General features: G+C 37.0%; 4 protein-coding genes across 4 annotated transcripts in view; 2 read left to right on the top strand and 2 right to left on the bottom strand.

Annotated features, from left to right (window-relative positions):
* Nucleotides 1-10,151, bottom strand: part of LOC144975957 (WASH complex subunit 4-like) — a 104,756-nt gene extending 94,605 nt beyond the window's left edge. Inside the window, 9 exon segments of the mRNA XM_078920194.1 lie at nucleotides 1,457-1,574; nucleotides 2,490-2,610; nucleotides 4,181-4,284; nucleotides 5,759-5,801; nucleotides 7,003-7,082; nucleotides 7,357-7,424; nucleotides 8,485-8,650; nucleotides 9,245-9,384; nucleotides 9,883-10,151. Of these exon segments, the coding sequence (XP_078776320.1) occupies nucleotides 1,457-1,574; nucleotides 2,490-2,610; nucleotides 4,181-4,284; nucleotides 5,759-5,801; nucleotides 7,003-7,082; nucleotides 7,357-7,424; nucleotides 8,485-8,650; nucleotides 9,245-9,384; nucleotides 9,883-9,961 (919 nt within the window). The 5' untranslated portion in view covers nucleotides 9,962-10,151.
* Nucleotides 10,152-22,921: 12,770 nt separating this feature from the next.
* LOC144975955 (small ribosomal subunit protein uS12) lies at nucleotides 22,922-28,080 on the bottom strand. The gene is made up of 4 exons (XM_078920191.1): nucleotides 27,947-28,080; nucleotides 25,475-25,634; nucleotides 24,113-24,233; nucleotides 22,922-23,101 (listed from the first exon to the last, which is right to left on the bottom strand). The coding sequence occupies exons 1-4, from the start codon at nucleotides 27,948-27,950 to the stop codon at nucleotides 22,955-22,957; spliced, it is 432 nt and encodes a 143-aa protein (XP_078776317.1). The 5' UTR covers nucleotides 27,951-28,080; the 3' UTR covers nucleotides 22,922-22,954.
* An 8,170-nt stretch (nucleotides 28,081-36,250) lies between these two features.
* Nucleotides 36,251-53,439, top strand: LOC144975954 (V-type proton ATPase subunit S1-like). The gene is made up of 9 exons (XM_078920190.1): nucleotides 36,251-36,479; nucleotides 39,720-39,846; nucleotides 40,975-41,052; nucleotides 46,675-46,897; nucleotides 47,782-47,876; nucleotides 48,276-48,517; nucleotides 50,031-50,093; nucleotides 50,892-51,141; nucleotides 52,187-53,439. Exons 1-9 carry the CDS (start codon nucleotides 36,388-36,390, stop codon nucleotides 52,394-52,396), a joined length of 1,380 nt encoding a protein of 459 aa, XP_078776316.1. The 5' UTR covers nucleotides 36,251-36,387; the 3' UTR covers nucleotides 52,397-53,439.
* An 8,993-nt stretch (nucleotides 53,440-62,432) lies between these two features.
* LOC144975953 (uncharacterized) overlaps nucleotides 62,433-72,089 on the top strand; it is a 16,959-nt gene continuing 7,302 nt past the window's right edge. The window contains exons 1-2 of the mRNA XM_078920189.1: nucleotides 62,433-62,559; nucleotides 67,917-72,089. The exon at nucleotides 67,917-72,089 is cut by the window's right edge and continues 7,302 nt beyond it. Coding sequence (XP_078776315.1) covers nucleotides 68,028-72,089 — 4,062 coding nt within the window. The 5' untranslated portion in view covers nucleotides 62,433-62,559; nucleotides 67,917-68,027. The remainder of the gene's footprint in view (nucleotides 62,560-67,916) is intronic.

Below are 72,089 nucleotides of genomic sequence, written 5' to 3'. Positions count from 1 at the left end.
TATTATATTATTATTATTATTATATATTATTATTATTTATTTATTTATTATTATTATTATTTATTATTATTATATATTATTATTATTATTCAACCATCCTTGGACCAAATTAAAAATCTCAATCAGAGATAAAGTCAATGGACGGAAAAGTAAATCAAGGCAAGCGACTCAAATATTAAGGGGAAATAACTCTATCTTCAATTTTCCTTTCTGTCTTTCTTGAAATTTTGAAAATTTCCACAAGATATTGTGTGTAAAAAAAATAAATTTTTAAATAGAAATTGACAGCGGAATCTAAAAATAGTATTTGAATATATTTAATGATGTCTTTTAAAAATTATTTTACCAAAATAGTTTGACATTCATTTTTTCTAACTTACAACAATGGTGTCATTACCCGGTGATATCATTATAATTACTACATTATACAACCGATCTTATTGGTTCATACCAAATGATGATTGGTTACGTCATGTGTCTACATGAGAGGGCAGCCATTTACGACGATCGCCCTGAACCATCTGACTCAACCAATAAGATCCAACTTGTGTTAAACAGAGGGGGTGTTAGAAAGGCGCCTAAGCGCCCATTAAGGATGGGGAGTGAAGTTCTTATGGATTGGTTTTCTATTTATGCAGTGGCTGTCATTTTATCTAGGAATAAAGTCAAATCTTTAGATCCGGAATAAAAATCTGGACTACAGCATCCAGATTTTTATTTTAGTATTTGGAAAACAAATCCAAAAAACATTGATTTCAAAATCTCGATTACTTCCCCGAAAATTGTTACATAATGACTCATGTATCTTAATCATTTTTTTTTTTTAATCCATCAACAACAAGATTTATGTATTAATATTTGAAACTACATTCACAATAAGTGCATGTTTATTAGAAACAACTGATAAATGGTGTAGGGCAATATGATTAAATCAAAAAGATCACAGATTATGCTAACATAGGCAAAGGCTGGTAATCACCTTTAAAGGCAAATAAATAATATGGTAAGTGCACACCAGCTAATAGCCTATATTTCTCAACAAAATTGAGTAGAGTTGGGTAATTTCACCACAACCCTCCAAATTCCTCGAAAAAAAAAAAAAGCAAAATAAATGATATATCCATTAAATCCCCAGTCCTAAAGTTTTTGTTCAGATTCTTGATAAAGTCATTCTCAGATATTAACCTGACAAAGTCAAAATATGGCTGCTTGAAGCTCAGGAAAGTCTTTTTTTTTTTGTTCTTTTGTTTTTAACCAAAAAAAAAACAATCAAGAAATTAAATCTTAGTGCAATTCATTGGACAGTTAATGTGGACATTTCAAGTTTCCTCATATACAAAAATAATTAGAGATAAAATAAAATAAAGAATTACGAATGTGAGAGGATGGAAATACATAAACTCTATTATGTTCACCTTAAACTACCATTATAATATATTATACATTTTATTGGTACCTATTCTACTTTCCAGCTCTGTCATCCAATCCCTGATGTTGATTGCAAATTCCTCAGCAAACACGCCATTTTTAGATACATTCACCTTGTCATCATCAAAAGGCTGCTCCACACAATTCTATAACAAAAAAGATGGAGAGAATATTTATTCTGTATTTATTATTTTTGCCATCATCATCGTCACCATCATCATCATCATAATTAAAAAAAATTTTTTTAAATAAATTTCCTTTATTCATCCCATAAGGGAAAATTTTCTCTTGGGTCTATTCCAAGGGGAGACTGGAATAACCCAGGCGTCAGCCGCAGTGCAGCGCCGCAAACAGACCTAGGGCGAGGTGACTTGATCAAGGCCACACAAAGCAGCGGCGGGTGATCGAACTCGGTACCTTCCGGGTATGACGCAAAGACCACAAAGCTGAGCCACCCTGCCCCTAACATTCTTATTATCTTTCTTCCAGATTGATCTTTATTTCGATGGATTCCCCTAGATATCTGAGTTCTTCTTATTGTTATTGAAGAATGAAAACCACCTCTAACGTTTTGTCGCAGATGAGGATTATCAAAGATTCATGGTGTCTAAACTGTTCTTTGATCGCAATTTATGTTCTGTTCTCGAAAAATGGATGTTATCTGTGGACTGAAACTGCACAAATGGGGCCTACAACAAGGAAGGAGTAGGAGGAGGAGCAGGAAGAGGAGGAGGAGAAGGGAGAAGAAGAAAAAGGAGAAGAAGAAGAAGAAGAAGAAGAAGAAGAAGAGAAGAAGAAGAAGAAGAAGAAGAAGAAGAAGAAGAAGAAGAAGAAGAAGAAGAAGAAGAAGAAGAAGAAGAAGAAGAAGAAGAAGAAGAAGAAGAAGAAGAAGGAGAAGAAGAAGAACAGGAAAAGAAGAAGAAGAAGAAGAAGAAGAAGAAGAAGAAGAAGAAGAAGAAGAAGAAGAAGAAGAAGAAGAAGAATGAAAAAATGACTGCTGCTCAATTTTACTAGACAAGAACTATTTGAAACTTTACTGATAAATTACAAGATGAGCTAACCTGAAATATCATCCCATCAAGAAGTCTCCCCTCAATCATCATCATCAGCTTCTCAAACGGTCTTACTTTGTCTTGAGGGACACCAAATTTGCCTGGATCATGGTGAACTGACTTAACCATCCTAAAAGTTTGAGAAAAAAAAATAGATGTCACCAATCGTCTCTTTCGGGTATTATGTAAGGGTAAGTCAAAGATCGAGAGATGACGACGAGTGAAACAATTAAAAAATGTGAAATTTCACTTAAAGACACTTTTATTTTAATAAGGCTTATAACGTATATAAGTTATCTATATTCCTCCATGGAATACCTATGTCATGGGATCTAAATGTGTTGTTGCAAAAAGACAAATATTATTTTTGTTTTATTACTAATTTAAAACTAAACAGGGAAGTGAATGACTAGCTGACAACTTCCCTAATCATGAAAACCAGTGAATTTAGACGAAATTCCAAAGAATGTAATGTTTCCTTTATAATTTACCCCTCATCTAAGGAAAAGGTCCCAAGATCCCATTCTCTGTCTGGAACAACATGAACAATGTAAATGGAACCGAAATTACTTTCGACATGTATTCTAAAGAGAAATTATTTTGTGGTCTGTGATATCACCTTTCATCTTCGAGGTATTAAAAGGATCTCATACATTTGCAGTCAAATTCAAAAGGGATGATGTGATGCACTGACTCAAGTCTGAGCTTGCCTTCACAATTATCAGATAAAATCAAGTGTCTACAAGCTCAAAAACTCACAAATACACAAACATTACAACACTGTGGTTTTCATTGGCCCATTGGCTTAATCGGATGAATAGTGTATTAGCTGTATTTATTGCACATGTTCTACAACAAAAAAATATAATAAAATTAATAGATTATTGTGATGCATATGTCACACAACAAGACCCAAAAAAAAAAAGAAAAAAAAAGCTGACTTACTTTAGCACTTTAAAAATAAAACAATTTTTAAACGCCACACAGGCAAACCCCTTGCCCAAGCCACCAAAGAAAGAAACAAACAAACAAAACAAAAACCCAAAGTAAATGGCAATTCTAAAGAAAAGAAAAAGAATGAACCAGACCATTGTTCGTAAAACAACTCTTTTGAAGTCTACACAGTCCAATCCATAGACTGAAACCTAGAGAGAAATTAGCTTGACCTTGACAGAAGTTTCTATAGTGACATTTGTGGGACACATAAAATCTTCAACTTCCTGGCAAATCGGGAAACCAGGCCAATCAGGACAATTTTGGATCAATGGTAATTTCCACGTTAAAAGAGAGGTTCCACTGTAATGCCTAATAGGTGAATTCTACTTCTTTAATGGAATTGAAATTTCCTACAATGAAGGATGAAAGTGGTTTTATGGTATGACACTTGGCTTCTGACCTGGTTGGTCCTAGTTCCTGTCCTGCTGTGGGCAACACGAAACATGAGGTTGAGTCTTTGGAGAAGACTCTTTACTCACAACCTTTCACCATACTCATGTGTAAGATGAGTACCAACTCTGAAGGACCACTGTCACCCATCCGGTCATTGACAATGCCTGACATCGCTAGGCTTTTGTGACAAGAGGAGACACCACACGGCTGATCCACTGACGACACAATTTATTGTGGTCTTTCTTCTCAATTCTCAATCCGCTTATATCCTTTTGGACCACATAATACAAGTTTAAAAAAACTCTTTTTACCTTTTATACAAAGTCCAATGCTCTTTGAGTGTTGGGTGACTTTCTATGATTTGATCTAATGTGATAAGAACAGTTAGAAGATCTCCTAGATGTTCAAAGACAATCTGAGGAATGATTAATATGAATTCTTTAAATATCTTCTATGGTTGTCTTTCACTCTTTTTTTTTTTAGATTTAAAGGTGACATGGGATTAAAATGCAATTTAGTTATACATAAGCACCATGAAAACAAAACAGTGAAACAGCATTTTTTATTCAGACTGGTTATTCAGAGACCTTTTATCTCCCATCTATCTGAATTTTACACACAGTATTACATTTTAATTGTTTTCACTGATGGCTGAAGAGGTGTTTTGAGCTTGAAACGTTACATGCTAAGTATTTTGTTATATTTTCTTTTTTTTTATCAGCTGTTATACTCTTTCTGATGACCTCACATCTTAGCCCGACATGGAGGGAAACAACGCCATCACTCTTTTTATACCATACTTTTGTACCATAGGCTTACAGCCTATTCTTGCAGCTTAGTATTCTCCAGCAACTGACTAAGACCAACTTTTGAGAAAATCAAACATCAAATAAGAATGTATACCTTTGGTTCATTATTGTCGATTCAGTTTTAAGTTAGCGTTACCAAATTATTGTCTCAGAATCTTCTGAGATTTCTCACCTACAAATCTATGACTGGAGGTTCAACATGTTCACAGTGTTATCATTTTTTCAAAAAATTTAGAGTCAGTAGTCTTTGCATTTGGACAGTAACAATACTCGAGGAAATCACAAATACAGGGAATACCATTATGCTATATGACCCATCACCTCAAAACGATATAATAAAATGCCATGCTAATCTAAATGTTGAATATTGAACTTAAAGCAAAATGTGGGACTTGGATAAAATTTTTGAAAAATTTATTTCAGCATTTATACAGCGCACTTCATCAAATTAATTATGCTCAAATATGGAACCATTTCTCCATTTCATACAGTACCCATCACCTGTTAGGCATCCTTTTGGTACTAATACTGTTTTAATACCAGCCACTGAGTGTAGCCAGATACTAATCGTCCACACTGGAGTTAAGTGATGTATTGGGGGGAATGGACACAATTTCTTAAAAAGTGAAAAAAGTATCTTTTTTTTTTCATAAATTCAATTTCCAGCATCTTTTTAACCATTTGAGGTCATAAGTCAGAAATTATCTCCTTCATCTGGTTGTGTGACTTTTCAGTCTTGTGGTATGACACTAGCCTTTGTAACTGTAGGTCATTGGTTTAAATCTCGCTTTGAGCAGTGTAAAATTGAGTCCTTGGAAACGTCTTTTTTGCTCACATTCTCACATCGTACTCAAGCGTAATATGAGTACCTGGCTGTTAACAGTGTTGTCTCCATAAAAAAAAAGAAAAGAAATTACAGATGTCCTATCTAGTCATCCATGTTAAGTGTTGCTGTTGGAGGAGACCCTTGTAAAGCAGCTTAAAGCATGCAATGGATATTGCGTAAAAAATGCTCAAGTTTTTTTCACTCTGACATAACACCAGACTGACATGATGGGTCACAAATAATGAAAAACTCACTTGAAAATGGACGTCTGTAATGTCAATCATTTTAGGGCCTGGTCTGAGGAAATAAACAAACAAAATTATTCATAGAATCTATTTTCTTTTTGAATTAAGAATAAAAATGTAATAAACCAGACATTTCTAAAAAAAATATATATATATATTCCACAGGGCAAATTTTTCTTCAGGGTTTATCTCGAGAAAAGACTGAGATTTACCAGGTACAGTTCACTCCAGATAATCACAACACCTTGGGATCAGCGAAAATGTTGCGATTAACCGAAGTTGCAATTAACCGAAGCTGAGAGTCCAGTCTACTATTGCAACATTTTACATATTAGTGGTAAACACAAACCAGTTGTTGTGAACATTGTTCTTAGTCCACCACAGACTGGGCAATATGATTGAATTTTAAAAAACACATAACAGCCCTGTATAGATTTGTCAAGCAAAAGCAGCTTTGATGCAAGTCGACGTCTTATTCAGATTGGATTCACTTTCACTCTTTTGTTCTTAACATTTGTAAGAGTCAAATAGTTCAGCCATGATGAGAGACAATAGAGCTCACCAAACTCATTGATCACAATGCACAATTCTCAATCCAAAAACAAAGGATATCGCTCAGTCTCTCTTTACAACTGTCATTGTCTACCTGTTGTAAAGACTATGCCCAGCTCCCTCGCCTCCTATCTAATGGCCACAGATTACATCACAAACCCATACTGCAAAGCCCCTCTTTTGTCTCCCTAATAAAGCGGTGACACAATACTGTAGCATTAAATCCCGTTCACACTCGATTTTTTTAACTTATCATGATTTCTTCCATGATGAAATTTAATCATGATATTTTGTTAAGATTGATTTCTTGAATTTACAACTTTTGAGGGCGAAAAGTTGTTGCGATTAACCGAAGTTTGTTGCAATTAACCAGTGACTTTTATATAAAATTAATTCTGTTTCTTGGGAAATGTTGCGATTAACCGAAAGTTGCAATTAACCGAGTTGCGATTATCCGGAGTGGACTGTATAAGCTAACGATATGTGTTTAGGCAAAATACTCATCAATTCTGCCCACCAGATCAATCAAACAGAACAAACAAAAAAACAATGTGTAATCTTTAATCTTTAAAATCTAATTGAGAGCATTTATTGAGAACTAATCCCTCAACTGGCCCTCTAAAAACAATAACAAAGAGCTGAGTGATGCCAACTTCAATTACTTGATAAATTTTAAAAATACACAAATCGATAACACTAACCTATTGGTGAACAAACATGACAGCTGTTTCACAACGAGCTTCACAACTTCATAGGACCTTGAGACAAAGCAGGAAAGCTCCTAAACAAAAAACAAAAATGATAAGAGAGAAAAATGAGAGAAAATTAAATCTACAGCTTTACTGACACTCATCAAAAAACAACAAATCAATAATAATAATGATGATGATGATGATGATGATGATGTTTTATGATGATAAATAATGATAATAAAAATAAAAATAATAATAATAATAATAATAATAATAATAATAATAATAATAATAATAATAATAATAATAATAATAATAATAATAATAATAATAGTTCCATAAAGCAGAGTTTTTCAGCCTCACCTGAAGTAGTGGAAACATTCGTCCTATTTGAATTTGAGTCTCTCCTTCTTCAAGACCTTCCTCTGGCTCTATGACAATTCAAGGCATTGAAAACAGTAATAAAGTCAAACATAATTTAAAATAATATAATATATATACCATAAAAATGTCAAATATAATGATGGTATTAAAATGAAGGCTCTCAAAGTTAAGGCATCCATTATTATTTAACTTAATGTTGCTGCATACTGAAATGAGTAGAATGATTTAACAGTTTGTGCATTTTGAAGTATAGTAAAAAAAAAAAACTAACATATATAAAATAAGATAACAATGCATTTATGTCTTTAAGTAACATTATACTGTTTCTCTTGGGTTCTTTTTTTTTTTTTTTTTTGGGGGGGGGGGGGGGGTTGGGGTTTGTTTTTGTTTTTTTGTTTTTTGGGGGGGGGGGGGTAAAAAAAGAATTATAAAGAGCTATGATAAGCAAATAACTTAAATCATTTACAGGGAAATCCTGATAAAGCCAACACTGCCGGACCAGAAAGATTGGTTGACTTGAGGAAAGTTTGGCTTTATCCATTTTCATTGAAACACACTAGTTAAGAACAGAAAATTTAGTACCAAAACAAGTTGACTTCAAGAGTGTTGACTTAATACGGATTTCACTGAACCTGACAATGAAAATGTTATACTCTTATGTGAACTACTGAAAATGGTATTATGTCGGAGTAATTTTGATTTTTTAAAATGTATTTTGAGGTCAAAAATCTTAAATTTGGATTGATTTTTTAAAATCTTATAAAAGAGGATAGACATGATTTCTTAAAGTGACAAAAACTAAAATCTCAGAATTCTGGTCAATATTATCTTATATCGATATTTGGAACCTGATCCACCCTAACATAATACCGTTTTGAGACAATTTTATAGACATTACAGACCATACAAACACTGAGCATGTCAAACAGAAGATAGTTTTTCGTTTCTGAATTAAAAAAAAAAAATTATATAATATTGGAAGGCGAAAAAGGATAGGGAGGCAGAGATGAAGAAGGAGGAAGTGGTCGTGAAGAATTAGCAAAACAAGATGAAGAAACAGAAGAAATCAACCTGTTTCGAAATCAGAGCATATTTTGAATCTCCTACCTCCTTCACCATATAACAGCAATGCATTATAAAACTTTGTGTCTGCCTCGTATTTCAAGGCATTCATTTCACTACAGAGAGCTGCCAGCACCGTGATGACCTTGTTCAGAATCTTGTTGTCTGTGCGGATCAGTTTCAACAGCGATGTTTGCTCATATGGACGAATCTGAAAAAAAATGTTATACAAAATATAAATAAATACAAAATTGACTTCATTCATCCTGACGGGATGAAAGAGTGGAATAATCCAGATGTCAAGCAAAAACTGTAACGCTGAACCAGAAAGAGTCGGTGTTAGGATTGAGTGAGTTAATTCCTCTCAATCAGGTATATTAATTCATTCATATAAAATTTCATAATTTATATATAAGAATCAATTTTTAGGTTATTCACCTTGACATGATACCAGATTTGATGAAGGCAACAGGTGACAAATGAGGAGAGATCAATCTTTCATTAATCTTAATGTAAAAGGCTTGAAGTGTGGTGATTTGTTTTGTTATAGCTAGATTTTAGAAATATTGCTTGAATTAATCTAACACTTTGGATAGGCTCGTGAATCGGAAAGTACTTTCCATCCAAAAAAAAATACAAGCTGGCACTGGTGTCAAATAAAAATCTGAAAACTGTGTATGAAACAGAAAATCAAAGAGAAAAAATTATCAAAAATTGGTATTGCACCAACTCAAAACTTCAGTGGCAAAATGTTTCACCCAACATTGGCCAATAGCCAAATACTGGCAAAAAATAAAAATAATACCTGCATGGCAATAGGGTCAAGGGTCATGTCCCAAGCATCTCCAATGCTGTCATCCAAAGCATCCTCTATTTCTTTCAGTTGAGTGGCGTACTCCTCAAGAAAGTTGCCATACTTCTTTAGTTGGAGTTCTCCGACAATTTCTTTAGGGAAAATTATAACATTTTGACTTTACGAATTTAAATAAAAAGAATTAACCGATTATGAAAGATGAATTTGCCGAGTGGCAGTGTTGAGTATGACTCTCTCTCTCTCTCTCTCTCTCTCTCTCTCTCTCTCTCTCTCTCTCTCTCTCTCTCTCTCTCTCTCTCTCTCTCTCTCTCTCTCTCTCTCTTTCCTTCACCTATAATGTGTCACTCGTGTTCTCTTTCCAACCAGATGACTTAGACTTAGATCATTTCATTAAACAAGTTTTGAAACAGGTGTTTTGTTTTGTTTTTGTGTTTGTTTTTGAGTTTTAGTTTTGTTTTGTTTTGTTTTGACATAACGAAAAAAAATACTTAGAGCCAAACTACTGTAAATTGTAAATGTCAAAAGCGCGGGCTCACTTCTGGTCTTATATCCCAATAAAATATTTTAATTAAATAAACAGTTTTTATTATATAATACGTAGTATCATTTTTTAAAATAAAGTTACGCACTGACAGATCCATCATCAAACTTGTCGAACTCCCAGTCAGTGGGCGTTGCCCCCGAGCCTGTGCCGGATTGTTGTGACATTTTTGGCAAGTTACGTCCCAACTTATGCAGAGAAAATTAGCTTCTGGAGGTAAACTAGCTCTGTGACATTATAAAAGCATCACGAAAGTGTATAAGATTATCGAGTGATTCCTGAAAATGTTTAATTTCTTGTCTGTTTTCATGCCAAGATCCTAGAGTTCGTAGTCAGTGTCACAGGATTTGTTTTCCAACATTGGAAGTTACAGGAAGTGGTCTATTTGAATTTTCTAGCACAGGAGAGCTGCTACTGAGAGACCAAGAAGATCAAAATGTTCTCTGTATGTTTGTTTGTTTTTTTTTGGGTTTTTTTTTTTTTTTTTTTTTTTTGTTTTTTGTTTTTTGTTGTTTTTTTTTGTTTTTTTTTTGTTTTTGTTTTTGTTTTTTTTTTGGTTTTTTTTTTTTTTTTTTTTTTAACCTTTCATGATCAATGATTTCATCAATTAAGTCCGCATCGTGATGATTTGTGGGCCCCGATAGCTCAGTTGGTGGAGCAGACGCTTCACACGCAATGGGACCGTGATCGATCCCGGGTGTAGTCGAGATTGAGCAGCGATTGAGAAGTTGGGTGGTTAGATATGGCGGAAAGTACTTTGCGATAGACTGGCGTCCTAACCAAATGATAGCAAGTAATTGCTATTGTCCGGTCCAGCTACAGAATCCCGAATAAACTCCGGCTCCATGGGCCTATGGACTCTGAAGGACTTTTTTTAAAAACTATAGTGATGAATTCATGATTGAATGCCAGATCATTTGATCGGTTGGAGAGAGAAAGAGAGAGAGAGAGAAAGAGAGAGAGAGAGAGAGAGAGAGAGAGAGAGAGAGAGAGAGAGAGAGAGAGAGTTCAATCTCGAAGATGAAATGTATTTTAAAACGGATTATCAGTATCGGCGTGTGACTGAGGCTGTAAGTGTAAGCCACATCCCAGAGCCCAATGGGCCATTTACACGTGGCTACAGGCCCTTAACGGGCAAATCGCATGCTCAACGGGCCGATCATGTGCAAGCCCTGTGTCGCTTCGGGCCGATCCCATTGAGAGATACGCCACAAACAATTCGAACTGCTTCAAAATCCCACAGACAAGAACCCAAAACTACAGAAATTCTTTCTTCATTAGAACTATCTCGGAGTGGAATGGGCTGGATGAACCGGTCATCATGGCACCACACCTAAACGATTTCAAGGCCCGACTGACACGGGCCCGCACCCAGTGAGGACGCCGCTGAAATACAACCAGACCATTGGTTTCTTCAACGCCAACCATACAGATACAGATCCGGGTAATCAAGCACTGCTTGATTTCTTGCGGACAAATCCCTTTCACCTGCTATCGTCGAGGTCGGATGATTGAAACTTTCGGTATTTGTGGCTCACTTGGGAGACATTCCTTAACATAAAAATGTTTTTTAATGCGACTAAATCAAAAAAAAAAGTAATTGCAGATTCGTAATCAGCGACCTCAAATTAGTCTACGCGTACATATATTTTATATGTTAATGCCCCCCCCCCCCCCCCCCCCCCCCCACGCTTTGCTCTTGCCGCCAACGGCATATCTCCGTGCTAAGCCTCTGCGTCTAAATGGCCCGTAACATTATCAATACAACCACTACTACTACTACACATCATCACCTCTTCAACAGCAGCAGCATGCCACTAACACTACCACATTATTGCACACGACCATGTATACCTTTCCAATATAATAATGCCTCAAGACCGAAGGCGTTACCCTACTTGACGTCATCACCCAAGCATGTGACAAATTTAAGAGAGGATTCTCATGACATCGAAACAAGCCACCACCAACTTATTTCCAGTCTGCAATATCTACTTCAGCTCCAGAGGCCCCATACGATCCCGATTGGCTTTGCCCAGTCTTAACAAACTTCGCATGAACTTGATTTCTCTTGATATGTCGACATTTTATATCTGTTAATCTGTTCTGCACTGTGAAGTGCGGGATTCCCATAGTAAAGGGACACGGGCCCGTTTTCATGAACGAGGACTAGATTTAGTTATTTACTAGTCTAGTAAATGACTAGCTAGTCTTAAGCACAAGCGAAACAAGTGAATAAAAAACATCGAATTATATGAACGCTTTCTAATTTCTAGTCTCGGACTAACTAGTCTCTTACCTAGAAGTAAGCGTTGTAAGGACGGTGACAAATTCGGCTATTTTGTGCGGGTAACATCAAGCTCTCTAGTACTAGTACAGAACGGCAGGTAAGATAACCCGCCTTTATACTTACAACGCACAATATTTACAAAGAAGAAATTAGCAACACATGCGCGGTATAAATAATATTTCGTTCTTTGTATGACATTGACTGTCGACTGTTAATTGACTGCAATGATGTCCATCTTCGACACTGTCAATTTCTATACAGTGCACTCTCCCGATAACGACCTCTCCGAATAACGACATTCTCCCGATAACGACATTGGCCCCCTGTCCCGATTTTTTAACTATATGTTATTAGTAATAAAACTCCCTAGATAATGACATACTTTTTAGACCACTCTCCGGATAACGACATTGAGTTAGCAATAATCGGCTGTGATTTTGCTAGATACAAAAATAAAAATAGCTAAAATGTTGTTTCCGGTAAGTTTCATTTCATTCTCTGAGCCAGAGGCACCTCATAGCCATAGCCAATGAGATCACTTTGTTATCGGCCAATGAAATGTCCTACCAGAGGCACCTCATAGCCAATGAGATCACTTTGTTATCGACCAATGAGGATGGTGCATCTATTTTCGACTTGTTGCATCAGATGGAAGATAAAGTCGGCCCTATGATTTACAGCAACAAGCGACAGACCGGGATTATGGATTTCTTCTCTAAATCGAAATCCGACAGTTAGTTAAAAAAAAACAATAAAAAACAAAAAAAAACAAACAAACAAACAAAAAGAATACCAAAAAAAAACAAACAAACAAACAAAAACAAACAACAAAAAAACATTTTTAATGTGGCCATGTGTTCAGTTGTATTATTAAATATTAGTTCCCAAGCCCGGATAAACAACAGAGGGAAAATGACATACAAAAAACAACAACAAAAACAAACAACAAAACTACACACACACACACACACACAAACACACACTTCGTGTATTTTACATGTTTGGAAAGTCCGATCACTGATCACCCACTATGGTTGGTACTTTAATGTACATTCTAAGGGTCTAACCACACCCCTTTTTCCGCCATCTTGAAATTTCCGAATAACGACATGTTCCCGATAACGACATGCACCTCTGGTCCCGAGCCATGTCGTTATCGGGAGAGTGCACTGTATTTAGGCTAGTGGAAGTTTCATTGAGACTCGATGTAGCACGGAGATTGAAGTCAGTTACAATGCCTATAGAGTAACGTGGCTCCACTTAACGTTCTAATTCCAATCAATTAAAGAAAAATGTTTATGGTTGTTCTTTGAAGCAAACTCTTCAATTTCGGAGTCTCGTTCACTCTCTCAACTCGCGAGCCGATAGATTCAGATTTTTTTAGTTTTTACTCACAAAAATGTGTACTTTTGACGATCTGCAATTTATCTCATAGTTTTTTGAAGCCAGTGTCAATGGCATTAGGACACTTTTTGCCTCTTCCATTCGTAACCGACGTATTTTATTTCTGAATCGAAGCACACTCAATCTAAAAATAGCTGCTACTGCTATCTTGTTAACGCTATGACAACTCCTAGTAACTAGTCTCAGACTAAGTCTTGCCTCAGAAAATGACTAAAACTTGGCCATACTTAGTCCGAAAGTCTCATTGAGTTGGAGGTGTGGGTCCAGGAGAAGGAAGAGTCTTGTCTGGACACCGGTTTGGATCATTCTTGGTCTGGCTACTCATCTTCAGCTGTTCCAGCATGATTGGATCTAGGCTGGTATCACCTTCAGGGTCATGGCAGCGCACAAGCTCCTGTACGACGGCAACGTGATGATCCTTGTCAGGAAAGAGATTGAAGAGGTTCTAAGCAAAGACACCACGCGCCTGAAACGATATTTTGATAGATGGTACTGTGACGAACGATTTTCTTTCACTGCGTGATTTCTTTATCATTCGTCAGTGTCTCATTCAAAACCACTTCAAACTTAGTGGACAATATATATCGAGGGGTGCCTGCGCAAAGGCCGTAACGTCAAAAATTTCAATTTTTCGTTTTTTACATAAATCAACTTGGTTTGGAGTAAGGTTTATTTTTCCCAAAAAAAATATGCAAAAATATTAATTAATTAATTTTTATTAATTAAAACCCGAACACCGTAACGTTTTTAGACAAATAATGTGACTGCCCAAAAGCCGTAGCTTGAAATACGGCTATACGATTCTTTAAACAGTGCCTATCAGCCACTGCCCAAAAGCCTTAACAGTAACTACCGTTTTACCGCCTGACGAAAAGGTGGAAATGCAAAGGTAAAGTTGACTGCCCAAAAACCGTATCTAGCAATAAGGCGTTTGGGCAGGCATAGAATTATGCCACCGTGGTTACAATGGCGAGCTCAATGGCCTTGACTGACTTTACGGTCTTAGAGCAGTGAAAAATATGGGGTTGGAAATGAGAGTTGGATCAACTGAAAGACCGTAATGTGACATTGTATGAGATTCTACAATGACTGTGATGCAATATTGTGTTACAATCATGTAAAATTCGACTTTTAACTTCAAGATTGATGGTGAAAGACAATTGGGTAACACTTAATCCAAGTCTTGAAATTCCCTACCTGCCAGTATCAATTACAGGATAAGACATCACAACTTAAGGGATGGGTCAAGCTCTGGATTATGAGACGGTTTTTTTTCCTTTGGCCACCAATGAACTTGATAAGTCTAACTATTACTTGATTGAATCTGCGTTTTGATGATTAAGGAAAGCAATCCTGATCATTGCTTTGAAATGTAATTTTCACCTCGTATGCATAGATCTCATCATAGGGAAAGAGAGAGAGAGAGAGAGATAGAGAGAGAGAGGGAGAGAGAGGAGGCAGAGAGAGAGAGAGAGTGAGAGTTAGGAGAAAAAAAAGAGAGAGAGAGAGAAAGAGTGAAAGAGTGAGAGAGGAGAACGCGAGAGTGAGAGATAAAGAGTTAGTGAGAGAGAAGAGAGAGAGAGAGAGAGAGAGAGAGAGAGAGAGAGAGAGAGAGAGAGAGAGAGGAGGAGGAATGGAGAGAGATTTGGTTAGCGAGGGGAGAGAGAGAGAGAGAGAGAGAGAGAGAGAGAGAGAGAGAGAGAGAGAGAGAGAGAGAGAGAGAGAGTAGTGGTAGCGTATGGCTGCAACTCCAAATTCATTTCATCAACCCATCTTGGGAAGCCTTCCTCCGCCCTAAGAACTTTTTCATAGCCACCTACAGTTCTCGTTACTGGACAGTGGAGGACGCTGTGATTGCTGGTCTCTGGAGCTGCCCGGCACTTTCACAGGCATCACTGTTGCCACTTTTCCATCTGCACATATTTGATGCAGTTCTGCCATGTCCTGTTAAGGCGATTTGAGGAAACCCAGTATTTCCTGGCATTTTGGAATGCAGACATTCTTTTGGTGGGATCTTTTATGATGTATCCTCTTTTTGGTGTTTCCCTGTTCCACATTTCTCTCCAGTTCTCTTTCACTCTGAAGTCTACCATTTTTGTTAAGTGGAAAGGTCTTCTTGATTTGAGTAGTTGTTGTTGAAAGTGCTCCCTTTATTATTATTTTTATAGGAGTGTTATCCGTGGCTTCATCAATTCTTGCATCTATACTTTGATTAGCGTCTTGTCTAAGACTTGGCGATGCAATGCCTCTCAGTGTTGGGAGCCACTGAGTTGGAGTTGACTTGAGACATCCTGTTATAATTCTCATTGATTCTCTTCATTGGATGTCAATGCGGCTTACATGTGGGCTCCTCATCCAAAAAGCATTCTCACACATAGTAGCACAGTGCCAAAGCAGACATTCTCAGTACCTGTGGTGAGGCTCCCCAGGTCGTAGTTGTGAGTTTTCTCAGCAGGCTGTTTCTTCTTGCGATTCTCTTTGCAGTTCCCTCAATGTTTTCGGTAATCAGCTGTCTGTCAAATGTGAGGTATTTAGGATTGGGATTTGAAGGTAGTATTGAGTTACCAACTATGATTTTCAATTCTTTTGTTGCTTCTCGATTATTCAAGTGGAAGATTGTGGATACTGATTTGGTGGTGTTCATTTTTAGGTACCACCTATCCAAGTATTGTTTCAGGCGGGAGGTGTCTTTGAGTAAAACTTCTTCAATCTCTTTACAGTTTTTCGATTGATAGGCTAAGGTCCAGTCGTCAAGGCATCCAAGTTTGAGTGCTTGGAAGTTTGGCATGTCAGAGATATAAATATTGAAGAAAGTTGTGTTAAAACTGAACCTTGTGGTGCCCTGTTTTTAATTTTTGATATTTTGCTTTTGTTTCCCCAATATGACATGACATTGTCTTGTCCAGTCATGGTAGACAGCAGTTTCAGCGTCTTTCAACAGGGAATCATTTTTGAAAGTTTTAACATCGTCCGCCTATCCAAACAGATTCGTGAGCTGCAGTTAAGTCTATTAGGACTGCACCAGTTTGCTGGGCTTTTTTCTCTCTCAAAGCCTGCTTCAATGTATGAGGTCAGTGCAAGGACCTGTTCACGTCTGATTCTTTGTAGTCTAAAGCCCGCTTGTTCTGGTGGTATGCAGGGATTTACAAATGGGTTGATTCACTCTAGTACAATTCTTTCCAGGAGCTTGTATAAGCAAGAAAGTAAAGATATTGGTCTGTAGCTGGATGGTTCAGTCATTGGTTTGTCTGGATTTAATATGGCTATTACTTTGGCATGTTTCCAAATTTGTGGATATGTGCCCTTGTCAATGATGTCTGTCATAGTATTTGCCAGCCAGTTTATTGTTTCTGGTTCAAAGTTAGTAATCATGTCTTGGTATAACTCATTAATGCCAGCAGTTTTGCCATTTTTCAGAGAGAGATAGATAGAGAGAGAGAGAGAGGGAGAGAGAGAGAGAGACGAGAAAGAGAGGGAGAGAGTGAGGGAGGAAACAGAGAGAGGGAGTTCGTGAGAGAGGAGAAAGAGAGAGAGTTTGTGATAAGGAGAAGAGAGAGAGAGAGAGGAGAGAGAGAGAAGAGAGGAGAGAGAAAAGAGAGAGAGAGTGAGGAGGAAAAGATAGAGGAGTAGGAGAGAGGAAAGAGAGAGTGGATAAGGAGAGAGTGGAGGAGAGAGAGAGAGAGAGAGAGAGAGAGACGAGAAAGAGAGGGAGAGTGAGGAGGAAAGAGAGAGAGAGAGAGGGAGTTAGGAGAGAGGAGAAGAGAGAGAGAATTTGTGATAAGGAGAGAGAGAGAGAGAGAGAGAGGAGAGGAGAGAGAGAGAGAGAGAGAGAGAGAGAGAGAGAGAGTTAGTGAGAGAGAAGAAAGAAAGAAAGAAAGAGAGAGAGAGAGAGAGAGTCAGTGAAAGAGGAGAAAGAGAGAGAGAGAGAGAGAGAGAGAGGAAGAGAGAGAGAGAGAGTTCGTGAGAGAGAAGAAAGAAAGAAAGAGAGAGATAAAGATAGAGAGAGAGAGGTTGTTAGTGGGAGAGGAGAAAGATAAAGAGAGAGAGAGTTAGTGAGAGAGGAGACAAACGGAGAGAGAGAGAGATAGAGAGAGAGGGGGGGGGGGAGTTGTTGAGTCCCTCTATGGACGAATTACGATTATTTGCATCAGAATGAATATTTACTATAATTTTTTAAGTCAAAAATGTGTTTAGAGCTCTGTTATTTTCTTTATTTTTTCAGTGTTACGGTGTCATTTCGTACTCTTTAAACAAAGTACATCAGTCATTCACTCCTGCCCAAACACCGTATCGCAAGTTACTGTGTTATGGCAGGCCAGAATTACGCTTAGTTGTGGTTTTTATTGCACCGTATCACTAGTTACAGCTTTTGAGCAGAATGTGTTCAGGGTAATTTCTCTTGACAGCTCTGTCTTATTCCCGGTTACGGCTTTTGGGCTGCCAAACCTCCACCTGAGAACGGGATAGGCGGCATGCACTATGCAAGTAACATGATATACGGTAAACTGGCAGAGCGATACTGTGGCATTTTTCAAAAAATGTCCCTGCACAAAAGCCGTAATGAAAATAGCTACGTAAAATGCGTCGTTTTATTAAAAATGACAATCTAAAAGTGACCGGGGTCCTGACAATCAAGCAGACTATATAATCACGGTTGTATTGGTATAAAAATCATCACGATAGTCTTTGGTTAACTATTTAAATTCCATCCGCAAAGTTTTGATTTGCTCTCCTGAAAAATCAACGAAACCATCGTTACGGCTTTTGCGCAGGCACCCCTCGATATTTGCCAAGGCAGATTAACACCTCGAGTTAAAATACTCAAAACATGGACAGTCTTTTCTCCAATAAAGCTCTAAATTTTGCTAAAGGAAAATTTGGTCAATATGTGGGAAACCTTCCCATTGTATAACGGAACACTCACTTTCAGCTTAAGGCTTATTTACCTGTTAAAATTGTCTGCCCATTGTATGCATATATCTCCTGCTAATTACCCTTTCCAAACAAGACTCCAACGTGCATATGCCCTGAGGTTCTTGTCTCGTTCAAGAGAAGCTAAAATTGCAATTAATGTTCTAGCTCTCCGTTAATTCTTCCTTACTCAGTATTAATCAAAGCATCTGAATATCATTGGCTATCTAAAACAGGAACATTCTTCTAATTGGCTATTCCCATAATTCCAAAGCGTCTCTTTACTTCACAAAATCAAATTCATCTCGGAATTGAATCACACACACGCTAAGATTCTTAGTAAGAATCCCAAGAAAGAAGAGCCATCCCTCCAATTTCAAACTTGTAAAAGTTTTATTCTCTCGGTTGAAGGTCCTTGTCCTTGAAGCACCCATCCCGTGCCGAATCCCTGCCTCTCAGTCCTTGCTTAGTGAAGTGCCAAACCCCTGATGCCAGTCATCGCCGACACCAGAACCTTCCTGTCAGCCTATAACTACAACACACTGTTGTGAAGTCCAGAAAACCCTGAAAGCAGGAGCCAACCCTGGAACTAGCTGATACATTTGCCTCAATCAAGCAAGCCGGCTGGATGAAGATAAGCCAAACGGGCTTATACCATTTTCAAATGAATCACATACCGACACATAAGATTATATTAAAGTAAATAAATAAATAGATAATAGATTAGATCCACTCTTCCTGATACAAACTAAACACATATTTTCTCTATCTTTTCCTGTAACAATCCAATTAAACTATATGTATAGAATTGTTATTATTGTATTGGGCGCTACTATTGTCTTGACTCACTTGTTATTAATACAGTTATAAGGGACCCTAAGGCAATTCTTAATCACCCCTAGATTAAACCTGAGCCGTTTGTGGTATAGGTTGAGTGGCGCAGCTGGTAACGAGAGCCATAGCGCGCATACTAATTCGAATCCAGACCATTGAGCTATCGGTTGGACTCGGTCCCACAAAAATAACACACAACCTGCCACAGGTACCTAAAAATGAATACCACCAAATCAGTATCCACAAACTTCCACTTGAATAATCGAGAGGCAACAAAAGAACTGAAGATCACAGCCGACAACTCAATACTACCCCCCTGACCCCAATCCTAAATACCTTGGCATTACATTGGACAGACAACTAAACTATCGCAAACACATTGAAGGAACTGCAAATAAAATCGCAAAAAGAAACAGCCTGGTGAGAAAACTCGCAACTACCACCTGGGGAGCCTCACCACAGGTGCTGAGAACGTCTGCTTTGGCACTGTGCTATAGTGTGGGAGAATACTGTGCCCCTGTTTGGATGAGGAGCCCACATGTAAATCGCACTGACATCCAATTAAGAGAATCAATGAGAATTATAACAGGATGACTCATTCAAGTCAACTCCAACTCAGTGGCTCCCAACACTGAGCGGCATTGCACCACCGAGTTTAAGACGACAACAACAAGATGCTAATCAAAGGATGCATGCATGGCAGACTTCAGTGTGGAGGAAAACTGGAGAGAAATGTGGAACAGGGAAACGCCAAAAGGAGGAAACATCATTAAAGAGCCAACAAAAAGAGTGCCTGCATTCAATAACGCCAGGAAATACCACCTCTTAACTGGACATGGCAGAACTGCATCAAATATGTGCAGATGGAAACAGTGATACCTGCCAGAAATGTCAGGCAGCCCCACAGACCAGCGATCACATCGTCCACTGTCCAGTCACTAAACTTGAAGGTGGCTACGAAACCATCCTTAGGGCGGAGGAAGACTTTAGAAGCTGGGTTGACGAAATACATTTGGAGGTGTAGCCATACGCTACTACTACTAATCCGAAAGTGCCGTGATTTTAGTCTCGGACTTGCACAGACAGCTCACATGAAATCCGATTTTTTCAAGTCAGAGATTGACGGCTCGTCCGCGTTCATGAAGGAACAATCCCGATTGAAGTCGGGATTACATTTTTCCCGACCTCACCCCCAACTAAAATCGCAGTGATCAGGTAGCTGGGTCTGTTTGATCTAGTGGCTAGTGGATCTATCCAAGTATAGTGAGCAATTGCTGTTGTCCATTTAACTCTGTAGAGACCGGGATGACTCCACGAACCTTAAGGAGACCGCGTGGCTCAGCGGTACGGGAGATTTAGTTGTTAATATTTCCCAGTATGACATGCATTCCAACCCAAGAAGCAATTTTGTTGCTCGCATTTGCACACTTCAATTCAAAATGGCTGTCTTTATTTCACAGCGCTCACATCAAAATTACTGTTCAGTAATGTCAGCGCCAGTAAAAACGAAGATCAGTCAAAAAGATTAAGAGCACCTTTATGGAGAGAAAAAGAAACCTACCCTACCACACCCCCCTCAGCAACAGACAACAGATTCTGTACAGGGCTCAGGTGAAACTAACGGTCTCACTCCAGAACAAAACACCAAGTCAATAAAAAAAAGAAAAGAAACAGGACAACAAATGAGATGGAAAGTCAACCGGCCCAGAGACACCACCCCCATTCGCCAAGGATTCAAACCACCACTGTCCAACACAATCACCTTAATAATAAGTCCTAAACTGTGCCAGAGCAGAAAGATTAATTCAAGAGAAAAAAAGAAAACATCCCAAAAAAAAATCAACCTGTACCAGCACAGACCACCCGATTACCTCAAAAAAATATAATATAAAAAAGACCCACCTCAGGGGATTCATATTCCCCAGGTGCACGAGCGAATGTTCAGAGGGATCAATTTGACTGAGACTGATGCTAACCTAAAACAAGTATCCCTCACATCACTTAACATTAAGCAATACGTCGGAATGCCACCACCACCACTTATTAAAAAGCAAACTTTCACAGCAACCGATTCACAGTAAGTAAAGGGAACCGTATTGATCAAAGGTAATTACATACAGTGTATATCTAATCCTGCTGGCTCCCCCTGTCCAACTGCTCTAATAATATACATGGGTCATTTAAGCACCAGTGATTGGGTCTGTTAAATCTGGTGGAGATTACTTTGCGATAGAATTGCGTGTAATTCCCTAAACTTGCAAGTAATTGTTTTTACGATCATGAATGCTTTAGAAACCAAGATGAAACTCCAGCTATGCAGTTTGTGAGGGTTTTACGGCGCATGCAACACATTTAGGTCATATCAGCGCCAGTAAAAAGGATGAAAATTGGATAGTGAAAAGATTCTAGATGTACAATTAAAAGGACTTGAGGAAAAGTAAGACAAAGGGCAGTGGTTCAAATAGGGAACAGATGTAGATTCCAAGAGCACACCATCAATGTACTTAGATCACCTAAATGTATCACCCTGACACCAGCACAAGATCCCACTAAGAGGAATACAATCAAATGTTTACATTATACATTCAAAATAATAAATATAACAATACATAACAGAGAGATGATTTACAAGGAAAAAAATATCACCTCCCAAAACAATATGCATTTGACTGTTTGCCTCCCAGCCAGGATAAGGACTAAACTAATTCTCATTCCAAGACAAAGACAGAATGCAAATTGGTAAACGGATAGAAGGGGATAGAATACACAGTAAGTGCCACCCTGCCCACTATGGGAGGCCAGGAACCCCACCCAGCCAGCTATGCAGGCTACTTAGCCACGTGACATAGGATCAACTCTACTCAAACCCATACATTTACACAACCCAACATACAGGGTTACTCAAGCTCAAATCTAAATTCTCTTGATATAATCTCCATCTGGTGTATGCACATAGAAAAAGTATCAAATGAAAGATACTTATTTAATGCATTACTGTTATCCATAATAGAATAAAAGAAATTGACTTCCTGTGGTGTCGAACATTTCAGGTGTTTATCTATAATGCTTACTGAATTGTGGTCCTATGAAACTTGACGAATCAACTAGAATAACCTTGTACAGAAAAAAAACAACAAAATGTTAGGAGACTGAACGCCACCATTCCAGGTCAAGGGACAGACCCCCCCCCCCCCCCCCCCACAATGGGAAGTCTCAATTCATCCACAAAGATAAAGGACTCCATATAATACTAGGGACAGAAAGATGCATAGAAAGGGTCAACTGATACCGGTTACGAAACCCTACCAATCACCCAAGAAACCACCTACACAGTGAAAGAAAGTTTTTCAGATCTTTAACACCTGAGCTGTCAGACCATGAGATGGATCATTGAAGCAACAATGTACAAATGACACATTACCTGAACCTGGTATATATTGGAGTATATAAAGAATTAAAAGTTAAAAATACGAAAAGGAATCAGTGAACAAAGATTTATCAAAAGTGTCAAATAAAAAATAAAAAATCATATTTCTGGACATTATAAATTCAAATTCACTGTTCGATCTAGCTAATCCTGACGTTAATAATACCAGATAGAGGCAGTAGGCCATAAATAGAAACTTGCTTTAACACAACGCCCAATGAGTTTTGTTTGTTATGAAATGAAGACTCAGACAAGTACAACTAATTTATGACATTTTTATTAATTAAAACAAACTTAAGATCGAGGACGTTCTTTCTTTCCCCTGAACAAAGCCCATAGAGAGACGTTGGCAACCTTGACAATCTTGAATCTGACACCAGGAATATCTCCAACAGCATGGCCTTTACGACCGAATCCAGATACCAAGACCTCGTCGTTTTCCTGAATAGGAAAAAAAGAGACATCATTATGAATCATTATTACAAACATTGCAAGGGGTGTATACTTACCAGACATCGAAACAAGTCCTAAGTAGCTGTATCTGCAGTAGACCCCCCCCCCCCCCCCACAAATCCAACTAATGACTAACACATTACTCTTTGTTGTTAGAATTTCACTCAAAGGCTTACAAATTATTTTATTTAAAATACCCACACAAAACAAAAAAAATCATATAACAGAACAAAATGGAGAGATGATTTATAAGGGAGAGAAAAAAAAATCATGTCATCCAGAACTCTAAATTGTGTCCCCTCTGCCAAGCCATTGACAAAAACAAGTTATCACATTCTACGGAAAAAAAAGAAAGAAAAAAAAAAAAAAAAAAAAGGGGGGGGGGTCTAAGATACAGCCAATGACATCCCTGCCCACTATGGAAGGACAAAAGACCTCACTCAAATCAAGCCAAAGATCAGCACATACAGAATATTAAACATACTAATACAGTTCACCTGAACCAATGGCCTGCAGTAAGATGCCAGTCTTAGGTCAAGGCCATGCAATGTTGAGCTTGGTGTATATTGAATCTGCCCTCGAAGTGTCCCTGGGTAAGGCATCATTACACCAGCCAATCTAGTATTTGTTCTTATGTTTGACTTTAGGTGGTTTTGGCCTTGTGACATTTCTAGAGCAGATAGACCCTAAACAGGCAGTTGTAAATAAATTAGCTCCTCACTCATGAAGCATACAACCCTAGTGAGATTGTGGAAATCTGTACTATACAAATGTACACGAGGTCAAAAGTGTATTAACATCAATATGAAGTGGAAATTATTTTCTTCTAGTCATAAAATGCTCAAAGTTGAATGCTGAAAAATCCTGCCTTTTTGGTGGAGAAGCCATTCTAACATGTTAAACATGATGTTTATGTACTTTGTTCAAATGCGAAAGAAGGATTCCAAGAACATTTTAAAAACATTGTTCAATTCATGGCACAATATAAAAGACACCTACCTCTACAAAGTTCAAACAACCATCATGGGGGACGAAAGCTGTGATTTTCTTTCCGTTCTTGATAAGCTGTACCCTGACACACTTACGGATAGCAGAGTTAGGCTGTTTTGCCTCAACACCACTGAAATAAAAAAAAGGAAAACCACGATTTAGAAGATGAAGTAAAAAAAAAAGGAAAATTTGATTACCCAAAGGAGGAATTATCTCATTCTAGAAAAAAAAAGTGCAAAATAATGCTTCTATGGTTAAAAATGTAATTAAAAATTTTCCATGCCGTTTGAAAAGTAAAAGAAACACTTCTTTCTCATTTTAAAAAAAAAAAAAGATCCTGATTTAAAGTTAACGTTTATAGTAAAGTTAGCAGCAATCAGAAATGGAAATGAGAACTAATCTCTATTGAGTATTCAAGAGAGGACAAGATTTTCTATCACCAAACATAGCCAGGGAATCAGAAGAAAATGAAAGTAACATAGGTAGCAGAGCAATAACCGAACAGTTCCTACTCATTCCAAGAGTTCATATTAAATTTAAAAAAAAAAAAAAAAACATTCCAAGAGGATAAGACATCTTATGTTAAAAAAAAAAAGAGCAGGTCAAATTTAATTTCTATGACAACATGCTGCATTAAATCCTACAATTTAGTTTCCAGCATGAAAGAAATTATGATGCATGATTATAATTGACTAGATAGATGCTGACAAAGCAGTCCAGACTGAAATGGTGTTACATAGACTATGATTTGAATGCAAAGCTTTGAGTTCATTAATATTACTATTAAGACTGATAGCTTAGTTTTCAAATTGAAAATTAGTGTTTTCTCACACGATAAACTGTAGAGATGATATTTCCAATATAATATCTTCAAAAAGATGTTAAGGATGAAAGTAGGGATTATACCAGCAGACAACCCAACTATTCTGAACAATGTGTAGAATTACAAAAATTTGTCTCCAATTTCTGAACTTCATGAGCATCTCTTCGTCATTGAACTTTATTGAAAATGAAAGGTGATGCCAGACTATATTAGTTTTAAGGATTTTGAAGTGATAATTAATCCATGTGAGGGTGAATTGTTGATTTGATAAAGTCACCCATATCGACTACAATTTTATCTCTCCAAAAATACGAATATTTTGATTTTCAAGTAGACAGGTCTGTATCAGAGGATAAAGCATTCACGGAAAGACATGTTACTAGTTAATCTATCAAATTATGTAATTTAACAAGATATTTCAATTCAAGCTGGCAACAGTTGTAGTCTACAGATCAGAAATACCAAAGTGGCAATAAACGACAGGTGAGCGGGACTACAGTGACACAGATTCAGTCTGCTATTCGACAAATTACTGACTGAAAACTTACATCTTTTCCAAAACAATGCCTTTGGCGTGGGAAGATCCTCCAAAGGGATTGGCCTTCCATCTTGTACCCAAATGGGCCTTTTTGTAATCTTTATCATGCCATAATGATTCACGACGTTTGTTCCTCAGCTTGCGAGCACAACGCAATCCCATAGGCTTACCTGTAGGATGATGTAACAAAAATGATTAAATTGAAACTAAGCAGTATCTTAAGAACTTTTCAATTTTCAATTTAACTCACGCTAAGGAATTTAACTTCATATTCTGGGAGGGCAAAGTAGGAGAAATAATGGGATTATCCAAAAAAAAAAATTCATTAGCATCTAGCAAAAAAAAAAAAATTATTAGTTCATAGATCATAAGGAACGCAAAGATATTAGGAGCAATTCACATGTCTGTCTTCCCGATCTAATCAAATCACAACATCTAAAAACACACGGCATTGCATTGAAAATGAAATATAAATAAATTCCCTTTATTAATCCCCTAGGGGTAATTAGTCGTTTAGTCTACTACTCGGTACTTTGGTAAAAAAATTCAAATTGGGTAGAGTCATCATTATAAAGAGCTTTACAACGTCAACATGAGTCTAATGGTACCAAAAGTGAAAATCACAGCCACCCACCACCAGGCCATTTATCAGCTCACTGCTGGAGTGCCAAATGGACGTTTACCAAAGTACCTACTACTATTACTATTCCAAGGGAAGACTGAAATAACCCAGTCAGGAATTAGTATATTCATATCCTCCCATTTCTTTGTTTCAACTTATTAACTTAATATATAAATCAGACCAAAAACATCTTAAAACATGTCCTAAATCTAGAACCAGAAAGTCTACAAGTTGAAATTGAAAGCTGTCCACATAGTGGCATATCTAAATCTATGGGTACTATTGGTAGGCACTTTGATAAAATTTTCAAAACTCAAAATATCTCGATTTGACTCAGTCAGGGGGATGGGACTTGAAAAAACATAAAATTTGATACCTTATTTGTTTCTCTACGACCTACGGTTCCAGAGTTATTTATATTTTTCTACTGAATTTTTTTGTCAACTTTACAGAGAGAATCTGTGATCTCACTGCTGCCTCAAAACCAGCATCTCGCGGCGATCGGGAAATTTTGAGTCTTGCAGTCAACATGGCCCACTTATTGTTTTCAGTAATTTTGTTTCAATTAAAAAATAAATGGCAAGTGTTAGATATCATATTAAAGATCAGAAAATAAGCTTTTATTTCATTAAATCATTTTCATGTATGGAAAGTTTGGAAAAAATTAATGATAAACGAAAATGGAAAAAAATATAAGGTTTTTGTCCTAAAAAGTGGGGTTGGTGGCGGAAAAAATAAAATAATGAGCGAGTATATCAATTTTTATGAAATTTGGCAGAGATGTTCTTCAATGAATTGTCTATCGATGTATGAAGTATAATTAAAATGTATCCATAATTTAAAAAGTTGTTATAATTCAAAAATTTATAAATTTTTATTACATAAGTTTTCTGAGAAATACAATCAGGAATTGAGAATGAAATACACCGTTAGAAAGCTTGTTTTGTGCCCTTTATAATGATACCAAAATTAGTCACATGGGTTCACAAATAACGCCATGGTGACCAACACAGTAAAGGGTCAAAAATAAAGTTCCAAAAAACGAGTTTCACCTTACAGTGAGCCTATCGGCGGCCACTGGACTGGAGTTATCAAAGTGCCTACATTACTATTGGGAGGCATTCTGAAAGCTCCTCGTGTTAGTATCTTATATGCCATGCATTTCAATTCGTCAATATATTGTAGCATTTAAAAACTCAAGATCAAACCTTGATAGATTATTGGGAAAGCTTAAATTTAAACTATCGCAGTAATAAAAATGGGAGAACTGTGACTGTGACACATTCATTAAGCCCATCATTTAAGTGCCAATTATTATCTTCAAAGCTTGATTTTTTTTTTACTGTGTTGTTATAAATATCAGTTTGAAAAAAAGATCTGTGATTAGAATGGTCATCCCTTTCATTGTTCATTATTCAAGGAGGTGCCTTTCACTTTCAATTTCAATGTGTGTGACCGATCATTCACCACACACGCAGTCAATGACAATGGTCAATATGACAATTACAACAAAGACTTTTGGTGTTTTTGGACGGCTGGAAAATGTTAATGATCCTAATTCTATATTACCTGCAGAAAAGAATCAAAATGCGAAACTGGATCATAGAGAAAATTAATAAAAAGCGAAATTGCACAAGTCCAAGATTGGAGCCAAGGCCAAGAGTAAGCAGAAAGAAGAGCCTGGCCGGTAACCACAATTTACTCTACTTACAGTGAATAAATGACGAACATGCGTCAAATAATAACACCAAATTATGAATACATTAAAAAATATATGCTAACTATTAAAATAAAACAATTGTAAACTAAATAAAACAATAAATAATGAAAATAACCACACGTGGAAGTTTAGTAACTCACCCATGTTTGCTGATTTTAGTGAGAAAGGAAGTGGTAGGAAATCTCGTTCAACTTGTTATAAAATGAGACTGCAAGACCGGAAACGAGAGTTAACAAAGCTTGTGACTTTAGATGTGGAGGGCACTAATCAATAATGAGTAGTCGAGTCTAATGAATGAAGAATGTAACCAGTATTCACTCCTCTCCAAGGACAAAACTGAACATAAATAAATAAATAAATAAAATAATTTTTCAAAAAACAAAACATAAAAAAACAGTGCCACACGAGGAAGAGATAAAAATGTTTAAAATACCCTCCCCCACATACACCAAAAAAATCGAGGTTGGGTGAATATTTTGGATGATTGTTTTCTAATAGAACAGTAAAGGAAGGTGCCCCAAACGTAAACAAGGTCTAGAAGCACGTGGCAGACCACATGTTCCTGTCTTGACAGCTCACGTTCCAATGTAAATTATAGAAAAAAATAACCTTTAAAATTTGGCTGTTATGTGGCAAAAGAAACACATATTCATAAATACTCGATCACGCGTCAAATAATATCTAAATATTGATTTTTTATTAAACAAATCGTAAAATTTATCAAAAATTACTGTCGGTCTATTTTTAGACCACGGTCAATCTCATTCTCCAAAATCAATGCGCTTGTGTGAACAAAACAAGAACTATTTGAAATCTGGTTTTCGGAATAATTTAGCCATATACAAAGAATTTAAATAAATAACTATTTTATTTGTACGTATTTGTTTTTAACTGACTGAGTATTATCTACAATTTGAACGACAAAAACGGGAGACCTGTTTTGTGCGCAACGTTGTCCGGCTGCTAAAGTTCCTAATCACCAGAAAAGAATGGCAGTCCAACTCATGCAAAGGTAAGATGCCAATTTCAGTGTTTGAGTTTGTAATTTGTATCGATTGGTTTTGAGAGAAGGAAACGATTTAGTTCAATGTTAATCCATAATAGCGTTCGGGTATTTAACTTTGGATGTCTCACCGGCATAATTTTAGAATGCTTTGTTTATTTGTTTTCATTTCACTTCGCAATTTGACTGCTGTCAGTCATTACAAATTACAGTTACAGTTACAGTACAGCTTCACTCGCCGATTCTCACTTACAGAGTTTACGTTTCCTTCACTCATGTCTGCTTCATGCTCATTCAGTGAGTGATTCGAATACTACTCTGTGAGAGAACACACTTTTCGTAATTTATGACATTTTATGGGTAACGTTTACAGTCTAGAACGTGTGTCAGTGTCAGCGTCAGTCATAACTTGACCGAAAAAAAAAAACAGAAAGGAACAAAAAAAAGAGCAGACACCCCCTCCTCAGTAGTTGAAATCTCAACAAAAGTTGTTTTTTTAAATCCTCATCTTTCGTGGCGCGTAGCTTTCACCGCTTGTCATATTTTATTGACTCTCGCTCTTTCCTGACCTGATAATAATAATAGATTTCGAAACAGTCTTCATTCTCTCATTATCTATTCATGACTGGAACTGGAAAAGGAACAAGACAAAGGGTCTCTGCCACCGATTTTCAATATCTTGTGTTGTTTGAGGGATTTAAGTTGGTAGCCGTTTTTGCCACATAAGACTTGTTGTTATTGTTTTTGCTGAGAGTCGATGGGATAAGGAATGGCAGAGAGGGAGGAAGGGGTGAAAAAATGAGAATGTCTGGGAAAAGAAAATGTCCCACTCAACCCCTTCTCGCATCTTTGATATTTGGCAGGTGTCAAACTACATGTATGACGTTTTGGATCTTCCAAGCCGTTTCGCCTTATTTGGTCGGTAGCTCTGTGAAAGAAAACATACAATTGTAAAATGCAGGGAGTGCGGTCTGATATTTTCGTCGTCGCTATGATTATTCCCAGACAGGGTCTGCCAATAACGAAAATTGGTTATTCCCAGACCGATAGAGGAAAAAAAAAACAATATTTTTTTATTTAAAAAAAAAATAAAAACAATTTTAAGAAATTCATGCTCAGAAACGGAACAAGGCCAAACAAAAAAGGATAAAAGAATAGACTCGCTCCAAAAAAAAAAAAAGATTTAAAAAAAAAAAGGGGGGGGGGGGGGGGGGGGGGGGAGGCGATTGAATGAATCTGTGCAGCTAAAATGAGCAACGAGTTTCCTTGGCTCAAGAGGAATGAAAATGAAAAAAAACTGTGTTTAAGTTTTTGTATGAGTGTTGTGGGGGGTCGTGGGGTTTTGTTACAGTTTTATACTTATAGATAGAATGCGGTTGGCCAAGGAGTTCACAACATTGCCATCCGGAAGTATAACGGACCAACACACAAACTCTGTGTAACCATGAACTTTTATAGTCTGGTTAATACAGTTTAGTGAGAACAACTCACAAACGCGGATGGCAAAAACAATAACAAAGGCCTGAGTGACGTCATCTGCATACTATCTATACACATCCCTGTTAGTTCAATCTATTTTGGGGGTAATGATCAAGTGGGGCCTGGTCCCACAACTCTTTACGGATTTACCTTGGATTGAAATGAAAACTAAACCTCTCTGATTACTTTAGATTACCTAATTTTATTTCATACGTTTTTTTATGAAGAAGAAGCTTTTTAGGATTTTGTAATTCATAGGAAACACCATGATATGTGACATGATGTCTTATCTAAATTTTGCCTGAGGAATGATAAGCCAACAATTTTGAAAAGCTCTCTCTATTGATCGAATTATCAAAAATTTTATTTGTGATCAGATATTTTATTTGACTTTAAAGTGAAATCTAGAGGCATTAAAAAATATTCAATGTTTATTAGACTTTTCTTATGTGATCAAAAAGTTAAATACAGGAAATACTGATCAAATGAGTTCACCAGAAGGTAAATAAAAGCCCATTTTTTAAAAGCTAATCGACATTGGTTATGTAATCTTGCCTTCATGATCATAAATCTCTGATAAAATTAGACCTGACACAACGGTTTTAGTTTTAACAACCTAGTGGTATCTGAGTTCCAGGTCCATTATGTTTTCTAATGTTTTTATTGAATATAAGCAAACCATTAAGAAATAGGTCATGTCTATATATTCAACATTGAATGGTATTTCTTCTTACATTGAAATAAGTGGTTCTTTAGAGTAATAAGGCTCATGGAACTGGAGTTATTCCTGTTTCTGTAACATGAAGCAACAGACCTTAAATAGTGCTTGATAACTTTCTTTAAACAATAAATGGTATTTCATCTTACTTTGAAATAATTGGTCCTTTAGAGTCATAAGGCTCATGGAACTGGAGTTTTTCCTGTAACATGAAGCAACAGACTGTAACAAGTGCTTGATGAACTCTGAATAAGTTGCACATTTACATTTTACTTGTAGAGTTAGATCCAGTTATTCATTCAAACATTGCTATCTTAATTTCAAATTGGCATTTAATTAATAATAATAAATATAAAGTTAAATAAATCCAATGATAATAATTGATAAAATAAGATAATTATAACTTTTATTCATTGGTTGGTCCATATGAATTTTACTTTATGATTTTGTGTGAGATGATATTGCTTTTTATGGGACCATGGGAAAATGGTTTAGGATGCCATGCTTATCTTTTTTTTTCAGATCTAAATAACATTACAACAAGAATGAGTCTCTGCATTCCTTTAATTGTTCTGGAAGCATTGGCCTGCCTATACCATGGGAATTAAACAATTTATATTCAGGAAGAAGTATCATTTATTATTATTATTATCATCATCATCATCATTGAGTCATATCCTTCAAGATTATCAAAATGGCTTTCATTTGTTACTGTATCTTATAGAGTTCCTCATATATCATTATGGACCCTTCTATGTTTTTTTAATGGAATTAATGTTTTTATTCTATATTCTTCATAAAACCTCTCAGCTTTATTGACCTACCAAGTATAATCTAGAGACTAGAGAGCGGTGATTGAGAGAACAGGACCATATTTTGCTTTCGAGCGTTTCTTAATTTTAAAAGCAGCTTACTGTAGTTTGTAAAGATTTTAAAAAACTTTTTTCTAATGACAGCGTCTAATACACGTTAAAACCAATGCATTTCTATCCCGTTGTAATTTTTGGCAGTGGTATCTCCATTTTAATGGTATTGGCTCCTGTTTCTTTATACAAATGCCCTGTGAGCTTGTTATACACTCGAAAGAAACATTTACATAGGGAAGTCAAGAAGAATATAGCAAAAGAAACCTGCTTCCTTGGTTATGAATAAGAAATTTAAAAAGAAATAGGCAAATATCTCTTTATCTTGTCTACCATTTAACTTTCTAATTATTTTTAAAAGTTTATTATATCCTTTTCTATATTTATAATTTAATTTATCAACAAGATAAGAGTACTGATGAATCTATTTATGTAGCTGATTTGTAATGGTAGTAGAATTTGATAGATGGGACCATGTGATGTTGCATATCAGAACCTTTCTTAATCAAAGCTTTTGCTAAGGCTCTTAAATCACAGATTTAAAAAAATGGAACTACACAGTTTCAGTAATAATTATCAATTTTCTTTATTTTTTTTCTTTCTCTTTCACAGGATGAGAATACAAGCATACCTTTATAATGGAGAAACATCTTATCTATATTTTTAAAAATGATTTTCAGTTTGAATAACATGAATATGAATGAAATGACAATAAAAGTGATATAAATTTATAATCTGCTTTTAATTTATTTCGATTTCACAAGTTGTGTTATGGCCCTCAGATACGGCAGGACGGGTGAGACTGAGAACCAGTCCTCACAATAGCACTAGAGGTCTTGTATGCAAGATGTGATTTCCATTGATGCAGTTTAAAGACTGTCCTGTTTTATTCATTCTGGTGCACGCTGTAGGTTTTTTGGGGTTTTTTTTTTTTGTTTCTTGTTTTAAAGAAAGATTCTTTGGGCTTTTTTCTTCAATCTAAGACTTGATTGAATTCTGACTCAATGCAAATCAACTTTGTTCCAACTCCAACTCCTCAATTTCAAATTACAATGAACTTGTGCGCCCTTCCTTCTCTGTTAACCTACAGGTTATTGGATATGTAAGTTTAATACATTTACGTCTACCACAATGATAGACTAGCAATTTATCTAAATATCTTGCATTCGTCTTTTGTAATAACTTTTCATTCTGGGTTACACATGAAAGTTAGCAATGCCGGGTTACAAAAGTATTTTGATATTAAAAAGATCATCATCCTAACATTCTAATCTTAATCTTTGTCATCTTACTTTTTTTTTTATATGTTGCCAGGTGTAAGACTTATTAATTTTGCAAGTCATCATCATCATAGCTTGTCGCACCAACACCAAACTCACTCCACAGCATTGGGGAGCAGACTCTTAGGTCATGGTCAGTGCAGCTGAGCCCATCCTGGCATTCTCTAAGGATGTCTGCTCTGGGCATTCACATGTACACAAGCTAGTCTCAGCCAGCCCCCACTTTTTCATGCCACCAGTTGTTCTCACAAGTTTTGCCCGTGCTGTGTTCAGTGTTACCAATTCATTCCTGGGGAGCTCGGTTCCGTAGGACAGTTCTTCTCTCGGATCTCCAACAGCTTCATTTGCATGATTGTCCCACTCTGTGTGGAAATCCTGTATACAGCTGCATGGTCAGGGTTGATGCTTTCTTCCGTCATGAAGCTCTTTCTCGACTTCAGTCTACTTTTTATTGGGCTGTGGTCATGTTGGGGGTGCCTTGGGTCCATTTTCTGTTTATATTTCTGGGCTTTGGAAGCAGTGGCTCTTCGAATGTGGGGAGGTGCAATGCCAGCCAGCCGATGGAGGACTGGAACTGCAGTCGGTTTCAAGTTACTCTAATGATCCGGCAGGTGTTATTTTGACATGGCAGGATCTTACTCAGACTGGTGAGACCTTTTCGGCTGTTGAATAGCAGAGGGCTAGTATGGTTGTCCTGACTGTTTTCTGATCTGCTCCCCGTGTAAGTTTTTCTTCTCTTTTCTTAGGAAGTTGTTTCTTTTGGCCACCGTTGCTTTTGTTTTCTTTGCGTTCTGAGAAAAGGACATTGTGCGGTTTACGGTAACACCGAGGTACACGGGGAATGTGTTGTTCTCCAATATGTCCCCATTCCAGGAGATGTTCAGTTTCCTGTTTTCTTTAGACTTGGCGGCTCTTTATATGGAAAGCACACTCTTGAGTTTTTCCTGGGTTAGCATTTTGTGAGTTCTTTAAATGTGGGCTCAGAGAGTGGCTCCAGGACATCCGTTAGTCTCTCCTCAATGGTCTTGAAATCAGAGGCCTGGGACGCGAGACACAGATCATCAGCATATAGAAACCCCTGGATGTTCTCGAACTGAGGTTGGTCATTGGTATAAACGTTGAAAAGGATAGGTGCAATTACCGATCCTTGAGGGAGTCCGTTCTTTTGTGATCTGCTTTTCTTCCCATCCATTTCCACAAAAAAGTGATGGTTTGACATAAGGGATTTTATTATTGCAACTATTTTTGTGTTACGAGTTACCCTTGCAACCTTTAGGAGCAGTTTCCTGTGATTTACTGTGTCATAGGCAGCTGCCAGGTCCACGAACACAGTTCATGTAATTTGTTTGTTCTCGTAGAGATGACTGATCCTACCTCAATGGCGATTGGTCCGGATTGTGATTTTGGTATGGGGTTGCCGACAGTTTTTGACATGGCTGGAAGACACAAATGCAGGGTCTGGGTTGTAACCTGTTCTCCAGCGAGCGCTTGAAAAGGATGATTCATGCGTCATAGAAGAGTGTCAGATTATATTGGTCAGCCCATTCCTCAACAGTATCTACATCTTCGTTGTTCTCATTGTATCCCCATTTGGTGCTGTGGCTGTTAAAGTCACCTATCACAATCATTGGTTTCTCACTAGTGGTGGATGTAACTGGCCACTTGAATGGCGTTGGTGGAGGTTTGTTGACAGATATCACATTGAAGTGTCTGCCTTCAATTCTGAGAATTTCCACCTCACTTACTGTCATGTCCTGGTTGTATGTCACTATTGATTTGTCTTTGACTTTGATGTAGTTAACGCTACCGTGAATGTTGCTTTCATGTTGTATGACTAAATGCATGCCAGGGATGTTTAGTGCCACGGTCTTGTGCGTCTCTTGTAGACAGAGTTGCGTCGCTGGAGGCCGATTGCTACAACACACACAACACCAACATTTTGCAAGTATCTTTAACACTTTTACCATTAAACGATGATATTGACAACAACAATAATAATAACTATTATTATTATTATTATTATTATTATTATTATTATTATTATTATTATTATTATTATTATTATTATTATTATTGTTATTAATAATGATATTAGTAGTAGAGGTCTAGTAGTAGAAATAGTAACAGTTGGACCAAGTACATAAATATGAATATTTATACAGCGCATTTCAACAGATTCAGATAGCCGTGAGCAATGCGCTTCACAATGTTTCATATTTATCCCCCCCCCCCCCCCCACTTCAACAAGCCGTATGGAACCATATTTCTTTGTCATACAGCCTGTTAAGCGACCCTTGTGTACTAAACCTGTCACTACCCGTCATTTCTGTAGCCAGATACTCATTCAATCGAGTGGGGTAAGCGGTAAAGTGCCTTAGCCAGGGAAACAACGCGGGGACCACAATTTTTCACGATTAGTCATCCATCCTATTACTGATCACACTTAGCATTGGCATTGCTCGACTTTTGTGACAAGACGAAAACCGTACCGCTGAGCCATACGGTCCGTTAGTTCAGTCTAGTTTTGTGGTATCAGTGGTTATAATACAGTAGTGGTAGTGCAGTTATAGTAGAAGTACGTAGTAGTAGTCTTCTGTTCAAAATGGTCATCTGAGCGAAGAGATAGGAGATAGATTCGAATTTACTCTCTTCATTGCATTGACCGTATGCTTTGACTTTGATCATTTGATACGCTGTAAAAAAAAAAAAAAAAGTACGGTCCACCTTAACCAAAAACAAGCAACAATCTTAGTTTCCCTGAACATAGATATGGTTTTGTTTACGGGAAGAGGGGGAACCATGATTATGGTTTTCCTACAAAATAAAAGGAGCATTTGGGCTATAAATAATATGATCGTGGCCTCCCTAGCTATCTCAGGCTCGGAGTAAACAGCTGGAATTTATTCACGACCAGCTTCAGTTTGCTGCCTTAGCAACATGTAAACAAAAAGTTGGTTGGATGCGCATGACATTACTAAAGGTCAACTGCAGCATAGTTCGGGTCATTTATAAAAAAAATCTGGGTCACGTTTGACGTCAAATGTTATTGTTTACATATGGGGCACCTTCCTTTACTCTTTAACGATCTTATTAAAGTACTCAGTACCGATCGATTGGTGCCCGCTAGTAGTACCGGAAACGATACTGTAGTCTAGTACTGTAGCTTTTATTCGTGTTTAGACACAAGTGAAAAATAATTTCAGTGTTAGATTGGAATTGGTCGTTTGACCTCGTAAACATGATGAATATTTTCTTTTTTATTTGCGCAATCAGCAGTGGACTTGCCTTCGCCACGGAAAATGTACCGGCTCTTCTTTGGTCTCCCGAAAGGTGAGCGCATAAATTATGTTCAATTTAGTTAAGTTCAACCTAAGGCCTAAGCCTAAGCCTACCTAAGCCTAAGCCAAGCCAAGCCTAATAAAATAAAAATTCGCCTGATTTCCCCCGAGCCAGAAGAAAAAAACGGACACTGGTAAAGGAGAAAGGTCCCTGTCGCCATCTTGCTTTGTTTACACAGAGGAGGAGGAGGAGGAGGGGGAAGGCATGGTATGGCAAAGAAACTTCTCAAAAAGAGGAAAATGAGAGAGAGAGATAGGCACTTACTTTGACTTTGATAAAATTTTCAAACTCAAAATATCTTGATTTGACTCAGTCAGGGGGATGGGACTTGAAAAAACATAAAATTTGATACCTTATTTGTTTCTCTACGACCTACGGTTCCAGAGATATTTATATTTTTCTACTGAAATTTTTTGTCAAATTTACAGAGAGAATCTGTGATCTCACCGCTGCCTCAAAATTAGCATCTCGCGGCGATCGGGAAATTTTTAGTCTTGCAGTCAACATGGCCCACTTATTGTTTTCAGTAATTTTGTTTCAATTAAAAATATAAATGGCAAGTGTTGGATAGGTATCATTTTAAAGGTCAGAAAATAAGCTTTATTTTCATATAAATGATTTTCATGTATGGAAAGTATGGAAAAAAAAGGATAAATGAAAATGGAAAAAAATATGAGGTTTTTGTCCTAAAAAGTGGGGTTGGTGGCGGGAAAAATAAAATAATGAGCGAGTGTATCAATTTTGATGAAATTTGGCAGAGATATTCTTCAATTAATTGTCTATCGATGTATGAAGTATAATTAAAATGTATCCATAATTTAAAACGTTCTTGTTCTTATAATTCAAAAATTTATAAATTTTTATTACATAAGCTTTCTGAGAAATACAATCAGGAATTAAGAATGAAATACACCGTTAGAAAGCTTGTTTTGTGCCCTTTTTAATGATACCAAAATTAGTCACATAGGATCACAAATAACGCCATGGTGACCAACACAGTAAAGGATCAAAAATAAAGTTCCAAAAAACTAGTTTCACCTTACAGTGAGCCTATCGGCGGCCACTGGACTCGAGTTATCAAAGTGCCTAAGAGAGAGAGAGGGGGGGGGGGGGGGGTTCATGGATTCGGTTGGGGTAACAAAACAAAACACGATCGCGTCAAGTTGAGTTTCAGACTTCTTGAAGGAAAAAAATTATTCTGAGTTACGCAAAATGTTACAATCATCTCTCCTTTTCTTTCCTTCTTAAATTTAACACTCTCTCATACTCATACTCATAATGACTCATTCAATTTCAAGCCATTCGACAACGCTGCCATTTTGAACAGAAAATACACTGCAAATAAGCACTCCGATGTTGAATTAGGCCCATAAGTGACCATGTCAGACCTGAATATACACGTCGGATGACAACCGTTCATTAGGCCATTTATCAGTTCAATGCTGGAGCGACAAAGTCAAATGAATGGACGTTTACAGTCAAAGTACGGCCATGTGGTCTAGTGGTATGACACTCGCTTTCGGATTGGAAGGTACTGGATTCGAGCCTCGTTCGGCGCATAGTTGAGTCCTTGGAAAAGAGTCTTTACTCACATGTACATTCTTTCACCATACTTTGGTGTAAAATAAGTACCTGGCCGTCAACAGTGTTGTTTCTGTCCGAAAAAATTGTAATATCGCCTAACAGGCGTCATGTCCCATCCTACATGTTAAGTGAGCTGTTGGCCAGGGCCCCCTGTAAAGCACTTTGAGCACATTTAGTGGATATTGCGCTATATAAAAGCTCTTTTTTATTATTTAAAGCCATTCGACAACGCTGCCATTTTGAACAGAAAATACACTGCAAATAAGCACTCCGATGTTGAATTAGGCCCATAAGTGACCATGTCAGACCTGATGTACACGTGGGATGACAGACATTCATTAAGCCATTTATCAGTTCAATGCTGGAGTGACAAAGTAAAAGTCAAATAAATGGACGTTTACAGGTCAAAGTACCTTACCTTAAAGTTGAAAGAGGAGAGTGACTGAGTGCTGGGTCACTCAGACTGAACTACTGATACTACTGAACCACTCCCCATTTTCATTGTCTTTTCTCAAACGAGCCCATAATAGTAGCCTTGTCATTATATCCATACTGAATGAATGTCTGTAAATGATCAATTCTCACTGTCATTCATCATGTCTGGGAATAACGAGAAAAATGATGGTCCAAATTTTACTCCCACTCCCAAATCTTTTTTTGTGTTTGTTGATATTTTGCATTCATTCATTAATAAATTCTCTCATAAAAAATAGCCAAATGGTCTGTAAAAAAAATGCCAATGTCAATTAGGATAGATTTGGGTAACTTTACGGACAGGTACCGGGTAAATTTTCTGCAACCCTCCACCCCCAAGAAATAATGCCTGGTAAATTTTTATCCTTTCACCCTCATGTTGGAATAGTCCATATTCAAAAGACAAGACATGAATGTTTGTATTGCTACAGTTTGCAGGAAACCAATGAAAATATTTAAATGTTATATTGCATGTCAAAATGACGTAATCAAGATGTTGTGACATACTTGACTTTTCGACTGTAATTTACATTAATGTTCCCTTGGTTTGTGCATTTGAATGTGAAGGCCCTGGTCACAAAATCAGTGCAGTATTCACTTTGTCACCATCCATATGATATCTATTTTATTTTCATTTTAAGAGTATATTCTCATCAGAAAAATATTTCTAAACTGTTTAAGACATTATTTCAAAAATATATACTTATATATACAATATACCTATATTATTACGTAAGGCTGTTGAGGCAAGTTTTGAACATTATTGAGACCTTTAAACGTACACCACAGACGAGGGTAACATCATTTTACTTTTTTTTTTCTTTCCTAAATAACATATTGAGTCAGTTGTTATTGAGAAGAGGTAGAAAGTTAGATGACAAACCATTTAAGCTCTTCTTCTGTCTTATTACGTGGGTTTGAATTAGAGCTGTGTCTGAAATTAGTTTATAAAAGGGTATCCATGAGATCATGAACATTTTTGGTTAAGGTCTCAAAACGGGAACAGTTCAGAAAAAAGAGACCTTGTGTCTTGTAATTCAGTAAGTGTTTATTTGTGTACAAACGTTGTGCACTGGTGTGACATTTTGCCTTCATTGTATTACAATTTATTATAATTTGCAGGCTAACAAGGAATAAAAAGAATATATTCTTGTGTTTTCTCCAATATTTTAGGCCCATGATGAATTTTCCTGATGTATCCAGTGTAGACTCCTTTACTGCAACTGATTTTTACGGACAGTACTTGGAACCTCTAATGCAGAAAGGCAAAGAAAACGCTGTTGTATTTCTCCAAGATAAGGTTTGTTTAACTCTCTCCTTAACAACCATTTTCAGAATTTTCCCCGAAACTCCACGCCCACCCAATTCATTAATTGATTTTTCTTACTCAATCAGAAAAGCAGCAAGTACTTTCTATACATAATATTGTTCAGCAAAATGAGGTCTACAACACAGTTTTATAGCTACAACTGTAACCAAAAAAAAATTCTTAACTTTTCTGTTGTACAGGATGAAATCAGAATGAGAAAATTGTTGGTTGTTGTATCTATTGTAACAAATGTGACGATTTTCCTTATGTTCGTAGGGGGAGAGGGTTTTTTCTCCTTTAATTCTGACTGTTAGAGGGCTTTTAACTCTGAAAAATGGGTCATTGGCTCCAACCCCCGGCTGAGATCCTGATTTTATTTGCTCTGGAATGGCGCCCTAGTGGGGTATTAGCTCTGTTATGATAATAATGTTATTAAAGCTTTTACATCTGCCAACTCTTCCGCTTTTGGCGGAATCACTCCTCTTTTCACACTTCCTTTTTGTATTTTTCCACCATTGTCTCTAAAATTCCGATTTTCAAAAATGATGATAATGGTAAGAATAATTTTTTTAAAACAGCAAAGAGGGGGGTGGGGGGGAGGGGGGGGGGGGGGGGGTGTTGAAAGAGATGAAATTCCTATTTTTTTTTGGTCTCAAATTCCTATTTTCAGGCATTCTGATTCCACTTTTGAAATGTGAAGGGCTGGCAGGTCTATACTTTCTTTGGCCCATCAGTGCCTTTTCTCATACACTCTCTTTTCTGCATCTTTCCCCGATACCGATATGTTTCTTCTCTTAATACTTTTAATCTTTCTACGTTATCTTCAATTCTTGCTCCATATGGTTTCTTTTTAAGTAAGGTTTGTCCTGTAATGCATGTTTGGATCTCAAAGTACGTTTCCACCATTCACATTTCTTGTACAATATATAAAAACCTTTTTTGGGCATTTCTTTCTCAGTGTAATATCATTGTCAGTATCAGTTGAATGCAATACAGGTTTAGGTTTCACAAAGGTCAGTGAATTGTTATAAGAAGAGCGAACTATTAGATGGTTTTATGATTATTGTTATTTTTAACAACACTGATTGGAGTTGTAACATTTTTTATTTTTTATTTCAGCTTTCAGTCGATGATTTTACAAATTATGCAGATGTTTATTCTATTGACAGTAATGGAGGGGCTTTCAAAAATGTTAAGGTAAGAGAATAATTAATCAGCAGTACTTACTATTTTTATTTTCAACCTTTTCAGAAATTCACAGAAATAGTTGTAAATTTTGTTTTAAAGCAAGGGAAAGAACGCTCTTTATAAATCACTTTAAAGACAAAGTTAAAAAAAAAAAAAGAGTAACTGTCTACAATAAGATGAAAATGATCAAACCAAATATATGCTCTTAAACCTATAGGATATTTTAGTTTTTATAAAGAGATTTTGGACTTTTATGGACACATATAGGGAAATAAACGAGGAATCACTTTGCCTCATCATCATCCCATCTCACTGTAGCTGATTTCAAGAAACGTTTTGACATTAATTTTATGCTACTTTATGCTACTGATAAAACTAAAAATCTCGAAAATATTGTGAAACGTGTGGAAGAATGTGTGACGGATGTGAAAGAGTGGATGGATGCAAACAAGTTGAAAATGAATGAGTCAAAAACAGAAGTGATGATTGTGGGAAATAGAGGGCTGTTGAAGGTGAATGATGGTCTTGAGGTGTTGATTGGGGGTGAAAAGATCAAAGTTTCAAAGACTGTGAAAAATTTGGGTGTCTATTTTGATTCAGAAATGAAAATGTCAGCTCACATTTCTGCTCTCTGTAAATCTTTATACTTTCAATTGAAGAAAATCAGTTCGATCCGTCAGTATATTGCAATTGGAACATGTAAAACATTGGTTGTTTCCCTCATTTTTTCGAAACTAGACTATTGTAACTCGCTGCTTGTCAACTTGCCTCAGGCTTCTATTAAACAATTGCAACTACTGCAAAACAGTGCTGCAAGATTAGTTTTTGGCAAAAAAAAATTTGATCATGCAACCCCTTTGTTGGCCTCTCTCCACTGGTTGCCCATTGAAAAGCGCACATATTACAAAGCAGCGTGTCTTGTTTATAAGTGTTTGGCTGGTATAGCACCGGCATATCTCACAGATCACGTGGTCATGTGTAAATTTGAAAATTACACTTTAAGATCATGTAATGACCAAACGAAAATTTCGGAAAAAAGATCAAGAACAAAATTTGGTGATAGATCGTTTGCTTGTTTCGGCCCCAAGATTTGGAATGAACTACCACGTGGTCTGAGGGAGTGCAAGTCTTTACCTACTTTTAAAAAGAATCTCAAGACACATTTTTACTGTATTTGTTTTTCTTGACTCTGTGAATCCTTGATTTGGCTATGAATTATTATTGTTATTATTATTTTATTTTTTTATTTTTTCACTTAAAATTGATATTTATATTGTAAAGTGCCCAGAGCTTGTGTTTTACACGAGAATGAGCGCTATATAAATGTGTATTATTATTATTATTATTATTATTAATTGTACTTAATGTATGCAAAAGGGGGTGAAGTGGCAGAGTGGTTAAGACATTGCACTGTGACCTGGAAAGTACCGGGTTCGAGACCTGCATCACTACTACCATGAATACAGCCACCACCATTGCATCTTCATCACTACTACAACCTCAATCTCATCTTCATCACAACAAAAAACCTAGATGTAAAATATATTTTGTGAAGAATCTCATATAAAAACAAGCATCAAATATATTGTTCAAAAAAGTTATCGAGGGGTGCCTGCGCAAAGGCCGTAACGTTAAAAATTTCAATTTTTCGTTTTTTACATAAATCAACTTGGTTTGGAGTAAGGTTTATTTTTACCAAAAAAAATATGCAAAAATATTAATTAATTAATTTTTATTAATTAAAACCCGAACACCGTAACGTTTTTAGACAAATAATGTGACTGCCCAAAAGCCGTAGCTTGAAATACGGCTATACGATTCTTTAAACAGTGCCTATCAGCCACTGCCCAAAAGCCTTAACAGTAACTACCGTTTTACCGCCTGACGAAAAGGTGGAAATGCAAAGGTAAAGTTGACTGCCCAAAATCCGTATCTAGCAATAAGGCGTTTGGGCAGGCATAGAATTATGCCACCGTGGTTACAATGGCGAGCTCAATGGCCTTGACTGACTTTACGGTCTTGGAGCAGTGAAAAATATGGGGTTGGAAATGAGAGTTGGATCAACTGAAAGACCGTAATGTGACATTGTATGAGATTCTACAATGACTGTGATGCAATATTGTGCTACAATCTTGTAAAATTCGACTTTTAACATTCAAGATTGATGGTGAAAGACAATTGGGTAACACTTAATCCAAGTCTTGAAATTCCCTACCTGCCAGTATCAATTACAGGATAAGACATCACAACTTAAGGGATGGGTCAAGTTCTGGATTATGAGACGGTTTTTTTTCCTTTGGCCACCAATGAACTTGATAAGTCTAACTATTACTTGATTGAATCTGCGTTTTGATGATTAAGGAAAGCAATCCTGATCATTGCTTTGAAATGTAATTTTCACCTATTATGCATAGATCTCATCATAGGGAAAGAGAGAGAGAGATAGAGAGAGAGGAGGCAGAGAGAGAGAGAGAGAGAGTTAGGAGAAAAGGAGAGAGAGAAAGAGAGAAGAGAAAGAGTGAGAGAGATTTAGTGAGAGAGGAGAACGCGAGAGTGAGAGATAAAGTGAGAGAGAAGAGAGAAAGAGAGAGAGAGAGGAGGAATGGAGAGAGAGATTTGGTTAGCGAGGGAGAGAGAGTTAGTAAGAGAGGAGCAAGAGAGAGAGAGAGAGAGGAGTAGTGGTAGCGTATGGCTGCAACTCCAAATTCATTTCATCAACCCATCTTGGGAAGTCTTCCTCCGCCCTAAGAACTTTTTCATAGCCACCTACAGTTCTCGTTACTGGACAGTGGAGGACGCTGTGATTGCTGGTCTCTGGAGCTGCCCGGCACTTTCACAGGCATCATTGTTGCCACTTTTCCATCTGCACATATTTGATGCAGTTCTGCCATGTCCTGTTAAGGCGATTTGAGGAAACCCAGTATTTCCTGGCATTTTGGAATGCAGACATTCTTTTGGTGGGATCTTTTATGATGTATCCTCCTTTTGGTGTTTCCCTGTTCCACATTTCTCTCCAGTTCTCTTTCACTCTGAAGTCTACCATTGTTGAAGGTGCTCCCTTTATTATTATTTTTATAGGAGTGTTATCCGTGGCTTCATCAATTTTGCATGTGTCCTTTGATTAGCGTCTTGTCTAAGACTTGGCGATGCAATGCCTCTCAGTGTTGGGAGCCACTGAGTTGGAGTTGACTTGAGACATCCTGTTATAATTCTCATTGATTCTCTTCATTGGATGTCAATGCGGCTTACATGTGGGCTCCTCATCCAAAAAGCATTCTCACACATAGTAGCACAGTGCCAAAGCAGACATTCTCAGTACCTGTGGTGAGGCTCCCCAGGTGGTAGTTGTGAGTTTTCTCAGCAGGCTGTTTCTTCTTGCGATTCTCTTTGCAGTTCCCTCAATGTTTTCGGTAATCAGCTGTCTGTCAAATGTGAGGTATTTAGGATTGGGATTTGAAGGTAGTATTGAGTTACCAAATATGATTTTCAATTCTTTTGTTGCTTCTCGATTATTCAAGTGGAAGATTGTGGATACTGATTTGGTGGTGTTCATTTTTAGGTACCACCTATCCAAGTATCAGGCGGGAGGTGTCTTTGAGTAAAACTTCTTCAATCTCTTTACAGTTTTTCGATTGATAGGCTAAGGCCCAGTCGTCAAGGCATCCAAGTTTGAGTGCTTGGAAGTTTGGCATGTCAGAGATATAAATATTGAAGAAAGTTGTGTTAAAACTGAACCTTATGGTGCCCTGTTTTTAATTTTTGATATTTTGCTTTTGTTTCCCCCAATATGACATGACATTGTCTTGTCCAGTCATGGTAGACAGCAGTTTAAGCGTCTTTCAACAGGGAATCATTTTTGAAAGTTTTAACATCGTCCGCCTATCCAAACAGATTCGTGAGCTGCAGTTAAGTCTATTAGGACTGCACCAGTTTGCTGGGCTTTTTTCTCTCTCAAAGCCTGCTTCAATGTATGAGGTCAGTGCAAGGACCTGTTCACGTCTGATTCTTTGTAGTCTAAAGCCCGCTTGTTCTGGTGGTATGCAGGGATTTACAAATGGGTTGATTCACTCTAGTACAATTCTTTCCAGGAGCTTGTATAAGCAACAAAGTAAAGATATTGGTCTGTAGCTGGATGGTTCAGTCATTGGTTTGTCTGGATTTAATATGGCTATTACTTTGGCATGTTTCCAAATTTGTGGATATGTGCCCTTGTCCATGATGTCTGTCATAGTATTTGCCAGCCAGTTTATTGTTTCTGGTTCAAAGTTAGTAATCATGTCGTGGTATAACTCATTAATGCCAGCAGTTTTGCCATTTTTCAGAGAGAGATAGATAGATAGAGAGAGAGAGAGAGAGAGAGGGAGAGAAAGAGAGGGAGAGAGTGAGGGAGGAAACAGAGAGAGGGAGTTCGTGAGAGAGGAGAAAGAGAGAGAGAGAGAGTTTGTGATAAGGAGAGAGAGAGAGAGAGACGAGAAAGAGAGGAGAGAGTGAGGGAGGAAACAGATAGAGGGAGTTAGCGAGAGAGGAGAAAGAGAGAGTGAGTTTGTGATAGGAGGAGAGAGAGAGAGAGAGGAGGAGAGAGAGAGAGAGAGATGGGGAGAAGAGAAGATTAGTGAGAGAGGAGAAAGAGAGAGAGAATTTGTGATAAGGAGAGAGAGAGAGAGAGTTCGTGAGAGAGAAGAAAGAAAGAAAGAAAAAGAGAGAGAGTCAGTGAGAGAGGAGAGAGAGAGAGAGAGTTCGTGAGAGAGAGAAGAAAGAAAGAGAAGAAAGTAGAGAGAAGGTTGTTAGTGGGAGAGGAGAAAGATAGAGAGAGAGAGAGAGTTAGTGAGAGAGGAGACAAACGGAGAGAGAGAGAGATAGAGAGAGAGAGGGGGGGGGGGGAGTTGTTGAGTCCCTCTATGGACGAATTACGATTATTTGCATCAGAATGAATATTTACTATAATTTTTAAAGTCAAAAATGTGTTTAGAGCCCTGTTATTTTCTTTATTTTCTCAGTGTTACGGTGTCATTTCGTACTCTTTAAACAAAGTACATCAGTCATTCACTCCTGCCCAAACACCGTATCGCAAGTTACTGTGTTATGGCAGGCCAGAATTACGCTTAGTTGTGGTTTTTATTGCACCGTATCACTAGTTACAGCTTTTGAGCAGAATGTGTTCAGGGTAATTTCTCTTGACAGCTCTGTCTTATTCCCGGTTACGGCTTTTGGGCTGCCAAACCTCCACCTGAGAACGGGATAGGCGGCATGCACTATGCAAGTAACATGATATACGGTAAACGGGCAGAGCGATACTGTGGCATTTTTCAAAAAATGTCCCTGCACAAAAGCCGTAATGAAAATAGCTACGTAAAATGCGTCGTTTTATTAAAAATGACAATCTAAAAGTGACCGGGGTCCTGACAATCAAGCAGACTATATAATCACGGTTGTATTGGTATAAAAATCACCACGATAGTCTTTGGTTAAGTATTTAAATTCCATCCGCAAAGTTTTGATTTGCTCTCCTGAAAAATCAACGAAACCATCGTTACGGCTTTTGCGCAGGCACCCCTCGTTATGTTCAGTATTTTTATATCACTTTTTTTAATTGAGTTTTTTTTTCTTTTGTATTTTATTATACATTCTCAGGGTTTCATGGAAGATCATTATTCTTTGGAGATTCCACAAGTCAGCACTCCTCAACAGGCTGTAGAAAAACTGAAGGAAAACTTTGAAGGGGATGTTCATATGCTTGGCACACCATCAGAGATAGAGTCCCTCAAACTTGGCGGGGGTAAACGTTTTCTCCTCATCATTGATCTTCACCCTGTCATTGGGTCTGGAGATGAGGAAAAGGCTATTAACAAGAATGGTAAGTGGTTTAGGTATTTGAACAGCATTTATTATTTGCATTAGCAGCTAGAAATATGGCTACTGATGATAAACTGCATATATATTGTAATTTGTCTTGTATAAGGGTAGAGAACTCTAAAACTCAATGCAATTGTTACATGTTGCATATCATCTTCAAATTCTTGAATTTCATTCGAATTCTTGAAACTCAATTTAAATTATGGTACTGGAAATGTAAATTAAGATTTTATGATTATTTTTAATAGTTCGATCACTTTCAGTGAAGAAATACGTGGCAACTTCATTTTGTTTTCATATATCACGGGGATAAAGTCTTTCAAACGTGCACAAACATGAGTAAGGGTCTTAACTCATCTGAACTTGAATTTATTTTAGACCAATCATGAGTTTAGGGTTAGGTTTACAATTTTTGTTCTTATACTGTCGGTTTATCCAATAAATCTAATCATATTATGCTGATTTTTGTGACAGATTTCTCTCTTCTTATTTGGCTACAAGTCAAATGAATGTGCATTATTATTAGTTAACAGTATTAAATCTGGTCACGTAAAAAAGTGCATTACATGTATTGCTCTTTTGAGTATCTGTCTGAATCTTAGTTTTTATTTAAATTTTATCATCTGTTTATAAATAAAGGGTTGTAGTTGTAACAAGAGTTCAGCTATTTACATAAGTCTGATAATAATACAGTTTTCAATTTGAGTAGTTGCATGAAAATCTCGTTTCATTAATGTTGACGTAATTATATTATTATTTTCATCATCATCATCATTACCCCATTTTAAAGATGTCTCTGAAAATCACGAATTTCTTTAGACATACTGTCGTTTCTGTTATAATTTAGTTAAATTTAAATTTCATTTTATTGTAATTTAAATGCAGATGTTGCCATTGGAGAAATCACCAAACATCTGCAGGAGAAAGGAATCAAGTACTCTGCCTTATTTACAGGAAAATCGGCTGCAAAGTCAGCAGTGGTAATTTATTTTGTCTAATCAGATATGTAGTTATAGTTGTTATCTTTACATCTCACTTTCTGATGTAAAGTGCCAAGATTCGGCTTGTTTGGAGTGTGGTGCCATATATGTTGTTCGATTTTCCATGCATTTGAACTCGAGAGAGTTTAAAAAAAAAAAATTGTAATTTTTGTGTCTCACGGGCATAATTTCTTGTCCTACATGTTAAATGTTACTGTTGGCTTGGAACCCCTTGTAAAGGGCTTTGTGAATATTTTAATGGATTTTTCGGTACATAAAAAGCTCACTTTTAAAAAAAGTTTAAAAAAAAACTAGAATTGAAAATTATGTCTAACACTACCTAGTTAGTCTGATAAATTTATACTCTTCTTCTTATCGCATTATAAAATTTTTAAACAGATTTCCGACCCGTCAGTGGATTCAAATTTGCACAGCAACAGACACCTCCTGGCGACCGATGTTGATGACATCAATGAGAAGTGTCGGTTCGGGAACTTGTCAGATACTGTCTACGTTTTCATGTGCGGCTTCAAGGTCTGCGTCAAAGATGAAAAAGATCAAAGCAAGTGTGCGATAGAGCTGAGGGCTAATGCTACGGAGGATTTTGCAGATTCTTCTGTAAACAGGAATTCTAGTGGAGTGTGAGTATGTAATGAAAATAATTATAGCCTGTATAGGAGAGTCTGATAGCTCAGCAGATAGAGTACTTGCTTCACACTAAAAAAGGTACTGAGATTTATCCCGGGTGGAGTCGAGAGATTATTTTTCTGAACCCCCCCATCCAGCCAGCAGTGATTGCGTAGCTGGATCTGTTAGATCTGGTAGAAAGTACATTGCAATAGACTAGTGACCTATCCAAAGGGTAGCAAGCAATTGCTATTGTCCATTTCATACTAGGTTATAACTCCAGCTACATGGGACATTATTCAGGCCTGTAAATCTTCCGTCTATTGTCGGATTTCCGACAGTATGATTTTGCTCTATAAGTGCTATTGTTTTGTTTTTTAAAAATAATATTAAAAATAAAATTCATAACGTCAAAGAACAGAACCAATAAAAAAGAAAATAAAAGACTTTTATTTCGTTCCTTGAAAAAATTAGATTTTATTCCGTTTCAAATGCCGACTTAAAAAAAACAAAAAAAACAACTTTTTATTTGTCGCATCAAAGACAAAACAAAACTTGCCGTCTATCCGTTAGCTATAATATTATCATGCCGCCTACACACTCCGCTAGACGTTGATGTATTCACTGCCTGGCTACTGCGCCACAGCCAGCGAGAGAGGGTTCGCAAAATTCGCGTGAGTCGTCTTTACACACACACACCTAGTCAATAAATAACGCACGCAAGAAGTGTGTCGAACCGGACCGGAAAGTTTCTCTCTATTTTGCTACTGACACACATGCATATCTCAGGTTCTCATATCTTTTTCTCTAGATTTTATTGGTTCCGTCCGGATGTGAGACGGAAAAAAAATAATGCGAAATAGTTATTTTTCTTCGAAATATATTTCTCTTCGAAAGCTCTCACACGACTGCACCACCTCCTCTTCTTCTTCTTCGTTGTAGTCTTGATCTTCTTCTTCTTCTTCTATAAGAATTATTCTAAATAAACGACAGAATCAGCGTAAACATTTAACACAAACAGGAGCGAAGATACGCAGCTTCCTGTGTCAAGCACGAGATACACATCCTTCAAAAGGGTAGGAATTGTTCTCTTCCTTTCATTTTACAACTCAGACCTGGGCCCTCAAATAATTGGGATTTTTTTCTGGTACCATAAAATAAGGACCTCGTTATAAATAAGTAGGGGAAAGTGACATGATTTGACTATAGTCAATTGACGTCTCATATCTGTGTTGTGTCCATATTTTTGTCCTGTTGTGTCTATTTTCGCTTGTTCAAAAAGTTCCGACAATTTTTTCACCAACCATTTACAGGCCTGATTATTATTATTATTATTATTATTATTATTATTATTTTTATTATTTAATTAATTATTTAATTAATTAATTGTCCCACATATGAAAGCTCAATGTTACCACTTTTCATAATAGCTTAATAATGTGTAGAATTTTACTAAAATACCTTTTGGCACAGCCATAAATACATCCTCTACGCAGTCTAGCAATATTTCACAATGTATTCTTTCAGGGTTGTCATTAAGTTCGATGATCTGAAGGACGATGACGGAAATAAGTACACTGCTGCAGTTGCGTAAGTTTTATTTTGGATAAAAACACATCTGCTCTAAGTCTGATGAATCCAGTTAACTCACTCAATCCTAGAGATTTTTGCTACTTTTGAATTGGAAAAAAATTGTATCAAAAATGAGCATGTACATAGATAGGTTTATTTCAACTACCATTAACGTGTAAAAACTAAAAACATTAGCTTTGATATAATTTGTCTCCTTTATATTTTATATTAGAAAAATGTAAGAAATAGGCATGGGGTAAAAGTAAAAGTAACGCGGGTAAACTACGGATATAGTCGGTGTTAGGATTGATTGAGCTAATCAGAATCAATTTTAACTGGGTAGGGTCTTTTGTCCGGTAGGGTCTTTTGTCATCCCATGGTGGGCAGGGAGGTCTCTTGCTGTGTCATGTAATTCCCTGGTGGGTATAAAGTAATAATATATTAAGTTATTAAATTTACTTTATTCTCATTTTTCATTTTTCATCTCATTCATTTCGATGTACTGTTAATCCTGATAAAGCCCAAACCACCGGATCAGAAAGATTGGTTGACTTTATTTGTTATCATTGGAACACACTTAGATAAAGAATAGAAGATTTGGGACCAACAAAAGGTGTGTTGGCTTTAAGCAGAAGTTGGCTTTAAGTGTGTGATTTTTTTGCTGATTCATTTGGAGTACCAGATTTTTTAATATGATGAGTCTCATATGTATTCATTTGTTGGCTTTCAATAAATTTTTACACTAACCCATCTGTTTTTGATTGTTTGTTTTGTCTTACCTGTGTTTTTCATTTTTATATATATTTTTCTGTTCAGCTTCGAGGTGGCCCTGATACAAGACAGGTGGTTTATGGAGCGCACATACCTCAACCTCACTCAGACTTCCGGTGGAGGCAAGAACAGCACAAACATTGAAAATGCTACTTTGATCAACTACAACTTAGACACGGTCATACCCCGTCCATACTCCTTCCACTGCACACGAATGCGTTTGTTCGTAGAGACTGTCAAAGACAAGACGCACAAGAAGTACGCTGGGACTGTTGTAACATTGGAAGGATTTCAGGTATGTTGAAATTTGTCTTTGATTATTAAATTGGAAGAAGGTCCCGACAGCCCAATTGGTATAGAGCACTCTCTTCACTCACAAAGGCAAACTTTCGATCTAAGCTGAAGTCCACAATTCTTTTCTACCCCCCCCCCCCCCCCCTCCTTCTATGTACTTGGGCAGTGATTGGGTAGCTAGATCTGATTGATCTGGAGAAAAGGGCTTTGCGATGTACCAGCTTCCTATCCAAAAAAAAAAGAGAAAACAATTGCTTATCTCTAACACTACTGAAACTGGGATAGACTCTGGCCCCGTGGTCCCCGTTACTTACAACTACTCATAACATTGAAATAAATAGTACATGTCCGCCTAAATTGATCTGAAATCTTGCATTTTGGGTTGATAAAAGATTTTTTTTTTAAACTCGAATTATCATCAGATACAAGACATAATCTATAGACTACTGATTCCAAGTTCAAAAAGTAAGTTAAATTGCCAGGGTCCGGGTACTGAGTCCCAGTGGGGGGCGAAGCTGCCAAAGAATTTTGAAAATAATGCTTTGAGGGGGTCAAAATTTTATGTCCTGGAATTATATTTCAGAACTTGCAAACTTCATTTTATACCAAAAACATAATACTTAAAGACAGAAAGTATGGTTTTCTGTAAAAATACAGAAAAGTGAGGGGGGCAGGCACTTTTGAGAGGAAATAATTCTGAATACCCTGACAGCTATAAGCAGACCTGTCTACTTTTATGAAAAATTCATAGAACTAAACATTTATACCTCCACTGAAAGAACTGCAGAAACATTGTGGATTCAGTACAATTTTTAAAAATTTAGAAATTAACACTAACATTTTAGGATTTTAAACCATTTACAAATCTGAGGGCAAAATGAATCATCTATTGAGCTAATTATATTGACCTTATTTTATTTTTTTCCGATTAAAACTACGAATTTTTAAACTTTAAACAAGGCTTGTCTGTATAAAGAAAGAGACAAGGAGGAAACTCATCCATTACTAATTCACTCTTGCTGCTACTTTTTTCTTCTCTCTTTCAGTTTCAAATGTTTGACATTAATAAAAGAGGATTCTTCCACGCCCAAGACTGTGTCGGCTTCTTCACCAGGGGTATCTGGATGGGCATATTCCCTGGCCTACTCCTGCTGGCCATCCTCATCTATGGCACGATGATGGTTCTCAATCTCTCCGTCATGGACAAGTTTGACGACCCTAAGGGAAAAACTATTTCTGTCAATGTAGGAGAATAGTATAATTCTAACGACTGGTTTTTAATTTATTATTATTGTTATTTTATTATTTTTACATTTTTTATATCGTGGTTAAAGACATTCCAGGATCTCTTCAGGGCTTTAATTTTTCAACCATTAAGCCATTTGGTTTAGGACTTTTAAATTATTCATTTATTTAAAAAATAATTTACTGTTTTATTTCTTTAGATTTAGACTCTGATTAACACCTCACAGCTAAAGATGTACTACTGTCAACTTCTGTTACCATTACCCCCTTTTATCAAAAGCCTGTCGACTTACTTTTCCTGGTGCTTGAATGACCCAGTGTGTTTCAGCTGTTGTAAAAGCTCTAAAAACCAACAAAACTAAAGATGAACTCATATCTGATATACTACTATTTGGTTCATCAGCATTGAATTACATGTCAAACTTGTCTTGTGTCACAATGAAGCGGATTCCAAAAAGTAAATTTGATTTAAAAAATAATCAGAAAAATGAAATTTTGAATTTGTATTATCAATTTATTCTACTCAATAGAACAATTAAACTTATATTGTTAACTATAAATATGATTTTCAGATTCGATGATATTGTTTCGAGGCATTGAATCAAATATGATTCATTAACTTTCTCAAGTTAATTTGAACACTTTTTTTTTTTCATTCATATGAATTTGAGAGAATTAACTTTTAAAATTAACAAAAAGCAAAGTTTACATTTACTACTAAGCTCTAGAAGCTGTGGACTATAAAAAGTAATCAACAAAAATGATTATAACAGCTTAAAAAAAAAAATAGGTACGTTTCTGGCTCAAAACCCTTCTTCCGTCAACAACAAAACATTGAAACATTACTTTAAAAATACAGAGACTCGCAGAGAAATATTTGACCTGTCCTTACAGTAAGTAATAGGATTTTGGAATCTTGTTGTGTTTAATATACGTTTGTATTATCAAATGCTTTTAAAGGATCTTTAGGAATAACAGAATTTTAAAATGTATTTCATTTGACATCCTTTGAGAAATCATAAAATTAAAATTCACTGATCTGGACTTCTCAAAATGATATCTACTTGTTTGTTTATTTTTATTCTCTCTCTCTCTCTCTCTCTCTCTCTCTCTCTCTCTCTCTCTCTCTCTCTCTCTCTCTCTCTCTCTCTCTCTCACTCACCCCCTCTATCTGTGTGTATGTGAGGTTGTTGGAAATCCCCCTAGAGTGTAAGGGGGGGGGGGGGATTGTGGCCTGCCCTGGATTGGGACTCTCCACTGATCCATTGTCTTGCTTGCTCTTCTGTATCCTCTGTCATTTCCATGTTGCTTTGTGTCCTTGTTCTGGAATGAGACTCATTCGGTCTCACCGGGGGCCGGGTCTGGAATCATTTTTCTGGGAGGGAAATATCTGGATTATTTTTGTGAGGGGTGATTTATTTTATTTTTTTAAAAATTGTTATCTCGCTCAATCCTAGAGATTTTTGCTACTTTTCAAAATTGGAAGAAATGTAATAAAAATTAGCATGTACATAGATAGTAGTATTCAACTATCATTAACATGCAAAAACTAAAAACATTAACTTTGATACTGCTCCTATATTTTGTCTCAGAAAAATGAAATGAATAGGCATGGGGTAAAAGTAACCCTGGTAAACTACGGATATACATAGTCGGTGTTAGGGGTGAGTGAGTTAAGCCGCTGCTATCGGCTACTCCACTTTGAGGGAATGCACTCATTCAGTCCTTTTAATTTCAAGCACAACAAGGTTGTGGAATTCACTCACGGACAACTTGAGAAATTCTGACACCATTATGAAAATGAAAAATGTTTACTGGCTAATGAAACAACACTCTGGTCTCAGAAGTATGGAGGCATAAATGCTTTTGATACAAACCATACGTCTAAGACCATCCTACACCACTCAAATCTTGCATTTATATTCAACATTGAACTTGCAACAGTATGGATTGGATGTGTTTCTTTTAACGCCTCAATGAAGTAATAGGTATGGAAGATTAAGATGGTGAAAGTTGAATTTAGGAAAAAGAGACCTGTGCTAATGTATATAAGAAGAAAGAATATAAATCAGTGCTGATGGTTTTCCTCGGATCCACGGAAATCTGCGATTTTTTGATCAAAGGAGGAAATCCCACCTTTAAAAAATTCCATTTCCTCCCATCAGCGTATTGGCATGTAGAGAGTTGATGTATGGTGGAACATACAGGTGCAGTTTCTCACACTTCAGAAGTTACCTAGAATGCCAATGGTAATTTATCATCTCATTTGCTCTCTGGCCGAGAGGTTTAAGGTATTGTTCTGTGATCCGGAAGGTCTCGGGTTAGAGCCACGCTTCGGGCACTTTCGTTTTTTTTCCGTGGGCAAGATTATTAACCCTCAATTTGCTCACTTGGACAACATGGGTGTTTCCTGTTGACATCAGACATCCTGTTTGATGGATTATCTATATTCCTTCATGGAATACCTAGGCGACGATGTCTTATGATGCTGCAGCGGAAGGGCGTAATTAAAAAAAAATTTTTTTTGCTCTAAAGGTGGAAGTTAATGTAGTAGAAATGAGGCTTATTCCAGAACAAGGACACAGAGCTACATGGAAGGGACAGAGGATACAGACGAGCAAGCAAGACCTATGGATCGGTGGAGAGTCCACCAATCCATTCAAAAGTTTCCTTCTTTTTCACTTTTTGTCACTATCACTATCAGCACTGAGCAGAGATAATCTTCCGGGAAATTGGGATTTTCTCAGAAATTTTCCTCTGTTTTTGCCGTGTCAAATATTTTTTCCTCTGAGAAAATCTCAGGTGATGTGGTGGATTCGTGAAAAAAATTACTATCATGTCTTGTTTCATATTTTGACACCTGTGCTCAGTTGTATGAATTTTGGTGACACTCATTTTTATGGCGTCAGTCTAGACAAACTGGCGCCAGATATCAAAAGTGAGACAAGGCAATTGATGGTCGAGAAGAAAGGGGTGGGGGAGGGGGTAAATGAGTCTTGATTATATGTGCAAGTAGGTCTAAAGTGGAGTACAGTTAACGGTCCGTTTGAAAAGATAATTATTATAACTTCCCCCTTATTAAAAAAAAATGCCCCATCAATTAATTAGTTAACCCCCCCCCTCTCTCTCTCTCTCTCTCTCTCTCTCTCTCTCTCTCTCTCTCTCTCTCTCTCTCTCTTTCTCTCTTTCTCTCTCTTCCGCTTCCTTTCTCGCCCTCCCTCTCTTTCACCCTTTCTTTGTCCCCCTCTCTCTCTTTCTGTGTCTTTCTTTCTATCTTTCCCTTATCTTTAATGAGCGTCAAGTATGGAAAATATCACAACTTGGATTCATAAAAATCTTCCCTACCGGCAACAGATAACTTGGATATCTCCACTTTCTTTACTTCTTTTCTGAAGGCAGACCTCGGGTTGTTGATTTTGTTTATAACAGCCTGCACAGATGGGTCAATTTTTTTGACGTTGCAAAAATCGACTAATATTGAGTACGCTATTTCTTTTTGTAGTCTGTTGCCATTTTGGACTTTAATCTCTATAATGACGGAAAAGTTGTAGGGATTATTTATTGAATTGTCATTTTTTAAAAACAAACTCTGTTCCAGACCGGCATTATGAAAGCGAATTATACACAATAAAGTGGTGATCGCCTAAATGCCCGGGGGTCGGGAAACAGAAAAAATAAACAAACGGGCATTTAGTGTAAGGCGAAGCGGGCAATTGACGAAATTGGTCAATGGAGCTAAAAATAATGATAACTTGATAAAAGAGTATTACCATTACCATCGTAGGTAATCAGTGATCTCCCATTATTATTTGGACGTCACTCATGGCCGGTTAAGTTTGAAGGATTTTATTTTTATTATTTGATTATTTAATTCCAGCATCACATATTAATATGCAACTTTCATCGATTAATATTCATATTAACAATGCTCATGACATAAATCAAATACATTGAACACATTCACAAATTCATGCGAACAATCAATACTCATAAACAAAAATGAATATTCAGCAATTCCAGTAATTTAGATTAACAATACTGTCATACATTTGAGATAATACAAATCAAAAGATTTCCAAAAAATGAAAAATGATATATATGTGCTAGTATTCGCCAACATCTTAAATTATCCGTCTGCGACAAAAATAAATCAACTAGTGCATAACCCAACAAGTAGATAGATATATGAATAGGTAAATAGATAGGTGGGTAAATAGATAGAGAGAGAGAGAGAGAGAGGGGGGGGGGGGGAGTGAAAGGGACAACAGATAGATAAATAGATGGATAGATAGAGAGAGAGAGAGGAGCGTTAGTTCACACTTACATACAACAGGACGCCATGTAACACGATACTATTGAATGGATGCAATCTAGCGTGGAAACAATCTGACATTCCATCAAACACATAGTACAATGCTACGGTCCCTGGTTCAAATCTCACTATTATACAAACTGACAACCAGATATTGTGAGAGTTACAAATGATTAAAGAACCCACAAACAGACTGACACCCAGGGATTTGAGAGCTACGAAACCTGGTTTAAAATTCAACAAACACACAACCAGACTAATAACCAGGTAGTTGTAACCCCTTCTATAGATAGTATGCGCTTGGCTAAGAAGCTCATAACATTGCCATTCGGAAGTATAACGGACCAACACACAAAACTGTGTGTATCCATGAACGCTTATTGTCAAGTAAATACAGTTCAGTGAGCATTACTCATAAACGCGCATGGCAAAAAACAATAACAAAGACCTGAATGACGTCATCTTCGAACTATCTGTATTTTGTTCCATGCTTTTTCTGTTTTTGTTTTTTTTTGTTTTTTGATTTTTTGTTTGTTTGTTGTTGTTGTTGTTCGTTTTAGCATTTTATTTACATTCTTATTGTTGATTCTTCTTCTTCTTCTTCTTCTTCTTCTTCTTCTTCTTCTTCTTCTCATCTCTTTTTTCATCATATTATTATTATTATTATTATTATTATTATTATTATTATTATTATTATTATTATTATTATTATTATTATTATTATTATTATTATTATTATTATTATTAATTATTATTATTATTATTATTAATATTATTATTATTATTATATTAAAGACTATCGAACTTGGACTTTGGAAATTTATCGCATTCTTTAAACGTGGAAAGTGAGTTATCTTTAACTTGTAGATTTATTTTGTTTTCCATTTGTATTTCAATTTGCAGTGTCCTATCATGCCCAGAAAATAAGCGGATTTCTAAAACCGACAACTATATTATATGTATACCTTGCAATGTGAAATCTTATTCTGGAGCATTATAAAAAAACATGAACATACTATATAGCACATTTCCACGAGCTTACCATGCTCAATGCGCTTCATCAAGGTTTCATTTATTGTCACAGCAAGCCATGTGGAGCCAGATTTTAGTATCACACAGTACCACTCGCTTGTTAGGCGTCTTTTTGTACTAACACTCCTATAATATCCATCCCTGCATTTAACCAAGTACTAATTCACACCTTAGTTGAATGGGGTAATGTGTGAAAAGTGTCTTACCCACGGACACAACGTCGGGACCATAATTTTCCACGATCAGTGTTCCCCCATCCAATAGTGATCACGCTTAACATCGCTTGACTTCCATGACAAGACGAGACACTATAATATCGTCACGTCACCCATTCCATCATTTCATCGCTTATGTGAACATTGCATCATGTACCATTATAGTTGCTGCAGCCCAAATTGATGTTTAATCGTGATATTGATTTGTTTCACGCACACACACACACAACATTCCCAAGATTGACAATGGAAGTACAATGTCCCAGATCCGACGCTAAACGGAACTTCTCTCATGGACATGTTAAATATATGTCGGTTCGAGGTGACCCACATTCACCGCGTCTAATCTATGTCCATCGGACGGTGAGCGAAAAAACAAAACTGTACATCTAAATGGGCCATTAGACCTTTGGAGAATACTTTGCAACAGACTAGCGTCCTATCCAAAGGCTAACAAACAATTGATACTGTCCGTTTCATGAGCCTAATTACTCTGAACTGTAGGACTCCTTTCTGTACTGGTAGAGGAACGTCCTCGGTTCTGTACCAATAATGTGAGACACACGGTGGTAGCCAACAGAATCACCCCTAATGGACCACCGCATTGACGTTGGTGGGGATGCTTGAGGCATGTCAAGGGCAAAGGAGTAATTCAGGTGGACCATCCCGGATGTCGAGCCGATACGCAGGTGCCGTGAACGGCCCGCCCCAGATACGTGACAGAATGGAGATCCAACTCGGTGCTCGAATGCATCCCAGGCTCCACTATTTCTATCATGGTTCTTCCTAATTCTTTATCTAAATGGGGAATCGGTCCGCCGCGTAGCCAAATACTATGGCGTTCGTGTCACCAGGGTCGTCGGTACCTACGGTCGAGAAATAAGGAAGCGTCCCGACTGGAAAATGCGATAAACATACTGTACCTTAAAATATCGAGAGCCAGAGTATGGCCAAAATGAGTTTTTAATCAAAGCTACTGGCCGTCCACAGCGTTGACAATCTCCTATTACCGGAGATCCATCTTTATTCAGACTCGTAATCCTCTTGAATCCAGATCCCAGGCTATACGGTGGTCCAACTAGAGGAGACTTCGAGGCTCAAAGGAGGTGTTAGCGTTTACGCTAAAGAGCCTTCGAGGGTAAGGATCAGAGATAGCGTTAATGACAGTAACGGGGTGAATAGAATTTCCGTGGAGACAAGCGGGTTGAACTCGCACATATACAAATCGCCAAGAGACACTTGGACCACACCACCGGTCTTGGTGGTTAGTTATCCTTCCATCTGTCTGGAGTACTTAAATAGCCACCATCATGAGGAGGGCTACCGAGACTACAACAAGGCGGGCAGATAATTCCGTCCACGGATGGACTGTAATGATCTGCACCTAGTGTCCGATCGATCGTATAGCCAAGGGCACCTTCAGGGGCACCCGCCATAGGAAAGAGTATACTCCTGACCCTACCCTCGTGACGAACAGTGCAGTCTCTCCCACTCTGCAGATGGAACTTCGGGAAGGCTGACTGGGAGGAATTTACTTCCTATATCGAGCAGGTCCGCACTGCTATTCCTCCAAGGTCAGAGAACATAATCAGATTTAACAGGCTGCTGGCTAAGAGCGCTCAGAACCCAATTCCACGGCGCAAACGGAAATTCTACACCCACAGCTGGACGGAAGTGTCGGGAAAGCTGTACAAGGAGTACCAGCAGACCCAGTCCCAGTGCAGGCTGACAGACTACTTCAGTCTCTGACAGAAGGAAGGAAGCAACGGTGGCAGGAGACAGTGGAAAGTCTCGACTTCACACACTCTAGCCGCCACGCTTGGCGACCGATACAAAAATTGGATCCTGACCAGAATTTTGCGAAGGCTGCACTGGAGTGTGAGGCAGACACAATTGTCCTGAATATAAAGAACCATATCAAACGGGTCCCGAATCAGTCTTTGGAGCGCGGTGTCAGCAAGGCATAACATACGATTTTGGACTCACTACCTGCGGACGAAGAGTAGGACTGGACATCCCCGTTCAATCCCCGAGTCATTAGGAATGCACAGAAAATGGTAAAGCAGAAGGGATAGATGGCATATATCCTGATAAAGTGACGCATCTGTGCCGCGGAAGCATGCTAAGATAGTTGAATTTGTGAAGCGAAGGAGGCCGTCAGTTATAGACTCATATCACTTCTGAGCTGCCTAGCTGTATAAACTTTTTGGAGCGTGTGCTATTGAACTGATGGGGGCCGGTCCTAGACGCTGCCCTGTTATCCGAGCAGGTGAGCTTCAGGGAAAGGAGAGACAGAACGGAGCAGGTCATTGCCATTTCAGAGCATATTGAAGCAGGATTCGAAAGGAAACAGCAAACTGGTGCTGTATTTATAGACCTATCAGCGACGTACGATCTAGTGCGACGGGTTAATGCTAAAACTTGTAAAAATCATTCGGTGCAAAAATATCTTAAAGCTGTTCACTTCAATTCTAGGGGGAAGATAATTCCAAGTCGCCCTAGGAGAAACCACAAGCAAAGTGAGGAAACTGAGGTATGGAGTCCCTCGGGGATCTGTTCTGGCGCCAGTGTTGTTTAATGTCTACATTAGCGACAAGCCGAACAGCCCCCCCCCCCCACCCCCCTAGGCTGGAGTACACGGACGACTCCTTACTCAAAATAAGGCGTGGATACGTAGTGTGACACTATTGGAAGCTGCTGCCAACAGACTGAATCTATCTAACGGCAGCCAATCTGTGCATCAGTGAGATCCAGCGGTGTCGCCCACATGCACTTGGTCTGGAGACTGCAAAGAAAATGTTTAAGCATTGCATTGTGAGTGTGAAAAAGTATCGGAAATTGGGTAGGATTGTCATCACATTGTTGTGTTAACAGCAAATGTGCAAACCATGATGCTGCGGAAAGTGACTCCACTCCGCAGTCATTTGGTAATGGATAAAAAGATTTGTCTCGATTCAAATTAACAACTTTTAATTTATCCGCTTGCAAATAGCTACGGAAAATTGACACCATTTATTGAAATAAATAAATACATCCGAACTTAAATCTATTTTTCTAGACTTGTTCGAGGAAAGCGGCGAGGGGGAGAAGAGAGATGCCAAAATACAACGACTGTCTTTGTCAAGTCATAATTTTGCAAGCTCTTGGTATCAACTTGGCAAGATATAATATATAGTTCGAAGTCGAGGCGGACTCCTCGAATCAGCGCCATTTTAGTCAGCAATAAGCAATGCTTCGAGCATCATGTCCAGCTAAACCTAAATTATTGCCATTTAAACGTTTTTTTATGCCAAAATTTGAAAACATTTTTTTTTTTTGGCTTTGGGATCTGAATTTTGGCGGTTTTATAAAAACCATTTAATTTTGCCTATTTGGCAAAACAAATCAACACAATAATTAAGCAAAGTAATATATACAACATTTCATCCATAAACTGACTACTACTACTACTACTACTACTACTACTACTACTACTACTACTACTACTACTACTACTACTACTACTACTACTACTACTACTACTACTACTAGTATTTTTTAAACGATTCATCCAGGTTTCGTTTGTACTATGACAGAAATCAAACCGAGCGACCTGGAAGACACTTACAAACCAACCCCCCCCCCCCTCCCCAGCTCTAGTAGTAGTAGTAGTAGTAGTAGTAGTAGTCGTAGTAGTAGTAGTAGTGGTAGTAGTAGTAGTGTAGTAGTAGTAGTAGTAGTAGTAGTAGTAGTAGTAGTAGTAGTAGTAGTAGTAGTAGTAGTAGTAGTAGTAGTAGTAGTAAAAAAATATTTTAAAAAATGAGCTTTTATATAGCGCAATATCCACTAAACGTGCTCAAAGTGCTTTACAAAGGGGTCCCTGGTCAACAGCAACATTTAACATGTAGGACAGGACATAACGCCTATTAGGCGATATTACAAGTTTTCGGACAAAGACAACGTTGTTAACGGTACTCATTTTACACCTGAGTACGGTGAGAGAATATGAGAAAAGAGCCTTTTCCAAGGACTCAACTATGCGCCGTGCGCGAGGCTCGAACCCAGGACCTTCCGATCCGAAAGCGAGTGTCATACCACTAGACCACATAGCCGCACATAGTAGTAGTAGTAGTAGTAGTAGTAGTAGTAGTAGTAGTAGTAGTAGTAGTAGTAGTAGTAGTAGTTGTTGTGTGTAGTAGTAGTAGTAGTAGTAGTAGTAGTAGTAGTAGTAGTAGTAGTAGTAGTAGTAGTAGTAGTAGTAGTAGTAGTAGTAGTAGCAGCAGCAGCAGTAGTAGTAGTAGATCTAGTAGTAATAGTAATAGTAGTTTGTACTCGAACCAGTAGTAGTAGTAGCAGTAATGATAATAAAAAATAAAATACAGGCTTATTTATTCTACTTTTAAAGTACATTAGCGTTTTTAGTGATGTGTGGAAAAAAATTGGCATTTTCCTAGATCATATTTGTAGTGTTTTCTATTGTTTGGCAATCTCAGCAATATTATTTCTGGCAATCCCGGCAATAAAAAAAAACAAGATGGGGGAACGACAGATCAACATTTTGGTTTGCGAAGTCCTGAAAATGGTAACTTCGACTTTCTTCTGATACTACTAAAAGGATCGTCTTGTCATTTATAAGGTAGTAAAAGTGAATGTTTTTTTGCCATTATGAATTTTCCTTTAATCTTTAGTGGATTTTTTAAAATCGGTACTTATAATATAAACGAGCTCAATTCGCTCGAACCAGCGCCAACTGCCAACTCGAACGTAACGTATGTTGACTGTTGGTTTAATGACTTGGTGGAGACGTTCTGGAAGTTGTTTATCATATCATTGAATTTTTTTTCAGTAACAATATTAATTTTCATACAATCTAGATAATCTAAAAAAAAAGCAAGAAAAAAAAGGTGGATTTCAGCTGGTAGGGCACTCACTGCATACTTAAATTCAGGGCTGTGACTGTGATTATCCCCAGCCCCAGACACCTGTCTGACTGTCTGGGAATAATGAAAATTCGTTTCCCAGACACCTGTCTGGGGATAACGAAAATTTGTTATCCCCAGACACATTTTTGAAACTCCGCTCTTTTACACAATTATCCACATTCCAGAATATGGAATGTTTCCAAATGCACATAGAAATAAGGAAAGTTAATAACCATACCAACATTAAATCAGTTGTTACTACATATACACAATATGCGTCGACTTCGAAGTGGGTGTCATGGCCGAATGGTTTGAATGTCATGCCCTGGAAGTTTTACCAGAATCGACGTTGCGGGTTAAAATCCTGGTTCTGCCACTTTTTTTTTTTTTTTTTTTTTTAAATACGTCCTCTTTTTACAGAACGTTGCAAGGGACAAATGTCCCATCCATCCTCCCCCCCCCCCACCTCTTTAAAAAAAAAAATCTCTCTCTCTCTCTCTCTCTTGGATTGGACATTTATCCCTTGCAACGTTCTGTAAAAAGAAGACGGAATTTAAAAAAATAAATTTTTTAAATAAAAAAGTGGCGGAACCAGGATTCGAACCCACAACTTCGATTCTGGTAAAACTTCCAGGGCAGAAGACTAAACCATTCGGCCATGACACCCACCTCGAAGTCGACGCATATTGTGTACATGTGGTAAGAACTGATTTAATGTTGGTTAATTTTATGTTTTTATAGATATTTTATTAACTTTCCTTATTTCTATGTGCATTTGGAAACATTCCATATTCTGGAATGTGGATAATTGTTTAAAAGAGTGGCGTTTCAAATATATGTCTGGGGATAACGAATTTTCATTATCCCCAGACAGGTGTCTGGGGATAATCACAGCGTAAATTCAGAGAACTCTAAGGTTCGTATTCGTATATCAAATGGTTTATCAATTGCAGTTGCAGGTCTGACATTCGAACACAATTTCAATTTTACTAGCCTATTTTACGAGACTGTGATCGATCTCAGGCGGTTGAGATTTTTTTGCTGACGACCCCCACCGACATGAACATAATTGCAGGTCTGACATTCGAACGCCATTACGGTCCTGTTTTAACAATGTAAATGGACAATATATTATTTTATGTCATTATTAGAGCTCTAATAATTGATAGGATTATCAGACCTGAAAATAAATACACGTCGACCCCCACCCAACATTGGTAGGTACATTGCATTGGTAACTGGCTCGGTCAATGTTAGTTCCAGAGGAAAGCACTTTTTGATAGACTAGCGTCCTAATCTAAAGGGTGGCAAGAAATTTATGCTGTTTGTTTAACACTAGAAATCGGAATAATCAATGGTCCCCTAGGTCATGGCTCTGTATAGTATAGGAGTAGGAATAGCCTAATCATTACAGTAAAGAAGTAGAAGTATACCAATTAAATTTATCATATTATTTCTCTTTTTACCGCCTCCCCCCCCCCCCCCCCCCCCCCAATCATATTCTAACTCAAGACTGTTAAAAGTTATATGTTACGTTTTAAAAATTGTGACCCATCGTCTCAAAATGGTTTGTTGGGATGAATCAGAGACCATAATGTGATTAAGTTTTTAAAATCAAGACAAAAAATATAAGGTTTTAGTTTTGTCTGGGGCTAAATGTCTCCCATAGCTATTCGGACCCAAACGTGCAAGCAACAAGTTATTCAGACTTTAGTCTCCCGTGGCAGTATAGTTCTTTTTTCTATTTCAATTTATTTTAATTTTGATTATTGATAATTCTTGAAATTGATCCAAATTACAATCACAATTATGATATAGTAACTATCAACAGGTAATCTCAACCCACTTTATTTGACGAGAAAGACAGAAATCATTGATCAATTGGGTCCAGTGGAAATAAAGAAAGAAAAGAGTTAAAATCCTTCAAAAGGAACAAAAGTCAGGTCAAATTAACTGTGGTCTGAAGGGAAAGTTTTTCTAGCCACTTAACACAATGTCAAAATAAAATCAGGACAAAATAATACATATTCTGATAGCGTTAGATAGGAAACAATCCTTCTGCAGTCCGAAGTAGGGGTATTAGCTGAGTCAGTCTAATGGAGAAAACAGAATTTCTTCTGAACTCTTTTTCTGCTTCCATTAGTCCCACCCCCTGCCCACTGCCAACACTGTGTCCTTCCTGTGCTTCTGCATGCTTTTATTGAAGTTTGTGTCCGAACAGCCACGGGAGACTTTTCAGACTCAAGTCCGAATTGCCACTTCATTAAGTTTTGTTAATTTAAAATAAATCACATGAATAATCCATTTTCTTAGTTTTGACTACATAGAGGTGATATGAGAATTTAAAGTAAATTAAATGTTAAGTTTTGAAATATTAAGGGAAAGTTAATCTATAATATTCTGTCTTCAGTCTAGACTTGAAACACTCAATAGTATGTGCATTTATGGTAAAGACCGAGAGAGAATTCCAGATTGATGGTGGTGTGCAAAAGTAAAAGGAACTGTGTTTTCAGTCCACCGGAAATAAAGATATTTTCAAAGGACCAATTATCATCTATACTTACCTTAATCGATTGTGACAACTTTGATACTGAGCCTATTATAGGCATCATCAGAAATGGACAGGCATAAAATTTATAGCAATTCAATGGCTGAATAACATCATTTACAGTGTTTTATTTACTCTCAGGAAATCTTGATTGAGAGTTGTTCGAAACCGGGTGCCTGAAATAGATCTCAATTCTCGAAACCGATCTATCAAACATTGATGAGATTCTTACCGTGGCTGCGAGATAGCCATTGGCCTGGCCAATTTGGCCAAAATTGACCACATAGAGAATAATGTTTCTACAATTAATTTGAAATTAACATTTACATCTATTTTTAATTTTTCCTAGTCCTTTAGAATTTTTTTTGTGATTATCAAAACCGATGAATTTTCCAAGGAGATCAGAGTATTAGTATTGCTTGCCCAAGTAAGGTTCTATATCACATCGATCACTGGCCTCGAGTACGGCCAAAATTGACCACATAGAGAATAATGTTTCTACAATTAATTTAAAATTAACATTTACATCTATTTTAAATTTTTCCTAGTCTTTTAGAATTTTTTTTTGTGATTATCAAAACCGATGAATTTTCCAAGGGGATCAGAGTATTAGTATTGCTTGCCCAAGCAAGGTTCTATTTGGTCACTTTTCACATCGATCACTGGCCTCGTACAGCTGTGATTCGAGGCCTTCCCCCTCTCCCCCCCCCCCCCCCCCCCCCCCCGTGTTCCAAGCTGTACCCTTATAAATAAGGATAGGAACAAAAATAAAAAATAAAAATCGAGTACAAGTAGCTACAAAGCAGTCCTTCTCTCTCTCTCTCTCTCTCTCTCTCTCTCTCTCTCTCTCTCTTTCTCTCTCTGTCTCTCTCTCTCTCTCTCTCTCTCTCTCTCTGTCTCTCTCTCTCTCTCTATCTATCTATCTATCTATCTATCTATCTATCTATCTATCTATCTATCTATCTATCTATCTATCTATCTATCTATCTATCTAACTATCATCTATCTATCTCTCTATCTATTTATCTATACTCTATCTCCAATCTCTCCCACCCCCACCCCCCTTTTCTCTCTGACGCTCCCTTAAACACATTCAAGACCCTATAACTATAAAGATGTTCTCCATTTTTCTTTTATCTTTTTTTTTTTTGGTTTGTTTCTGTTTTGTTTGTTCGTTTTTGTTTCGTTTTTCTCCGGATTCATATTGTTACATACAAGAAATACACAAGGCAATACATTTTGACGCCTCGCTGTGTTCTAAATTAAAATAATAATCTTAAAAGTGAGTAAAAGTAAATCATCTTTTTACAAAATTAAAAGTCGATCAAACTTCTCGAGTCACCAGGAATGGCGTCAACGTGTTGAACTTGAAAATTAAGATTTTTTTTTTGCCAAGAGAGGACACAGGCGTGCCCGAGGCCAGTGATCGATGTGACAAGTGACCAAATAGAACTTTACGTGGGCAAACAATACTAAAACTATGATCTCCTTGGAAAACTCATCGGTTTTGTTAATCATAAAAATCATAACGGACTAGGAAACATTAAAAATAGATATAAATGTCAATTTTAGATTACTTATAGAAACATTATTCTCTGTGTGGTCAATTTTGGCCAAATTGGCCAGACCAATGGCTATCTGGCAACCATGGTATCGAAAATTGAGATCTATTTCAGGCTCCCGATTTCGAACAACTCTCACTCAAGACTGTCCGAGAGTAAATAAAACGCTGTAAATGATATTATTAAGCCGTCAAATTACCATAAATGTTATGCCTATCCACTTTTGATGATGACTACCTTACAATAGGCTCAGTATCAATGTCGTCATTATCGATAATTGGTCCGTTTTAAATATTTATATTTCCGGTGGACTGAATACACAGAATACAAATGCATGTTTCGAGGATTTTGTTTTGGACATTTTTCTTTCTAGTGGTGTGTTGTGAGGAGCGGAGAGACCTTGGTGGTCAGCATTCTGATATCAATGACATTAAGGAATTGTGGTGCTAAGCCTTCATTTGAAAATTATACAGGCCACCTTGAACTCAATTCTCCTCTTGACAGGCAACCAATGTAGCTGTTTCAAAATAGGGGTTATAATTCACTAATATTTGCCCCAATTATGATTCTATTAGCTTTGTTTTGAAGTTTTTGAATTTTTCGTCAAAGTTTACCTAGGGAGACCAAAAAGTATAGAATTACAGAAATCAATTCTGCTAGTTACAAGTTGCATGCACTACCAGTCTTGTACATTTTGCATCCATGAGGTTTCTAATTCTACTTATACATTTTATATACTGATTAACGACTTGGCATAATTTTGAAACACGATTGTTCTTCATAAGGTGTTTATCGATGAAGAATCCTAGATTTCTAACAGTTTTTGAATTGTGAATAATAGTTGATCTGATGTTGATCTCATTGACAAGTACTTCAACTTTTACAAAATTTGTCCCCATCCCTGGTAGTAGTAATTATTAGAATACTTAACTCATTTCTTTAATTTTTTTTCTATCCCTAGATATTTCTCATGGAAGCTGAGAATATATAGAAATGGTAATACTGAAAGATTTCCCCAGCTGTTGATGGTTTGAATTTTGAACTCATTTGTAGAGAAATTACTACTCTGAATATGGCAATGGAGGGAGCAGCAAAGAATTGTTTATGCCAGACATGTGGTAAAATGTTTTCCTCTGATACACATGTTAAACGTCACTTCACTGAGGTTCATGCTGAAAAACCTCATAAATGTGATTTCTGTGCAGCACAATTTTTGTATCCATGGATCCTCTCTCGACATTTAGCAAAATTTCACAAAAAATTTGATTTGAGTGAGAAATTAAAACTACAAGGCATCAAAGGATCTTTTAAATGTGTTGTGTGCTATAAAAAATTTTCTATGAAGCCCAAATTTGATGAGCACATGAAAATGCATGAAGAAGGTAAATGGCCAGAATGTGATTGTTGTCATGCAGTATTTAAGTGTAAAAGTTATCTGGATACCCATGAATTATCAAGGAGATTGTCTGGAGTGTGTCCGCCAGTACGTATTAAAGAAAAACCAAGTACCATCTCTCACCATGAGGAAGCCATTGTACAAGTAACTAATAGTGGTCAAAGTAGAAAAAAAGTTATTTGTCCACATTGTAATAAAACCTATTTAAAACATCATTTTGCGGAACATTTAAGAATTCACACAGGTGAAAAACCCCTGAAATGCGATCACTGTGAAATGAGATTTAGGTTTTCTTCTGAGTTCAGGCGTCATATAAAAAGAAGAATTTTGCTTAACAAATGCCCTGCTCTTCAAAATTCAGATGCGGAAGTTAAAAACTTTGAGTGTACAATCTGTGGTAAAAGATTTGAAACAAAACGTTTATTGACGGTGCACATGGGAAGACATGCAAAGAAAAATACTGATGTCCAAGAAAATTGTGCTCAAGAAATTTTAATGAATGAGACTAGTGGGGATTCCAAAATTTGCATAAAAACAACATCTGAACACAGTCAACAAGTTGACACTAGAAACTTTGACACCACTGATAGGTCGTCTATTACTGGAAGAAATAAAGGTTCTGAATGCATGGGCAATGAGTCATCAACAAGTTGCACCATGTCAGTGATACAACAGCAGGGCAAAGTGTGTGAAAAAGTTATGAATGAAAATGGAAAATCAGCTCATACTAATGACACATCTGTTTTGGAGACAGAGAATGTTGGCAAACAAGAAATTGATATTGGGAAGAAGTCTACCATCATATATGAATGCTCAGTTTGCCTTAAAAGATTTGCCAGCAAAAACTCTCGACAGCAACACATGAGAATTCACACAAATGAAATGCCGTTCAAGTGTGAACATTGTGAAATGAAATTCTGGTCTTCCAATGGTTATTATCGCCATCGTAGAATCAGAATTAAAATGAAAGGCTGTCCTGTTCCAAGAATGTCATTAGTTGAACTGGTGAAAAAGGCTAGAGTATGTGGTGAAAAAAATGATGAAGGGAAACAAGCTAAGGAAAATTTGATAGATACCTCATTAGTTGATGGAAATAGTATTAAAAATTCTCAAGAAGTTGAAAAACAGAATTTTGTGGACAATAATATGAGTTCCAATGCTGAGAATGATAATAATGAACACATGGATAATGTCCAAAGAGGAATGAAGGAGTCAGGGGGAAAGTCATGGAAATGTGATGTTTGTGGAAGAGAATTCAGATTACATGGTGTGTTCAGAAATCATATGAGGTTAGTACACGGACGAAATTTGGCGGAAGATCAGGACTATGTTGAGGAATATTATGTTGAAGAAGTTCTGATGAATGAGAAATCAGTTGAGACAGTTGATGGCCCAAAAATATGTGATAAGATTCCACCAGAAAACAGTAAAGAAATTGAAATGAGGAATGCTTGTGATAATGAGGAGAGGTCTGAAGGCAAAGGCCATAAAAGAGTTTTGAGATATAGATGTAAGCATTGCAGTTATTCAAATTGTAATAAGCAACATATTCAGGAACACATAAAGCGACATATAGATGAAAAGTATTGTATATGTGATCATTGTGGAATGGTTATGTGGAAAAGCTCTCTCAAACAGCATTTGAAAAACATACACAAAATACATCCTGCCCAGGATCATGATGAAAATGCTACTGAAAATTTTGCCAAGGAAATATCGGTGGATTCAAAAACTAAAACTGATGGTAACAAAGATGATTCAAACTTTGACCGTCAAAAAATGAATAAGAGGGATGTTGAAGACACTGGGAAGACGTCATCTGCTAAATTTGAATGCTCAATTTGTAGAATTAGAGTTAACACAAAACGCAGTCTCCTGGAGCACTCGAGGATTCACACAAATGAAAGGCCACTTAAGTGTGAACATTGTCAAATGAAATTCCGGTTTTCCACAAGTTTGTATCATCACAACAAAATGAGAGTAAAAATGAAGAGATGTCCTGTTGGAAAAACCTCAATGTTTGAACAAAGTGAAAATTCTCTTAAATTTGCTAATGAAAATGACGAAGGAAAACAGGCTGAGGAAAATTTGATAGATAGCTCAAGGAAAAATTCTTATAAATGTGATCTTTGTGGACTGGTATTCAAATTTCCAAGTGTTTTCAGAAGACATCTGAACTCAGTACACAGAACTGTAGAAGATCAGGATGGTATCAATGAATGTTATGCTGGAGAAAATTTGAATGAGAAAGCAGCTGAGACGAGGGGTGGCTCCAAAAATTATGAAGCAATTCAATCTCAAGTCCATCCATCAGCTGACGGGAAGGAAGTTGAGAACACTGAAGGAAGGCCTGTTACGGGAAAGGACAATGATTTAATTAACAAGTCTATTCATAATATCAAAAAGTCCTCATCAAAAGCTAAAAGTGCAGAGAGCAAAACCGGTTTCAAAGACCTTATAGTTGTGGTGAGGAAGTTGGAGTGTGCAATTTGTCGGGAAACTATCTTTCATAAAAGTCATATTGAGAAAGAGACAATTGATACATTTGAAAAGCCACTTAAATGTGATCCCTGTGAAAGTGCTGGAAAGCGGTTTGCAAGGAAAATGTTGGCAAATAAATCTTTAGTCAATAAATCATTATCAAAGGATGATACAGCAGAAGGGTATAGACACAACTTGAAAGGCAAAAAATGTATAACAAAAAAAATAGAATGTAAAATATGCAATAAAATTTTTTACCAAAAACCTCATTATGTTGAACACATAAGAATTCATTCTGGTGAAAAGCCTCTGAAGTGTGGCCATTGTGAAATGAAATTCAGGTTTTCTGCTTCATTAAGAAGACATTTAAGATCGGTACATAAAGTATGTACAAAAAAGTCATCAAATGATGAAGGAATGGAATGTAAAATATGCAATAAAACTTTTAATAATTCATTTCATCGGATGGAACATATGAGAATTCACACTGGTGAAAAGCCTATGAAGTGTGAACTCTGTCAAAGACTATTCAGGTTTTCCGCTACGTTAAGATCACATTTAAAATCAGTACACAAATTATGTCCTGTGCAGATAAAAATCAGAACCAGGGATTTAATTGCGAATGAAAATACTGGGGAAAATTTTGATGAAGAAATTTCTGTGAATAAACTTAAGGTTAATAGATTTATTTCTGAAAGCCATCAAATAGTTAAGGATACTCTGTCTAGTGATAATGAATGCATTGATAATGATACCAGAAGTACTGACATGCTATCACAAAATGAGGATACAACAGTATGTTTTATACAGAGCACAGATGATAGCAACTCTAGTAAAAAGAAGAAGGAATGTGAAATATGCAATAAAACTTTTTCTCAAACAGGTCATTATCGTGAACACTTGAGAATTCACTCTGGTGAAATGCCACTGAAGTGTGTCCATTGTGAAATGAAATTCAGATTTTCTGCTTCATTAAGAAAACATTTAAGGTCTGTACACAACGATTATTCTGGACGTAAACGGAAACGAATCAGAGCCATAGATAAAGTTGATATTGACATTGCTGAAGGAAATGTCGGTGAAGACATTTCTATGAATAAACTTAGGGCTAATAGATTTATTTCTGAAAGCCATCAAAAAGTTAAGGATACTCTGCCTCGTGATAATGAATGCATTGATAATGATACCAGAAGTTCTGACATGCTATCACAAAATGAGGATACAACTGTATGTTATATACAGAGCACAGATGATAAC

This window comes from Berghia stephanieae, chromosome 6, assembly GCF_034508935.2.
Source record: "Berghia stephanieae isolate SIO BIC M18660-M18661 chromosome 6, UCSD_Bste_1.3, whole genome shotgun sequence".
Classification (NCBI taxonomy): domain Eukaryota; kingdom Metazoa; phylum Mollusca; class Gastropoda; order Nudibranchia; family Aeolidiidae; genus Berghia; species Berghia stephanieae.
The sequence above is the reverse complement of the archived record's forward strand: the minus strand, read 5'-3'. Positions and strand labels throughout refer to the sequence as shown.

Coding starts and splice junctions, on each gene's coding strand:
- LOC144975955 (XM_078920191.1), bottom strand. Junction 24,234..25,474: donor GGCATTGTTTTGGAAAAGAT/GTAAGTTTTCAG, acceptor TTTTTATTTCAG/TGGTGTTGAGGCAAAACAGC. Junction 23,102..24,112: donor GTTGTTTGAACTTTGTAGAG/GTAGGTGTCTTT, acceptor TTTCCTATTCAG/GAAAACGACGAGGTCTTGGT.
- LOC144975954 (XM_078920190.1), top strand. CDS start 36,388: ATGATGAATATTTTCTTTTTTATTTGCGCAATCAGCAGTGGACTTGCC. Junction 41,053..46,674: donor GGGCTTTCAAAAATGTTAAG/GTAAGAGAATAA, acceptor ATACATTCTCAG/GGTTTCATGGAAGATCATTA. Junction 51,142..52,186: donor TAACATTGGAAGGATTTCAG/GTATGTTGAAAT, acceptor TCTCTCTTTCAG/TTTCAAATGTTTGACATTAA.